This window comes from Lactuca saligna, chromosome 6 (assembly GCF_052625555.1).
Source record: "Lactuca saligna cultivar CGN05327 chromosome 6, ASM5262555v1, whole genome shotgun sequence".
In the NCBI taxonomy this organism is placed as follows: Eukaryota; Viridiplantae; Streptophyta; class Magnoliopsida; order Asterales; family Asteraceae; genus Lactuca; species Lactuca saligna.
Genome location: NC_136422.1, coordinates 33,112,798 through 33,184,886, shown reverse-complemented (window position 1 = coordinate 33,184,886; position 72,089 = coordinate 33,112,798). Strand labels below are relative to the sequence as shown.

Sequence of the window (72,089 nt, the reverse complement as noted above, 5' to 3'; positions counted from 1 at the left end):
AGCCATATATTGAACGAAAAACTCTAAGAGCCAGAGCAAAGCCAAAAAAAAAAAAAAAAAATCAAAATGTTTAAAAGGTGTTGTATCTGACAAACCTAATTACTAGAACATCTAAAAAATTTATTATAAAACCACAAAAAAAATAAAAATAAAATAAACAATAAAAAATAAAAAAAAAATCAGCTATATCTACTTTCGTGATTTTCTTAACCCCGAATACTTGATCGTTTCTGAAATGCCAAAGGAACCAAAATGTAGTACAACTACAACATCAATGACATTTTTTTTTTCCTTAGAAAAGGAGTGTCGTCAATCTAATCGAACAAAGCCCTAGCCAAATCAATATTATTATGGTTTATTTATTTTTTCCTTTTTGAGATTTGGTTGGTTATTGATTTAAATCTTTCACGAATTTTTAATTTGTTTTCTCGCCAAAAATAATGTTATTTTTACATCAAACAATTTAACAAAATTATTTTTTCAAAGATTCTTCTAGATATATATATATATATATATATATATATATATATATATATATATATATATATATATATATATATATATATATATATGGATAAAGTGAATATACCTAACAACCTTATATAAGCTTAGGTACCTAACCACATTATACTACATTGTTTTGCATTATATTTCCATTGCAATTGTGTAAGGTTCTTAAACTTCAACCCTTAACTTGATTTACTTCCAAGATTTTCAGACATTCACTATTATATTCCTCCTACACCATTTGATTTGTAACAGTAGTATATGAAGCCCACCAGGGGGTCTCTAATAGAAAGACGTCATTTGAAGGAAGATAACGGTGAAAGTCCAAAGATTTTGGAAGCAGTCAAGTTATGAGGTTGAATTTTAAGAACTTTGGGTGATTACAATGCAAATATGATACAAAATTACGTAGTATGATGTGGTTAGGTACCTAAGTTTATATAAGGTTGTTAGGTATATTCACTTTTCCCATATATATATATATATATATATATATATATATATATATATATATATATATATATATATATAGTGAAAAGTGAATATACCCTTAAGGTATATAAGCTTAGGTATCCAAATTCATCATACTACGTCGTTTTGTATCATATATATACATTGTAATAGTTTAATATTCTTATAATTCAACTTCTAACATGATTTACTTCCAAGATTTTTATAAATTTCACATTTATCTTCCTTTTACATAAATTTCATTTTCAACTATAATATATATAACCTAGTAGGTGTTTGGCAAAAAGATGTGATGTAACAGAAAGATAATAGTGAAATTTTGAAAATTTTAAAAATAAATCAAGTTAGAGATTGAAGTTTAGGAAAAATATAATAAATATATCAAACAAAACGACGTATTATGGTGGGTTTGGGTACCTAAGCTTATAAACCCTTAAGGGTATATTCACTTTTCCCATATATATATATATATATATATATATATATATATATATATATATATATATATATATATATATATATATATATATACCTATGAAAAATTGATAATGTTAATCATATAGGTTTCAAAAAAAGGAAGATAAACCTATAAAAGAATGACCATGCGAATCATGTGGATTTTAATAAAGCTCAGTGTTTTAAAAACCGTTTCGAACCGGCCTGTTGAACCGGTCGAACTGGGAATCGGAGGTGAGGACGGTTCAATTTGGACCGGTTTTATAACGATTTTCTGACCGGATTGAACTGGACGGTTTTTGTAAAAAACCAGTTCAACCGGCTAAATTGAACTGAAATGGACCGGGTTGAATCGGACATTCTTGGATTTTTGTGTTTGTTTTGGGCTTCTTTGTTTGATTTTGACTTCGGTAATGATTGTTTTTATATGTTGATTCTATTTACGTTTATAATACTAAAAAGTTGATAAGTTTTCTAATCAATGTATGCAAGATAATTAAAAATATATAAAAATATAGAACCGGTTTGACCATCCGGTTGAACCGGTTAAACCGAAAAATATCAGTTAAACTGGTTGAACCTGAAAATATCACTCTACCGATTCAATTAAAAAACCGGTTTTTAAAACATTGATAAAGCTTAAAAATTGCAAACAGGAGTAGGAGGGAAGAAGGAGTAGGAGGGAAGATAAGAACGACAGAGAAAGACAAACCCTAAAAAAACCGGTTTTTAAAACATTTGAGAAAGATCCATGACGTTTTATTTATTTTTTATTTTTTTCATTGAAAATGACGTCCACTTGATATAATATACTATATACATGAAAACTTCAATATTTCATAAATATAGTATCAGGAACTAATAAATGATCAATTTTATATTTGAAAAGGTGATTATGGGGTTACACTTTTACCTTTTAGGTCAGTAAGCCAAAACCTATGGTGCATGAAATCTAACATACAGTTTTTAAATTCAAAAAATCTCACTGTCTATATATTTTTAAAGGTTTTTTTTTTATATAATTTGTGTTTATAAATCAACAGACTAATGGACACCCAAATCCAAACTGCTAGTCTCCACTACATGAACCAAGAGTTTTCCAGGGTTGACCGATTCGATGGTCAGAACTACACCCACTGGGCTGACAAGGTCAACTTCATTCTTCATGTGTTGAAGCTCGCCTATGTTTTGGACCCAAAATTGGCCCCAATTCATGCTGATCCAATTCTCAAGGTGAGAAAACTGTGGATCCAACGATCATATCTGATCTGGAAAAGCAAATGGCTCCGCGTAGAGAGTGTGAGGAATTGTGTGTAGGTCACATTAAGGACTCACTATCTGATCGGCTCCATGATTTTTACACGCCGGTCAAAGATCTGAGAAAGCTATGGAGTGATTTGGAACTCAAGTACAAGGCACACGAGGAAGTTACCAATAAGTACCTAGTGACAAAGTACATGGAGTTTCAAATGGCTGATGACAAACCTATTATGGAGCAAGTGCATGAACTCTATGTCATGGTCAACAAGCTGAACACACTCTCCATCTAGATACAAGAACTCTTTCAGGTTAGTGTGATCATCGCAAAACTGTCACCCTCGTTGAAATACTTCTATAAGAGAATAATGTACAAATATGAGGAGTACTCCTTGGATGATCTAATGAAATACCTTTGCACTGAGGAGGAAACTCGCATCAGGAACAAACGTGGTAAAGTCGGATCGAGTGTGCACCATGTATCAACTGGGGGATCTGGTCATAAGACTAAGTTAGGGGGACAAAATAAAAGGAAATTGGGACCCAAGAAACAAATCTTCAAGAAACCGTCATTAGAATCCTAACTCAAAGCCGAAGTGGGACGGACCTTGCAATGTATGCAGAGATATTGGGCACTAAGCGAGAAAATGCAAAGATCGCAAATCAGGACCGGTTCGCACATGTAGTCGAGCAAGTGACTGATATGGTGGCAAGTATGAACCTTGGAGAGATTTTCATGATTTCTTTGCTTACCCGAGCAATCTGTGCTCGAGGATGGTTCGTAGACACTGGAACCACTATGCATGTTTGTGGGCACCGAGAGAGCTTCCACACTTACCGTCCAATGCCACCAGGAATGGTAGTTATCTGTGGTGATGGTCATAGAGCTGAAGTTCAAGGAAGAGGTGATGTTCTTTTGAAGTTCACACGTGGTGAATGGGTTACCCTGCGAGATGTTATTTGTTCATACTATCTCGAAGGGGTTGGTTTCGACGAATAAGTTTGACAAGGGTGGGTTCAAAATGGTGCATGAGAATGGAAAAATTGTGATCACTAAGGCCAGTCGATATGTTAGGAGGGCGAACAATTGTTCAAGAATGTATTGTTTGTGCCTTAGTGATGAGGGTAGTGTGAGTGGGACAAGTTTTGAGAGTAATGGTGCTACATTGAGGATCATTGAGGAGAGTTAGGGCAAGATGGAGCCCCCGAGGGCTCGAGGTCGCGCTTTCCAGCCCACTGCCGAGGAGGCCAGAGCAGCTCCAGATGTTGTGATTGGTATGTTTTTATCTACTTCTTTGTTGATTATGTTTTATGTTATGCTTATCTATGTGCCTCTATTAGGTACATTCCTAGTGAACTCTTTGTCGGCTCTAGTGTTGTTTGACTCGGGTGCGAGTCGGTACTTTGTATCCCGATCATTCAGTAGGGAGTTTGATATGCCTATTGGGGATTTGGAGTGTCCGTTGCGAGTTTCTATCACTAATGAACACGGGGGTTTCTGCATCATCAGTTTATCCAGGTTGTGTTATGGAGATCTTCGGGGTGCCTTATATGATCGATTTGATCCCTATCCCCATGGGGAATGTTTGTGTGATTGTGGATATTGATTGGTTGATCTGTTTCGATGCTATGATTAATTATGAGGGCCAGCAAGGGGTAGTTCGAACCCCGCCAAGTGGGGGAGAACTGGTTATCTACATAGAGGGTACCAGGATGGGTTCAGGGTTTTGTTCTACATCCAGGGCTCAACATTATATTCAATATGGGTGTGTAGGCTACTTGTCTTATGTGGTGCATACGTGCATTGGGGATCAAACATTAGTTTCGGAGGTCCCGATTTTGAGGGAGTTCGCAGATGTATTTCCAGAGGAGTTATCCGATGTGCCTACCGAGAGGCAGGTCGAGTTCAGGATTGACCTTGTGCTAGGTACGACCGTGATTGCTAAGGTGTCGTACCGCTTGGCACCGCCTGAGATGTAGGGGTTGTCATCTCAGCCGCAGGAGCTGTTATGCAAGCATTTCATCATACTGAGCATTTCTCTCTCTGTGTGTGTGTGAGGGGGCGATTTTTTTCATCAAGAAGAAGGATGGTTCATATCGGATTTTCATTGATTACCGGGAGTTGAACAAGCTGATGGTGAAGAACCGTTATCCCTCCAACGGATTGAAGACCTCTTTGATCGGTTGCAGGGTGCATATTGGTTTTCCAAGATAGATCTAAGGTTTGGGTATCATCAGGTTAGAGTAGGGGAGAAGAAGGTGGAGAAGACCGTGTTCCAGACTCGTTTTGGGCATTACAAGTTCGTGGTGATGCCATTTGTGCTCACCAATGTGCCTGCAATATTCACGGATTTTATGAATCGAGAGTGCAGGTCGACGCTCGATCGTTCTGTTATTGTGTTCATTGATGATATCTTGGTGTATTCCAAGACCAGAGAGCAGCATGAGGAACATCTTCGTGAGATTCTAGGGGTTTTGATGCGAGAACCACTTTATGCTAAGTTCTCAAAGTGCGAGTTTTGGTTACGAGAGGTTCAGTTCCTTGGACACCTTGTTAACCAGGTTTAGATATTGGTCGATCTGGAAAAGATCGAGGCCGTGATGTAGTGGGAGGTTCCGAAATCTCCCTTGAATCTCAGGAGCTTCTTGGTTTTGGTAGGGTACTATCAGGTTTATTCAGGATTTCTCCAAGATTATGACACCCTCACTCGTCTGATGAGGAAGGGGGTAGATTCCCGATGGGGCCCTGAGCGGCAATCGGCATTTGAGACCCTTCGACAGAGATTATGCAAGGCCCCTGTATTCACCCTCCCGGGGGAATTGAGGATTTTATGATGTTCTGTGATGCATACATCATTGGTTTGGGGGCAGTCCTCATGCAGAAAGGATGGGTGATAGCTTATGCTTCTTGGCAGTTGAAGCCATATGAGACGCGATATCCCACTCATGATCTGGAATTGGAGGCAGTGGTTTTTGCCCTCAATATTTGGAGGCACTATCTATATGGGGTTCGCTGTACTATCTACACATATCACTAGAGTTTGAGGCATATTATGGATCAGTCAAACCTAAACATGAGGCAACACATGTGGTTGGACGTGGTCAGGGATTATGACTGGGAGATCCTTTACCATCCGGTAAATCAATTGTTGTAACGGATGCTTTGAGTCGCATGTCGGTCGGGTCTTCAGATAGGGTGGTGTGTATGAGGATATTAGTTGATTCCCTGCTTTTGGGTTTGATCAGGGAGGCTTAGGTCGAGGGAGTTTGGAAGGAGAAGTGGAAGCAGGAGAGGATCAGAGAGGTGAGATTGGCAGGTCCATCATGGATTGTCATGGGCTGTTGACCCAGTGTGGTCATGTTTGGGTTCCGATTTCTAGTGGGATCAGGCAAGTTATATTGGACGAGGCTTATAAATCTCATTTTTCTATCCATCCGGGGGCCACCAAGATGTATCGAGATCTGAGATTGAGCTATCGGTAGCCATTTATGAAGAGGGGATATCATGGTATGTGGAGAGATGCATGACCTGCAGGATGGTCAAGACTGAGCATCAGAGGTCGCATGGCAATCTGCAACATCTGGAGGTTCCCATGTGGAAATAGGAGTAGATTTTGATGGATTTCATCACCAAGTTGCCAAAGATGGAAAAGTGGTTTGATAATATTTAGGTCATCGTGGATCATTTGACCATGAATGCCCACTTTCTAGTGATTCGGTAGAGTTCTTTGACCGAGAAATTAGTCGATGTGTATGTTCACGAGACTGTTGCTCACCATGGGGTTCCGGTCTCCATTGTTTCAGATCGTGATGTTAGGTTCACCTCCCGCTTTTGGAAGAAGTTCCATGAGGAACTGGGCATGAGGTTGCACTTTAGCACTGCTTATCATCCGCAGACAGATGACCAGAGTGAGAAGATGATACAAACCCTTGAGGATATGTTGCGGGCCTATGTTATCGATTTCGGTGGGAGTTGGCACTCCTACCTGTCTCTTGCAGATTTTTCCTATAACAACAGCTATCATTCCAGCATTGGTGCCCTACCTTTCAAGCTCTTGTATAGATGAAGATTTTGTACCCTGGTTTGTTGGGGCGAGGTTGGTCACAGAGTTATAGGGCGTACTGAGGTGGTCCTTCAAACCATAAAGCTTATTCAACAGATCTGGTAGAGACTGCAGATTGGTCAGATTCGGAAGAAGAGTTATGCCGACCGCCGCTGATCCGAGTTGGAGTTTCAGATTGACGATATGGTATTACTGAATGTCTCACCTTGGAAAGGTGTGATACGCATCAGGAAGAGGAGGAAATTGGGTCCCTGGTATATTGGGTCGTTTTGAGTGCACGCCATGGTTGGCAAGGTTGCTTACAGATTGGATCTTCCAAAGGAGCTCAGTTAGATTCACAACACTCTCCATGTTTTGCAGCTGCGAAAGTGCATATTGGATGAGGATACGGTGGTTTCCATGGATGATATTCAGGTTGATGGGCGTCTGAGCTATGTTGAGAGGCTGCTGGCTATCTTGGAAAGGAAGTTTAAGGTTTTGCGTAGCAAGGAAGTGTTCGATTAGGTGTCTAAGCTCATAACTATAATTGGTATGTACTTGACTCGATAGTATCATGGTCCTTTTCGGTTGCCTTCACCATAGCAACTTGCCTGGATGGATTACGGAGAAAGAGGTTAATTATAATAGATAAAATGTAATTGACATATGACGATTGAATAAAGGAGTTTTATTTATGAGTAAAGTTACTATCTTGTGTCAATTGTTTACTATTGTTTCACTTTTGCATGTTTTGACTTCGAGAATAATAGGATTATTCAAATTATCCATAGTCGATCATACTTTGGAAGTAGGATATGAGGGTAGACTGTCATGAATTGGTTTGTAGATTTTCTAAGCGTTTAGACATAGAAAAAGTTTGTTTCAACGTTCATGAGTGCTCTTGAAATATGATTTGAGTTTTGGATTAAACCCACACTCATATGAATGACTTCATGGAATTTATCATAAGTGATTGTGAGACGATAATATCGTATAGTCTTTAAACCGTGATATATGAGTTGTTGTTTATAAGTTGGTTGTGCACTGATAGTGTGTAAACGCATCAGTAACTTGATGTTATAAAACATATTATTGTGTACGATTTAATAAGTAAATAGTACAAACATATAAGTCAAAGTTTATCTGTTCCTTTTATCCTAAGAAGATTAAAAGCGATATTTTGGGCCCCTCGATTATTTTGTGTTGACTTATGTGTTGGGCCCGGTCAGGACTAAATTGATGTGTACATTTAAGTTCTATGCAAACAAATCAGAAATCGGGAAACAAACTGTTGGATAACGAGTATGACTTTATTCCATGTCTTTGTCCACACGATATCTTGTGAACAGAGGACTACATGATCCCTTATCTAAAGGACACGTTATTGACTAGGTCAGAGTTCGACAACGGCTTTTGAGAGCTACGATTGCTAATCGGATTTTGAAGGTGTACTTGCAGTTATAGTTATTAGACTTATCCAAGTGGGAGACTGTTGGATTAGGTGTCCAAGCCGATAACTATAATTGGTATGTACTTGACCCGATAGTAGCATGGTCCTTTTGGGTTGCCTTCACCATATCAACTTAACTGGATGAATTATGGAGAAAGAGGTTAATTATGATTTATTAATATATTATAAGAATAATATATTAATTGAGAAATCATATTATTTAATTAATATTGATCAGAAATTAGTTTGGAATTAATTTGGTGATCAAAAGAGACTGATTAAGTTAAGGGGACTGGTATTGCGATTATCTAATATTTGCAAGATTGGGCTTGTGGATCCCTAAGAAGGGATGGATGAAATCCTATGTGTAGCTCACATGATTTCGTCCATAAGACGCCTTATGGAAGGATCTATTGGATTACTTAAGCCCTAAGAAAAGAGTTAGGGTTTCAGTCAAATACCTAATTACTCAGCTATATAAGGAACCCCTAGGATTCCCAAAATCGGCCACTTGCTTACAAGAGAATACGCTAGACGATTTTGAGCCTCCAACCTCTCTTATATTCTTCCAACTTGCTATTTGGTGTTTGTGACTCACTAGAGGTGCAACATTTGAGGCACTAAGCTCTTGAAGGTCAAGATCTACAAACTACAAGCTAAAAGGTATTCTTCTAACTTTGTTTAAGTTATGATTTTAGAAAATTTTAGGCTAGTTAGGGTTCATGCTTTGGGGAATTCGGTTTGCATGTATAACTTGAGAAAAACATAGATTCGATGCATTAGGTTTGCATGTACACCATAGGAATGTTGTAGTGCTCAAAACCCATCAGGAAGTACCTTTGGTATAGGTACACTGGCGACATCGGAGGGGCTCCAAGTAGACCTGGGATCTGGAGGCTGAGATGCAGGAGCATTATCCTAATTTTTTTAACCACAGTAGACTTCGAGGACGAAGACTAGTTCAAGTGGGGGAGAATTGTAACATCCCGATATCCAGGTACTTCTAAATTCATCCCTATAATTTCATTTCATGTCAATTGGTCAAGTGGTAGCTTTCTTGGGCATAACTGAGGCTTAGACACAGCGTGTTGGAGGCACCAACACGGCGTGTCTGAATATTAAAAGGTGCAAGTTTTATTTTGGCAACATGACGTGTTTCTTCTTGGAGCACGGTGTGTTGACTGATGAAAATGAAACCCTAATATTCTGGATTTTTCTCCCTATTTAAAGGAACGTGGAGGCTAGGTTTTGTTCACCCTCAGCCTCCATCAGCCCCTCGAGTTTTGAAAGAAACCCTAATCATTTTCTCTCCTATTTGTGAAGCTAGTTGGTGTTTTGAAGGAAGAAGGTGATAGAAGGAAGCAAATATCCAACAAGCAGGCCTATTCTTCAGTTTGGCACTCTCCTGGACCTTTGTAAGTGTGCAAGACCCGATTTGTATCATTCAAAGTTGTTAGATTTTGAGTTTTGTCCCTTTTTTCTCCTTGTTCTTGGATGTTGCATTGGATGGATCTAATAAAGTTTGCAACTTTATGAATCTTGAGGTCAAGGTGACCTAGTAGTGGCTTAGATCTGGTCTTTAACCGAGTTTTGATGCCATGGTTAGAGAGTAGGTCATAAATTCCCTTTTTGACCTATTATGTGTTCAAGACATGCACTAGACATGCATGTCTAAAAGGCACCAACCTTTGGGATGGTTTAGGTGTTTGAATCACTTCTTGAAGAGATGGACTTCAGATCTTAAGAATTAAGGGGATATGGTTAAGCCCTTGCATTGGCAAGCTTGTGATTTGGGTTCTTGAACCTTGTGGTAGTCCCAATGGATAAAGTTGGAAAGTTTATCCTTCCTAATCAAATTTTGGGTCTATATCTGAGCTTTGCAACTCTTGGGGATGAAAAGGCAGCTGAATGTATTAAGCTGTTGGGACTCTGGCGAACACGACGTGTTGGCTGAAGTTTTCTTGCCTGTTTGTATGCTCGCGGAATACGGCGTAGTCAAAGGGAGCACGACATGTTGGGTTAATAGGGATGGTTGACCTTGCTCATTGACTTTGACCAAGTTGGACTTTGATGGCATTTTGGGATTTTGATGGAATTAGTCACTTGGTGGATTTATGTATTGTGTTGTGAGCTTAGATTCAGAGTCAGACCTCATCAATTCTATCCAGTTGTGTGGTGTGTTTTCCTTACTTTACTTATGGGTCTAAGGCAACAAGGCCGGCCCACTGGATTGTTCCCCTGGTTTATTGTATGATTGTGTAATATAGTGATTAGTTAGATCTGCATCCTAGTAGATAGGATGATGTTATGCTTAGTGATCTGTAAGATCTGTCTGTTTGTTTACTTGGTGGTTATTGTATGGTTATATGTTATATGTGCACATGTGTGGTCGAAGGCTGAGGCTTCACTGCTTTGTGCGTAAGCCAACAGGCCGGGGCATTCCAACCTGATGGTTGAGGGCCTAGAGTATTACATCCCGAGGATGATGGGACTCATAGTATGTCAACATTCCTGATGGGTTTTAGCCATAAGAACATCCTATGTGCTCATACAAACCCTAATGCTTGGATCTAGGTTTCTCTATTGTACATGCAATTCATCCAAGACTTCAAACCCTAGATCTAGTATATGATAATCAATATAACATATGAATTAGGGCTTAGATCATACCTTGATTGTTATGTAGCAATAACAATCTCAAATCCTTCTTGTATTGACTTTAGAAAGCTTAGAGTCACAAATGTCACTCCTCTAATGGTTCACATACACCAAGAGCAAGAGGATGGAGAAGATAAAAGAACGAGGCACCCAAAAACCGTCCAAAACCCTAAGGAGTTACTTTCCCACGTTTTTGGTGCTCTAGGGATCTTTAAATAGTGAAGCTATTAGGGTTATCAAACAAGGAAATCCTAATTTGGATGCTTAAGCCCTAAGCAACCCATGGACTCCTTCCTTAAAGGCCCTAGGACGATTTCTAATGGGTTTCCCCATAGAATTCATCCACCCCTTTAATATGGAGTCCATTAGCTCAATATTCAACTATCATACAATTGACAGTTCAAGTCCCTTAATTTAATTAATCTCTTTTAGCCACAAACTTAATTCTTATTAATTCTTGACTAATATTAAATAAACAATATGATTTATCCTTTAATATATTATTTTCATAATATATTAATAAATCATATTTAATCCTTTCTCTCCATAATTCATCCTATCAAGTTGCTTTGGGGAAGGCAACCCAAAAGGACCATGCACCATCGGGTCAAGTACATACCAAAATAGTTATGGACTTAGACACTAATCCAACAGTCTCCCACTTGGATAAGTCTAATAACTATTTTGCGTATGACTTCAGATCCTGATATGCAATCGTAGCTTTCTAAAGTCGTTGTCAACTCTGATCTTATCAGATACGTGTGTCCTTCAGATAAGGGATCATATATTCCTCCATTCTAGATATTATCGTATAGACTGAGACATGGATCTAAATCATTCTCTCTATCTATGTGCTGTTTCCTGAATTCAGATTTATGACGACTGACAACAGACTACAATTGAACACATCAATTTAGTCCCGGCTTGGCCAAGCGCTTAGGTGCCATCAGTAAATCATCGAGAGGCCCACATATATCGCTTTTGTCCTACTTTGGATAAAAGGAATGGATAAACTTTGACTCAATGCTCGGTTGCACTCACTCACCAAATCACACACAACAATATGTTTTATAACACCAAGTTACTGGTGCGTTTACATATTATCAATGTGCAACCGACTCGCAACATACAACTCGCATATCTCGGTTTCAAGAATATAAGATGTTATCGTCTCACCAATCACTCGTGATAAAATCCATGAAGTGATCCAAGTGATCGTGGGTTTGATCCAATGCTCAAATCATATTTATAAGCACTCATGAATGTTGCAACAAACATTTGCTTATGTCTAATGCTCTTTAGACAATCCACATACCAATTCACGATAGTCTTCATTCATACCTACTTCCAACATATGAACGACTGTGACCCGTTCAAATAATTTGACTATTGTTAACCAATTAAATTATTCAGGAAGTCAAAACATGCAAGGTGAGACAAAAGAATAATACTAATCCCATATGGCCTCAAACCTTTGAGTATAAATAAAACACATTTTATTTATCACCATATCGATTACTCAATATTCGTCATTTCGGGTAATCAACTTCTTACTTGAACTATAACTATAGTTGTCCCATGCTCTTAGCATGCACACAATGTTTACCTATGGTCCTTACTTTGTGAAATAGATCAAATGAACACATTTCCAATCATACTCATTTCACAACTCCCAATCCTTATCACAAGTGTAAGAATATCAAATTCTTGCCACTTATAGAATATGCTAGATTCTAACATTTTATACAATGATCCTTTTGTAATGTCATTACACTAAGGTCACAATGACTATTGCCAACGAATTACAAATCTCTCTATCGGAAATTGTTATAAGACAATTCCATAGATGTGATGTCTCTCACTCAAAGTACATTCCTTTGAACATCCTTTTGCATAAAGTTTCTAATCTAGACATAGATTCTCAATATCTAACTCCCAATATGGAAACCTTTCCATACTTACCATACCACAACTCATTCTTAATAGAATCTTATCTATTCATAATAATGTTGATATGCTCCATCCAATATCATACTTCCAACTACTTACAAGCGACCAATCCTCAGTGAACTTTAGATCGTCCTTTGATAGTTGTTTAATTATCTTAGTCAAAACCGATTCTTGTCCTTTTCCCTCTTAATGCGCTAGACATTTGAAAAAATTTAGAATGGTCAAATATTATAGCATTTGCAATCGATCCTATACCTGAAGCGTATGGGACATGATGCATAATGTCTTACATGAAGATTTAATACTTTATCAATCTTCTGCCATAATATTTTATGTGCTACGTTCTCATAATTCGAACTATGAAGAGGAATGTCGTAATCATAATCGAAATTTAAGAACACACTATGTATCTTTGACCAAAAAATATTAACATTCCACAACCTAAGCCTTTATATTTGAAATGAAGCATAATATTCTCTCCCTTAATTATAGAAAAACAACTTTACATCCTTACTACTTTGCAAAGTATGACTCTTGTTTTCTATGATTAATACTGCTAACTTGCAATACTTGACTTAATAATCATACCAGCACAACTTTTATGCTCCCACTATCATGATGATTATTATCAAATAAGCACAACACTTATGCTTCCACTAGCATTGACATGTATTTAGAAAACAGCTTAACTTACAAAAAAAAACAATACCTATTGAATTTCTTAAGTTCGTATTTCTAATACTTAATGCTTTGATAATCTTTTATCAAAGCTTCTTAATCTTATACACCTTTGTCTAAGATAGCTCATATGTGTGTCTAAACAATTCAGACTAATTGCCAAATTTCACAATTCGGATCATGGAAAGGGATACCGTAACCATAATCAAATTTGAGAATACAATTTTACAATCGTTATCTTCTTAAAATCTCTCTTAGTGAAATCATTTTCTCACAATCATTTTCATGAAGGAGAAAATCTTATGACACTTAGATTTCAATGGTGTATGTGTTCTTATCCATGCGAATTGTCAAAACCAAAGTTTGCGACAAATCCAAACTCTTATGGACGTAACTTTTTTAATCTTGATCTCTTGCCTTATGGTAACACGGCTGCCCACCATGTCTTCCAAGTAGTTAAGCAGCTCACCATTTCTTATCAATTTACTTTTCATTGATCAAGGTGCTTGCCTTTTATACGTTCAAATGAGAACTCATAGAACTTACATGCATAACTAACTCAATTGGAATGGAACAGAAACAAGATAGTGTCAACACGATAGGTTATGAACCTCAAGTCGTGTGCTAGTGATGATTGATAAGGTTTATTCTTGATTAGTTCTTCAAACTTTTCAAGATCATTAAGACTCCCACTGACTCCTTGACATATAAGATTCTTTTTTCAATGAACATTTCTTGACAAACGAATATTCAAGAGTTAGTGTAGCTTTTATCAAGACAAAACATTTCACAAAATTGGTTCTAGTTGGTTTTTGTCTTATCCAAGACATCACAACTTTCCACATTTGATGAATGTTATCAACCTTCCTAATACTTGTCACTCAATATCACAATCTTAACTCTAAGACTTGTTTTGGAACTAAGTATGATTGGCTTCTTGATTCAACCATTTCATCAATTCTTGATTCCTCTTTTCAGACATACAATTGCACTAAGACTCATTAAGAGGATCAATTGAGATATGGTTCTTAATGATTAAGACCTATCATAATAAAAGGTACTCTTCCTCCTTCTTAGAATAGAGAAACTTTTATCTTTCTGCCTACTTGATTCTTCTTATTCGTTCTGCTATTGATTTAAACTTTTTCAATCAACTAAGAATTACACTTAATCTCATAAGTGTAATCATATTTACTTAACCTTAGTAAATCATGATGAATATCTTTTTTACTCTTGCGGTGGACTTGATCAACACATAACCTTGTGTACTCGATCTCCTAGTCCTTCACTTAACACTTTGTCAACGAATTAATCTAGTTTTCCCAAATGTAAAAGTTTATTCGTTCATCATACAATACTTGTTGCATAATTCCAAATCTCTATCCAATTGAAACTTGGGCGATGAGAAACTTTCCCTATTTGGTAAATTCTCAACATTTCCATAAACAACATAATTAAGAATCACATCCATTTGTTGTAGAAATATGCAAACACCAATTTTTTTCATAACGATTTCATTGCAAGGAAATAAATAAATAAATGAGTCAAACTAAAATCTATTCTATTCATAAAAGAAGTGGAAATCATTTGTCCTTACAATGCAAAATCAACTGAAAAACTATGTAATAAATTTTCCTAACAACTCTATCGAAGCTCAAAATCTAATCTTCGAATCCATGTCTTTGTGATTAGATTCATCTTGCTCTTTCATCAAGCTTCCTCTCTTTTCATTTGATCCTGCAAAACATTCAAATGCAATCTCATCACATTATGTATTAAGAATCAACAAATAGGAACTTAATCGAGTTAGATAGTGGATTTTACCTGAAGTACAATCATACTCTTTGCCTCTCCCATTTTCTAGACTCTTCAGGCTCTTAGGGTAGACTTGTATCCAACGCCCCTTCTCTTGGCAGCAAACGCAAGTCGGTTCTCCTAGAACGTCCTCGGAAGCATGGTTGGTTGACTTTCCCAACAAATATGCTCCATTGCTTTGCCAAATCATTTCTGATTCAGCAGCAATGAGCATGTAAGTTAGGTCAATGAGGTTTTCATCATGATCCATCATATAATACTTTCTTTTGAACTCATTATATGATTCGGGAAGTGACTGCAGAACCCAGTTCACAGCTAACTTATCCGGGAATTACACACCCAACTTTTTCAACCTATCAATGTGTGATTTCATTCCTAGAATGTGGGCACACACGGGTTTACCATCTTCATGTTTTATTTCCAATAGGGCTTTAGTGACATTGAACCTTTCAATTCTTCGATCTTGTGGGTTAGGGAGAACAACGGGAGGAGGAGGAGGAAGTGAAGCATGATTTCTTGTTCCTCGATCGAATCGTGGAATATCATCTTCATGTGGCATGCTTGTTCCACGGGATTTGGGAAGACCACAGTTGTTGAACGTTGACATCTACAAAACGGGAGAAAACATAAATTCAAGTTAGTTGATAGATTGAGTCCTTAATAAATCACCCAAATGAGATAATAAGGCTAGGACCCAACACAATACGCTACAACCTAGAAAAGGGATGCCGTAATCTAGTTGCAGAATATTTGAAGGTAAGTGAATGACGATTCACTAATTTCCACCATGAAAAACGAAAAAGAAATTTAAGTTTTAAATCTATGAAAACTCCAAGATCCTTTGAGATTCATTGAACTTTTTCAATGGCATGTTTAAATCTCGATATGCCCCTCTAGTTTTGTGACTGGGATGCCGAGGATCACAAAGCGGGTGTGAATAACCATGGAAATCTACATGGTGCCCTCGCATGTTACAGTCACCTATTCGATGTGCCGGTAAACCACACACGCTCCACCGAACTATGACAAATATTGAGTCACCCTTTGCTACCTTTTCTTAGAACCATTTAGTGTGCCGGTAAACCACACACGCTTCACTAACGTCTTCGCAAGGGCACAAAGTGTAATTTCATGGAATTGCATCAATTCACTTTTGCCTAAAGTAACTAAGATTGGGAATTTGTAAAAACATTTAGTTACTTTTGTACTTCATTATACTTATAATGGAAGGTTTTTATCCTATCCTACCCGTTCGGCTAACGACCCTCCACTAGTCAAGAGCGCGGTGGGTAAGAGTGGATACCCATTCAATCGCCATTTTATAGACAATTTCCGTAAACACCCCTTATAGACCAGCTTCGTGAATGAGGCCTACTAACGGTAAGACTGACTTTTACTAATACATATATATATATATATATATATATATATATATATATATATATATATATATAATGTTAGACTTTTAATGTTATATAAAGTATAGGGTGTATTTTACACTTTTAAAATACTAGGTGGTCAAATTTAACAATTATACTTTTAATTCAATTAAATTGTAAACCAAAACTTTATGGATTTATTAAACCTCTTTTAATTATATACCTTAATTAATTAATAAACAATAAGGGTGTGATTTGAACTTTTCAAAACAATACTAGGGTTTTAGAATTTAACATTTCTAAATTAAACTTTTAATCAACTTTTAAATTCCAAAACTTAAGGGCAAGTTTTGAAACATTTCAAAACATTAGGGTTTAGAATTTAAATATTTCAAAATCAAACTTTTTTAATCAAAATTTAAATTCCAAAACTTAAGGGCAAGTTTTGAAACCTTTTCAAAACATTAGGGTTTCAACTATTTAAATTTCAAAACAAAACTTTTGAGTTCAAATTTAAACTATAAAACCTAAAGGGGAAAAATTGAAACTTTTAATAACACAAGGATCAAATAACAAATAATATAAATTAAACAATTAATTTCATCATTATCTATATTTGACCTAATTTCAATTTCTTGCAAAATAAGTTACCCAAATAATCAAACTTTATCATATAAGGAAGTTATTATCTAATCAATTGGTAATTATCTTTTGTTTAATCAAGGATATACTCATAAATATGTATAAAATCGGATTTTAATGATCTAAAGTAGATAAGGCAAGTATCTATGAGTAAAACAGCAAGAAATCCCGAAATCCCCTCTTTCTGACGCTTGAACTCGCCGAGTACCCCTATGAACTCGCCGAGTTGGAGCCTACTCGCCGAGTCCACAATGGGACTCGCCGAGTTCATCAGGCAGGTTGGCTAAAAATCAATTTTGCAACTTGAAAAAACATACAAGGCATCAATACAATAGAAACCAATCAAGGCTCTAATACCACTAATGGGTTTTAGCCGTAAGAACATCCTATGTGCTCATACAAACCCTAATGCTTGGATCTATGTTTCTCTATTGTACATGCAATTCATCCAAGACTTCAAACCCTAGTTCTAGTATATGATAATCAATATAACATATGAATTAGGGTTTAGATCATACCTTGATTGTTGTATTGACTTTAGAAAGCTTAGAGTCACAAATGTCACTCCTCTAATGCTTCACAAACACCAAGAGAAGAGAGGATGAAGAAGAGAAGAGAAGGAGGCACCCAAAAACCATCCAAAACCCTAAGGAGTTACTTTCCCATGTTTTTGGTGCTCTAGGGATCTTTAAATAGTGAAGCTATTAGGGTTATCAAACAAGGAAACCCTAATTTGGATGCTTAAGCCCTAAGCAACCCATGAACTCCTTCCTTAAAGGCCCTAGGACGATTTCTAATGGGTTTCCCCATAGAATTCGTCCACCCTTTAATATGGAGTCCATTAGCTCAATATTCAACTATCATACAATTGACAGTTCAAGTCCCTTAAGTTTAATTAATCTCTTTTAGCCACAAACTTAATTCTTATTAATTCTTAACTAATATTAATTAAACAATATGATTTATCCTTTAATATATTATTTTCATAATATATTAATAAATCATATTTAATCCTTTCTCTCCATAATTCATCCTATCAAGTTGCTTTGGTGAAGGCAACCCAAAAGGACCATGCACCATCGGGTCAAGTACATACCAAAATAGTTATGGACTTAGACACTAATCCAACAATTCCAACCCGAGGGTTGAGGGCCTGGGGTATTCCAATGTGATGGTTGATTTGACCCATAAAATGTTGGCATTCTAACCCGATGGTTGAAGGGCCTGGGGTATTCGAACCTGATGGTTGATTGGACCCATAGTATGTTGTTATTGTATATGTTTTATTTCTTGTGTGTTGGTGATTTGGGGGAAACTCACTAAGTTTTGGGTTTATAGTTTTGGGTTATGTTTCAGGTATCTCAGATGATCGCAGGAAGGCGAAGGCGTGACTCCTCGTGTTTTGCTCTATGATTTTGGGAAAACTCTTATACAAAACATGTTTTGAAAACTATTTTGTAAACAATGATGATTTATGGGTTGTATCAAAAATTTTAATTTTTTCATGAATTTTATGGATGTTACATCCGCCCCTTGGCCAAAACATAAAGTTGGTCCTCCCCTTAGCCTTTAGAATAAGGTTGGTATGCCCCTTATATCTTAGCCTTCAACACACAATTAGACCATCCTCAACCCTCAAACATAATATGTCGACAAATAAACAATCTAACAACAATAGAAAAATGACTAATCTAGTTTACTTGCCTAACAACATAATATAAAATATATACATCCTAACATACATAGGATACATACTATACTATATAATATAATGAGAAAACTCACATCAATCAAACATTGATTAACACAGCTACAATCCGAATTCTACAAGAAACTGTCCCACAAACCACATAACATCAAATTGAGGCCTATACTCAGCCTGCAACTCAAAATCCAACAATTTTGACCAAAATTCAACCTTGGTCAAAAGTCAACGGTCAATGGTTGCTCCAAGACCAAAGAACATTCGCGTCGTGACCATTAAACTACAATATAGTCATGATTGCCTCAAGCTTACGCTGCGAGCCACAAACCCCGTCGCGCCTTGAATCCAACTTAACAACCTTCCTTTAAGGGACTTAATCCCTTAAGTCAAAAACATCAAAACTTCATATCTGATTCTCACAAAGGTCTTAATAGATAAAGTTTCCAACTTTATCCATAAGCTAGGCTAAATCACTCAATAATTGAAACCCTAAGTCCAAAACTGTCTAAACCACACTTATCTTCATGCATGGAGCAAAGAGGGATCATGCATGAACTTTTTATTTCATCATGTGATCAGACCTAGAACCAAACATGAATCAAAAGCTCAAGAGTTCTCCAAACTCTATAGAACAAACCACAAGGGGACCAAAAACCAAACAACTCATAGATCTATGGAAGAAAAGAGATAAACTTTGGATCTTTAAACTTACAAAAGTCCAGTAGGAGAATAAAAAAGTGATTAGTTCAAGTGTTAAGTTCTAATGACCAATCTTTCTTATTTCCTTTGCTCAAGAACACAAAATTACACCAAAAGTGGATTTAGGGGAGAATATGAGCTCCAACCACCTCAAGGGAGGTTAGGGTTCCATTAAGGGCGTTCTTGGGGAGGTGGAGACTAAAAATGATGATACCTTCGACTTAATGCTCTTAAATATCAGTATATTTTCCACATGTCATATTTAGGATTAGCGTTTAGAGGTTTCTCAATTCCCATGATAAATCTAAGCTTATTCATTGCAGAAAAAAAATGATGGCAACAAATTTCTTCCAGGCGCCAAATCTATTTCCATCAAAAAGGGTAGAAACCAAAAGCAAACCCGGATGATCTGAAGAGTGTAAATATAGTGGATCTGAAGGATCGATAGATTTTAAAGAATCAAATTTTTCCGACATCTCTCAAGAAAAGACAAAGAAGGGAAAAAGAACCGAAAAAATATGATCAAAAGATGAACAATAAGAGGTTTATCCCAAAAATTAAGGAAATATTGAGTCAATATTACTCCGATACCATGAAGATGTCATACATTCATGATTGAAGAATAAACAAGAAGAAGACAGGTAGATAAAATCTTTCTTTTATTGATGACAAAAAAAGGATAGAAGATGCATAAGTAATTATGCTAACAAAAAAAGGATAAGGGTATAATAGGGATATCTCTATACTAATAAAAGAGTAGTTCTTTTGTCATATGTCATCATATTATACCTTTTAATTGCCACTTGTTAATATATTAGTTCTTCATTTTAAATTTTTTAGATCTACTTATTAATGTGATGCTATTTGTTAATGTATTTATTCTCTATTTTAAAATTTAAATTTTATATTAATGTTTTTAATAATTCACAAATAAAAAATATCTAATATATATTAAAAATTAATTTTACATATTTATTTAAATTAACGATTATAATTTCGTATAACTAAAAAAATATCTTTTAAATTAATAATTTATTTAAAATAATTGATTAATAATTTTGAATTTTTACTATAAAAGTTTAATTAATTTTATAACCGTGGTTTCCACGAGTTATAAACTAGTGATAATAATATAAAACAATAATAATTACATAATTCTTGCAGATGATTAAGGAAATGTTGATAACGAGACTCATTTTAAAATGATACAGGAAGTGATACAAGCAAGAAACACATTGCAAGGACGCTGATAAAATCTATGAAACATATGAAAATATTTGATTATGAATGACATGGCAATATTTAGTTTGTTTGAATATTGGTTATATTTTCTTTACTTTGAGTAACAGATATGGTTGCTAAACAATAGTTATGGTTTTAAGGTTTAAATGATCGGTAAATATTTCGTAGAACATAATAGTTATAGTTAGAAAATAGTTATGCTTTGAAAAATCAAAAATATGATGCTTTTTGATCAATTAGTAGTGATCTGAATTGTTTATCAAATATAATGGAAATGTCATGCTTCCAACTCCGGAACCCTCACATGTAATATCGATTCTGTCTCAGTTGTGCTCTCCGCTTTCGTCTGAACTTTTTCGAAATACCGGTGTTATAATGTTTTCAATGGCAAGATTAAAATTTGTTACATGTTAGGTAGTGATGTATGAGGTGAATCTGTTGGCATTTGTTTGGATGAAAAATACACATAAAAATGATCTTTTGCTTAGCTGGTCTGAATGGTATAATAGCCCTTTACAGGAACGTTTTAGGTTGATATAATTCTAGCTATGGATAGCTTCTTTTCAATAAATTTTTTGTTGTTCAAAAAATAATGGAAATATCATGCTATTATTATAATGTTTATTTCGTGGTAATAATGAAACTGAAAATTCATATATACTTTGAAGAATAATATTGTAAATAGAATAATAGTATATAATACTCCTTGATTACTTCAACATCACAAATATCAAACTTTGTAATATATAAATATACATTAAGTGACATTTATTGTATAATGTACTCACACATACATTAAACTTTGTAAGAGACCCTAAAATCCTAACATTTATCAAGTTACGACACATGCAAGTCATTTTATGCATATGGCAACCCGTTGATTGGATTGACAAATAATGATAATACATGGGTTCTCATCATGTCCGGGTAAGCATGTTTGTTTACATCATACGCAAAGTGGCCCATTCTAGCAAGGTTTGTTACACACTCAATGAACTCTTGTGGAAATGAAGAACCAATTGTTTGGCGTTCTTTATTCAACTTCTTCCATGTCTCTAAGATTAATAGTCGTATATGTTCTCTTGCTTCCACTTCTGTGGCACCACTCTCTTGCATATAGCACTGGATAGATTTTGGAACATCGCCTGTTTCCAGCTCTTCCTAAATAATATAAGTATACATGTGTGCATGCTCATTAATTATCTTTTCCGAAACGTATGCATATAAAATAATTTGTTGTTATGTTATTATACATATTTTATGATGAAGTGCACGTGTAATGATAAATATATTGCTATATATTACAATATTACCGATGATGTGGCCAAGTCATTAGTGAGTCGCACGATAACTGATGCATGGCGAATTATATTTTCAGCTCTTCCTATTTCTTGCAACTCCTCATGGGTAACTCTAGTTAATGTTAACAAATAGGCATGCATGACGACTACACCCGCTCCAATTGATACATATGCATTGTTAAGGAACTCGTTCAATGTTGGTATATATCCATTATTGTACCATTTTGCTTCTACTAGGTAAGAGTTGCATAAATCCTGCCACTGCAATATATCAAAATCAAAGTTAAATACATTTCAACCAATAAAAAATATATAAGATTGATTCCATATTACAACTAAAATGAAACGATGATATCATCTGAGATAAGTAAAATGGAAAATTACCGTCTTTTTAAGGTAGGGAAGTACAAAGAACCCATGATTTGTCAGTGTGCTATATGATATCTCATTGATCGAGTTGTACAATGCGAGGAAGCATATTCTCATATAATCAGGAAGTTCCTCGATCACGTTAACATCCCACCTATTCAACAGTTTTTTTATTTCTCAATCGCGAATTTGAAAACAAGATAATTCTAAGAGCTACAACCACTACAAAAATCAGCACAAACCTATTCACAATGTCCGTGAATTGTTCAAGTTCAGCTAAAGTACCATACACATCATAGACATCATCAATTGTAGTTATCATGGCAAAAACCTTTGTGAGAGTTCCCCTTCCTTGAAAGTGAGGCATGCAATTTTGACCGATGCTCCACATAAAGCTCTCCACCAAATGATCACGAGCAAAGCCGAACTTCTCCCAGCATGTGTCTTTCCACCACCTATATATATGCATTTGCAAAATGTCTACTCAATAAAATCGTTTATTTGAATAAATAAATAGATATAATCATTAACTTATGTATGATAGTATTTATTTTAATACTATGGAAGCTCGTGTGGACAAACTTTAACCAATAATTAAGCATTTATGTCTCTCATGTATCTATTTGTTTGAGACTTCTTTTGTCATATAGTAATTACAAGGAAAAAAGATGCATATACCTTGATGCTTTTTTCAAATCTTGTTGGTGTATTGCTTGTACCATGTTGAAGTCCAAATTGGCAAGCTCAAGCAACTTGGAATTCATACCACTTCTTCTCTCATAAGCTTCAATAAACCACTTAGCCTCCACCCGTGGGACTCTCCAATGAAGTGGAAAAGCCAATGCATGACTTATTAACGACGACATATTTTGATCATCACATATATTATTGTACTCCAAAATGTCATTCAGATGTGTTCTTGTGAAATCTCTAGCTTCATCCAGTATACTTTCATCCTCTACTGAGTGATAGGAAGCCTCATATAAGTTTAGCATACCATCGATATCTTCATATAAATCCCCTTTAAAATTTCCAGTATCATCCTTAAGATCCTCAAATATTTCTACTCAATATAGAAAAGTTAAAGTAATTCAGATTTCACAGTTGTGAGTCAAACCAAAGAGCAAGAATGCAAGATAATGTAAGAACATCCTTAATTTACTACATACCTTGAGGGATATGATATCCATGCTGTCGTAAGAGTCTAAAACCAAGGGATTTCAGATTTAAATCCATTTTCGACCATTTGTCATGACTTTTGAAGTAATTTAAGTATATCTTCTCCAAGACATCTCTTATTTCATTCACAAAATGATATGATATGCCAAGTCTCTGCAAATCATCAACTAAACTGAGTACACTAGATGTATTCTCCTCTTTTTCATACTCGTTTCGTATCATTGTCCTTACTGCTTCTTTTAATGATTGAAATTTTTCCATATACTTCTCTCCCTGCAAAAACCAATAAGCAAGCCTATTGATTGGCTCAAAGAGAGATCGAAAAAAGCTACGCTAGGCATATTAATGACAAGGAAATTGCTAAAATATCAACACACGTACTCTGTATTTGCTATCGAGCGATTGAACATACTCATAGGACCATGACGAAGGCTGATAATTTGCTGATCTTCTGATAGTGGTTGGTATCGTAATAACATCGGTAAGTGTGGGTTGTGTTAGAGTTAATCGCTTCTCAAATGCAACATTAATACTTCTTTTACCGGAAGAGCTACTACAATGAATGAATATTGCATGAAAACTTGTCCACGTGGAAGACATTACTGCAACATATGGAATAAAAATATAATCATTAATTATCTTGGTGAAGGTTTTAAAATGAAAAAATTGTAAGAATGTTCTTTGTTAAAATTACGTGGTTTAGATGTTTTACCGTGAAAAAATGGTTTTAAAATGTTAACTTTAACAGTTTTTTGTTAATTTTTTTATAATAGAATTTTATTTTTATGGATGGAGGAGCTTGCCAGGATGGCTTGGTAAGCAAGCAAGCAGTTATGTAGGCGCCAACTCTCCCAGTTCTTGCAATCAAATTACAGACAAATCTTTTCTTTTTAATTTTATTCAGTTATTATATAATAATTCTTTTAATTAATTTGTATTAAATTACCTTTTTATTTTGTATTATTATATACCAATAAATATTAATATACAATATGTATATATTAATAAATATAATTTTCTTGGATCATTAATTACATTTAGCTAATTATTTTTTAATTTCTTTTTTAATAGATTATTTCTTTCTTATTGTATTATTATATATTAAAAAAATATTATTTTAAATATATAATATTTATATATTAAAAAACATTAATGTATTGAATTATTAATTTCTTTTAATTTTTTTATTAGATTAATTCTTTTTTATTGTATTATAATTTACTAATAATTATTACATTTAATATATAAAATAAATATAATTTTATTGGATACTATTTTTTAATTATGTTTAATTATTTTCTTTATTATTTAAAATTAGAAATCCCAAAAACAATCTCACTCACCCTACATTTCATATATATATATATATATATATATATATATATATATATATATATATATATATATATATATATATATATATATATATACTAGCAGCGTACCCGCGCAAAGCGGCGGGGTGTGTAAATTCTTTCGGTGATATGTTTCCTCTACAAAAATGTTATGTTACAAAAGAAAGTACATGTCGAAAACAAAATAATCAAACTATGGTGTTATTTGGGAGATGAAGTCATTTTTTGTTCCTAGACGGTGGGCTTTATAGCAGATGAGGGAACAAAGAGGTATATGCGATTGGAGGGATATTTGAATCAACATGCTAAATTTAAGGATATCTAAAAGGGTTCAAAATTTGAATGAATCCAGGATTTGAGGGAACAATATCAAATTGCTGAGAAATATAAGGAGATTTGATGATAAATATTTGAATTCAAAATGTGGTTAAGATTTAATATTATTTTATTAATGTTTACTTGTACTATCAGCTTCATTATTTGGACGTCTTAAAAAAATATTATTATTATAATCAATCTATTTTTAGAAATAATTAGATTTCTTTTATAAGATAGTAAATATATATATATATATATATATATATATATATATATATATATATATAAGGAAGATAACATATTTTTTTAACAACGCCAACACCACCACCATCATCGAGTCTGGTAGTGGTGGGATGAGTGGGTTTTTTTTTTAAATAAATTAGGATGATGGTGGTGTAGTCTAAAAAACTCCAAACAATATGGTGAGGGTCGTGTGATGAGTAACTTTGGAGTATGTGTGATGGGGAGATATATGATGTTGAAATAAAATGTTCTAAATAACGTAAGGTGTGAGTTGGCGGTACTATCAAGCCGTAAGCTTTTTCAAATCGTGGCAAGCCACGTCATTTGTAAAGCACGATTTAGGGCGACAATTTTGTATTTAATTAATAATTTTATATATTTTTCTACCATTATTTATTTTTATATGCATATATAACTTAAGGCGAAATTTTGTTAAAGTTTGGTGATAAGCACAAGCCTTGAAGACATGACGACTTTTTAGAACCTTCCAAAAAAATCAGACTAGTACGACATATTGCAAATGGTCTTAGAGATTGGGTATTATGATAGAAGGCCCTTGACTATTGTACTGTTTAATTTATATGATTTTATAACAAAGACAATGTAATATTAAATAAAAGAAGTTTATTGATGTCAAACCCAACTTTCGACTTCAAACTGACAACCCCTTTTTGTTTGGCACACAACCAAAACAAATATTTATACACCATACCCTTCAGTCAAAAAGGAGACAAAAGATAAGTGGATGGTTATCAAGAAAAAACTAAGAGGGGTATTTGATGTCACTGTCGTTGAAATAAAAGCATATGAAATCTTTTAGGTTGAAGAATGGTTTGAGTCATCCCTTATTGTAACTCGTGCGGAACGACTATGCATAACCTCAACTACAAATACGTATGAACAAATATCTATTGATGAGAATGAGGGATCTGGGGAGGAAGACGAAGAAGATGAAGATTTTGAAGACAAGGATGATGAAATTGAGTTGTTTTATTTAGACTATTAATTTGTTTTAGTGATTTTTTAATTTCATTTTTATTAGATTAGTTCTTTTTTTTATAACACCGCCACCATCCTAATTGATTTTTAAAAATCTCACACATTGCACCACTGTCGAACCAGGTGATGGTGATGGTGCTGTCTAAAGTATGTTATCTTTCAAATAATTAAAATATATTCGGAGATGTGGGGTGGTTGTGATTTTTTTGGTTTTTTATTAAAAATAATAAAGAAAACAATTAAAAAATAGTAATCCAATAAAAAATATCTATTAATATATAAATATTATATATTAAAAACAAAACTTATTAGTAAATTATAATTCAAAAGCAAACTAGAGGCAAATGCTAGTAATTGATATTATTCTCATATATGTATATTTTATAATTTGGTTCAAAATAATTACAAATTTGTATATCAATTTGTTGTATGATTTTTTATTTGACATTTAATGTATTATTATTTTAAACATGTACATGCAAGAAAATAACTATATAGTTGTATTCTGCGCGATGTGTGGATATTCGCCTTATATATATATATATATATATATATATATATATATATATATATATATATATATATATATATATATATATATATATATATATATATATATATATAGAGAGAGAGAGAGAGAGAGAGTGTGTGTGTGTGTGTGTGTGTGCAAGCAAGAAGCTTGAAATTTATTATAATAAATTTTTTAAAGCAAAAAGTTATCATCTATTTAAATTTGATACCAAATAACTTATACTCAATCGGTATTATGTAACATTCAAGTTTGGTAAGTTTCCCTTTATGCCCCTAATGCAAATTTTCTTTCAAATTGTTCCCTTAGTTAGTACGCAGGGCGTACTCATTGAGTACGCTTAGCATACTAGCCACAGATCCTGTCACGAGATTGAACCACGCACCTGGGCATACGTGGAGTATGCAAGGCGTGCGTGACTCTGAGAAAAACCCTTGTTTTTAGGGTTTACACCCTATTGAAGGACCTTAAGTCCCCCAAGCCATTTACCTCTTCGGCCTCCATTGCCCTTGTTGTGCTAATCTCGAGCCCTAATCCCGTTGAGTGTATTTGTGAGCTTCCTTGAGAGTTTTTGGTGTTCTTTAGAGTCTTTGGAGAAGAAGGAAGCTTGGAAAGAAGCAAAGATGATGGGAAGAGATTGTAGATCCAGAAGTTTGGCACCATTTCTGACCCACTGAAGCTATAAAGCTTAAAACCTTGACCCTTGCATGCTTACATCTAGGTTTAAGGTAGAAAAATGGTGTATTTTGGTCCCATAGTTTGGATTCTTGGAGTTGAGTAACTTCAGACCATATAGTTGTCCTTTTCAGCTCTTGGAAGTGTTTTGAGTCATAAAAATCGGATCTTGATGGTTAAGCCTCAACCATGCAAGAGTTAGGAACCGTAAAAGTGTGCTTATGGAATTAATTCATATTTTGAGCCCTATCCTTGCATGCAAAAGCATAAAATTTGCAACTTTATGGCTTAGGACATTTTTAGGGTCCCAGATCTAAGTTTTAAATGATAGGTGTTAATGGATTAAGACCTGGAAGTGATCCTGGGTCGGCAGACCAGTACACCATGCGTACTCCAGTGTACGTTGTGCGTACTGGGTATACAAGCCAAGTATGTCGGGTATACAAGCCAAGTATGTCGCGTGTATACAGTTAGTGGGCCAAGATGGATTTTGTGCTTCTTTGGTGTTAGGCTTTGGACTTGAGTGAGTTGGGCCTCGGGCCCAATGGAGTATAGCAAGTCATGTTTAGGGCGAAGGCCATGTTTTGGGTTTTTGGGCCATATTGGGCCTTAGAGGCTCTATAGTGGACTTGGATGCCTTTTTGGGGTTTTTTGGATTTAGGCCCTAGAGAGAAGGAGGCCCAAAAGGCAAAGGTAAAGGTTCCTTTGTTTTTCCTTAAGTCAAGGATTAGGGTTTTGGACCTTCGGGTTAGAATGTGACCTAATTTTTAATTAGGGTTTTATGTTTGTGCAATAGGGAGAGGAGTTCATGAGTCATCACCCGAGTATAATTTGAGACCCAAAGTCTGAGGTGAGTCTTCCTTCGTAGTAACCGTGGGTCGAAGGCACCAAGGATGACCTACTAGTTTATATTATAGCGTGATGATTGTCTTTGTGATAATTATCAGTTATGTATGTATTTGCTTGATGACTATATGATTCTGTTATGATATTATATGGTAGCAGTAGGGGCTGAAATAAACTAGGTATCTGGTTGAAATAGACCGAAGGGGATTGCAAGCACCAATATATGCTTGATAGTATTCGGTTGAGATAGACCGAATGGGTAGGCAAGCACCCAAATATGCTTGATAGTATCCGATTGAAATGGACTGAATGGGTAGGTTGGCACACCCATATGCTTGGTAGTATGTTTGTTTAGTATGTTGTATTTTTAGGGGAACTCATTAAGCTTTGTGCTTATAGTTTTCAGTTTCTATTTTAGGTACTTCTAGTTCGAAGGGGAAGGGCCCGACCTAATCGTACCGCATCATTCTATGTTTTTCCTCACTTAGTAATTTTGGGATTTGTACTATGATAACATGTTACAATATGACTCTTTTGAATATTTTGGTGTTAGTTTCTTATGAATTGAATGAATATAAATACAATTTTTTATCTGTATTTTTTGGGATGTTACAAGACTGTATTAAAGCCTTAGTTTGAGGGATTCAAGCATAGTCTCAAGTGTGCCTGGACTCTAATTGAGGGTTTGGTAGGTTTGTCACAAAAAGAAACATTTAAATCAAAGGATTTTAATAAAAGACAAGGAGTGTAATGCGTGCAATAGGCCGATCTCAAGTAAGTTGTAACACCTAGAATCAGAAAGACCAAAAAAGGAAAGGAAAACCCTAAGTCAAAGGGGGGTCAACTCGTCAAGTCTAGGGAAGGACTCGACGAGTCGGAGCGGGTTCCGTGTCGCAGAGTAAGTGACCGACTCGGCGAGTCGGGGATTGGACTCGACGAGTCAGGTCTGGGTTGGGAAACCCTAATTCCGAAACTTGGTATATGATTTAAGCATCATATTCTCTCCTCTAGGGTTTCATTTACAGCCTCTCTAGTCAAGAACCTAAAACCCTAGCCACCAAACTTCATTCTTGAGCTTTTGGTGAAGATTAAGATCCTTTGGAGTGCATTTTGAAGGATTGGAAGAAAGGGGCAAGGAAGGAAGTGGAGATCCAGCCTCCACGTCGATTTGGCAACTATTAAAAGGTAACACATCTGAACCTTGAGCCTTCATTTGATAGATCCCCTTTCTTGCTTATCTTTTTGCCACATTTGGACCATTTCCAAGGTTAATCCGAGTGTTAAGCCTTTATGGAGGGATTAGACAACAGATCTGGACACTCTTGAGCTTTAGAAGCTTAGAGTTGTTGGCTTTATCCAGCTAACATCCTATTTCATGACCTAGACCTTCATTCTAGCTTGGATTAAGAGTTTTAGCTTCATAGCACCATGCATGCACGTAAAGTTAGCAACTTTACGTGCAATGCTAGCATTAGGAGTCCAGATCTATGAGTTGCAGGTGTTGGAATGGATTGTAATCGACAAAATAGAGATGTCACAAAGCGGACTCGGCGAGTCAGGTCACAAACCCAAACTCTTCTGGTTATGAGTCGCATCAGTGAGTTGAGTGGTGTAAGGCTCAGCCCGTCTAGGTCCGTAATGGACATGAAAAGTTGTTCATACAACTCGGTGAGTCGGTTGAAGATGGTCCTGAGTGTTTAGTTGAAGGAGAACCCATCGAGTTCTTGCTAGACTCGACGAGTGGAGTCAGGGTTGTTTTGGGGATTTGAGGAATATGGACTTGACGAGTTGGTAGAACAACTCGATGAGTCGGGTCAACTGGAAGGTTGACTTTGACCAGGACTTTGACCTTGAGAAGGACTTTGAACAAAGTTGACTTAGTTTGACTTCTGGAGGACAGTTTAGGCTAAGTGTTATTTTGGTATTGGTAGCTCAGTGAGCTAGAGGAGCAGCAGTTCGGGGAATTATTGGATAGCAATCAGGAGGGCATCAACGGTGCAAGGTGAGTTTCCTTTTGTGTGAATGGGTCTACGGCCACAATGCCGGCCCATGTAGTTGTGAGTAGGAAGACCCAGGGGTTAGCCCTAGGTGCTGTATGCTGGTATGATATTTCGGACCAAGGTTCGATGTCGGGCGGGTGCCCAAGGAATGGTTTGCATGATAGATTATACTTGTTGTCTGTGTGATACTTATATGTGCCTGGTAGGGAGGTGAGTGTGGGCGAGGTCTCGTATCTCACCATTAGTAGATTATGGATGGGGTTTTGTATCTTAGTAGTAACAGAGCAGGGGCGAGGCCCGAGTTAGGGAAGGAGTGAGTGTGGGCGGGGGCCCGTATCTCACTATCAGTAGGAGTGTGGACGAGGTTCCATGACTCACCAGTAGCAGGACAGGGGCGGGGGCCAAGGTAGGCGAGGCCTTAGAACAGGGATACAGTAGTGTACGTTAGCTTATGTGATGTGTTAAGGTTATATGTTAGTATATGTTTAGTGGGCGGGGCCCAGAGAATGGCGAGGCCTAAGGGAACATATATGTATACCGAGCGAGGCTCGATGCCAGGCAGGCCCTAGTGCCGGGCGGGGCTCGATGTTGGGGTATTCCCGATGCAGCAGGGCAAGGTCCAGTAAGTGGTTATGTGTATGGAATGTGGTAGGTTGGGGAACTCACTAAGCTTCGTGCTTACGGTTTCCATTTTTGGTTTCAGGTACTTCTGGTAGCAGAGGGAAGAGCTCGGGGTGATCGCATGGCACACACCAATGTTTAGTCAGCCTGGGATGTTTTACTCTGATAAATAAAAATGTTTTGAAAAGATACTCGGATTTAATATAATGATCTTTGTATGACTTAAGATTATGTTTGGTTTTATGGTTTGAAAATGATTTTTTTTTTTTTGTCATGATTTTTCGACGTTACATAAGTTTTCCAAGAATACCCATACGAGTTATATGTTTTATGCTATGATATGAGAATTGCATGCTAGATTTGGGGCAAAGGATATTCTCAAGATTTCATGATAGAACTCTAGGAGAGATGCCTTTATATGCCTATCTGTATGAGCTTTTAGATTTGCATACTAGTATAAGATCATTTACTTGTTAGGATAACCTGTATAGGGTATGTTTGAGTTGAATTGTGTGATGCTCTAATGTTGCATGCTTTATACTTTAGGAGGTTCTATTGGTACTAACTAACTAGTGGATGAATATGTTGGTTTATATATTGTTGCGATTGGATAATTTTAGACATATAGGTTTAACTTTATGGCGCAACTCTTGTTTGAGTCCAACCGTTGTAGGGTGGGACATGTCATTCGAAGAATTATCTAGTACTAGTAGTATGTAATGGTGTTCATGTAGTAGTTAAGTAGTACCTGTAGAAGTTCCTTCTGCAGCTGAAGTAGAAAGGGGTGAGGAAGGGAGTCTTAGGGAGTCCCTATGAGATGTTTGGTGCGTAGGATGCCTTATAGTTTGAGAGTGTATTAGTTGGGAAGAGTGACTTGTAGGAGTCGAGGTAGTCCTTGAGGAGGGTATAAATCAGTGTGGAAGGTAGTATTAGGCTCGTACTACTGCAAGCACAAGATTTATACCCGATGCCAGGAAGACCATAATGAATCTGGGGAACGTAAGAGTGTGGACCTTCTCGTGTGTATGCTAATTGTTTATGTGGGTAGGTTTCAATGTGGTGATGACACGTCATAGAGCAGGAGATTCAGGATCTGGATCTGGCTCGGGCACGGGCTCCGAACCAATTAATGAGGGTTTACGATATTTCATTGCATTTGAGATTACGAGAGGCATCCTTGATGAGACCCCTATGATGTTCGGCTCGATCAAGGAAGGTATCATGGAGTTGATGGAGGATCGTCTTCGGATCTTCAGGGCTGCTTTGGCCGCTAGCCAGTCAGGGGTCGCGCACTCTCCTTCAAGGATTTTCGGGGATGTGGGGCACCAGATTTCTTTCAGGTGAAGGACCCAATCACAACCATGCATTGGATAGCCGACATTTAGTGTGCTCATATGATGAGCTTCTGCCCCGAGGGGCCGAAGGTCAGGTTCGCTGCAGGATGTTTGAGGCAGAGGCGAGGCTACACTGAAAAAAAAAAAAAAAAAAGGTGTCCATGGACACCGCTTGATTCTTAATTTTTTATAGAGATTATATCAAATTATTCTTTTGACATCCTTGTAGTTTTTAAATGGACACATATTGTATTTTTGGAATAAATCAATTCTGTAAACAATTATAACTTATGACATGTTATAAGAAAGTATAAGATGTAAAGTAAGAAAAAAGATAAAGGACCCAAGAAAATAACAAAACAAAATCTCTCATAATTATTAGATACTCATATTGTTCGGAATAACCAAACTAACACCAATCTTAACAAATTAGAAGAAAGTTTAGCATGGAGAGAGAGAGGAGTTTTAAGAAATTAGTTGCCCTCTTAACCCTTGATTTGGAGTTCACATCGTGTGGTTTTTGGGCTCATCTTCCCTCTTCATAGTCATTTGACTTTCTCCGCCGCTTGGGAGCGATTACTTCTCCGATGCTCCTCAATTTTCCGGTTGTTGGTTCTTGAAAAGTACCCAAAACCCAAAGGTTTGAAGATTTCCCTTTCTAAGAATTTGAATTCTTAGAAGATTTCACCTATTCCCTATGTCTATTAATTGTTATCTTTTTCTAGAAAAAGCTTATGTAATTTCTTATAAATTTAGTTTATTGTTCATACTCGATGACAATTAATTAGTTATCCCATTTTACAAATTAGAAAGAATAGGTTCGATATAATATTTTTTTAACTGTTGAACGGTTCAATATGATATTAATTCATTAGTTTTCTGAATTATTTGCATAACTATTTATTGATTAAGTATATATATGTAACTTTTATTTGTAAGTGTTGTTTATTTTTTAATTTTGTTTAGTTATGTCTAATAATGATTATGACACATATGTAATAGGTGTTTGAAATAACTTTTCAAATTAACTTGTTAGAACTTTTCAAAAAGTTAATAAATTAAAAAAAATGTTTGGGATGTTTGGTGTTTTTCAAACAACTTTTATAAAACTCTAGTTTGTTGATGGGTTTTAGCTTTTAAGCTTTTGCTACCATTTTTTACTTCTAAAAACCAAGTCAAATAATTTTTAAAACCAACTTATTGATATTTTAGTTTTTCCTACCACAAAAACTAACTTAAATACTTATTAAAAACTTTTTTTCTTCAAAAAATCATAAGACAATAACATTTTTACCACAAACACTTTTGATATTAAAAAATACTCTCAAACACACCCATAGTAGTATTTTTAAAATTACGCTTTAATTTTTTGTCTTAATTTTATAAGTATATACTTGTTTTATATGTCATATAGAGCCGATAACCAAACATTTTAGTTTATTTAACTTTGTCATTGTAGTTATAGTAGACTCATGTGAGTTTTAATTTTGGATTCGCCACCGATGATAATTCCATGTAAAAAATAATTAATTAATTAATTAAATCGGAATTTTCTTTCCGATGTACATATATGTTTTTCTGTATGTACACATGAATCATTGTTTACCAGAAATATCCATATATCACATTGCAAACGTTATGCATTCATACACCTAAGGCATTCAACAATGTTTTTTGGCAAAAAAAAAAAAAAAAAAAAAAAATCATAAAAGAGGTTGGAAAAAGTTTTTGGGTTTTAAGGAATTTTCTAAAATGACTGTAGATATCCTAAGATTTCCCCATAATTATGCAGAAATGACAGAATAAATTGTTTTTTTTTTCAAGAAAAAAGAAAGAAGAAAAAAAGAAAAAACATATTGGATTCTATGTGTTTCATAAATATCGAAATATAGAATATAGAAGAAAAGGGATTACCTCAATTGTAGAATTGGTTGTGTTTTCCCTCGGATAACCTCCGCTTTCTGTAAAACAAACGTGTCTACACACAAATGAGTTTGAGAAAATGAAATGTGAAGTAGCTGCAGGATATGTTTTTCTCAATAACTTTTTAAGAAATTAAATTTTTTTGAAAAACCAATTGGGAATTTTGGTTTTCCAAAACCTGAAACTCTTTCTCTATATTAAATTGCATATGTGTATGCGTATATATATATCCAATGGTGGACTAGGTAGGAGTAGGACTTGTGGTCATTACTTGCCCACACCATTTAGTTGGATAGTTGTCGATTTATTTCACAAAAATCAGACACATGGGTAGATGTGACCTTTCACTGGGCCTCGTACTAATAAATTGGAACCTAGCCAAAATAGAATGGATATGGTCATCAAATTTTCGTGTAAATCGTGGAACATACACGGAATTATCACTGGGAAGCCATCGATCACTGTTTGAATTATTTCTATAGATTGTGGATCCCTTGTTATGTCATTGTTTTATTAACAATAACGGAAAATTATATAATAGCCATATAAACTCTTTGGTTATCTTTTAAAACAGCAAAATAGTTTGTTATTGATTATGTGTTTCTTCCGATTGATTTTTTATAGGAAAATTTATAGATGTTTGTGATTGCTATTACTTATTACAAGAGCAGATAAGGGAGTTGTTACATATCTATTTTATGTTTTACTTTTTATACGTCTCTTTATAGTTTACAACCCTTTGTGTAACATTGTATCCATATCTTCATAGCAATATACGCCAACCCTAATTATGGTTTCCACAATATTCAACATTGTATTAACTATCAAGCCATGTGAGCGCCCACCATAGTCTTGTCCACCTACATTCTCTTTTTTCCCGGTGAACCCCTATGTTGCTCGCTTCTTCCATGTGCCGACGTCCTCAATCCAACTGTCGTCGTTTCGTTCTTCACTGCTACTGTCAGCCACTATTGCTTTTTCTCATCGGCCATTGATGCTAGGTGCTCTGCCTACTATTGCTTCTGTCGTAAAAAACCTCATCAAGCCCACCTACCATATCCAAAAGATTAGGTTACATGTACAATCCTATCTCTCTACTTGTGATTAGTGTTTTGTTAATTATTTTTTGCTTTTATTTTATTTATTTCTCGATTTTCTCCGGCCTCATGTCAACATCAACCTCCGCTAGTGTCATCACAGCACCCACCGCTAGCTAACGTGTTTTTGCACTTACCGGTGACTATTCATAATTTAGCTTTAAACTTTGTATTGGTGGCTCTAAATATAAGCTATGACGTCGTATATTTCTAGACATGTGCAAGAGAGCAAGGATGTCAAAGTCCATGGTCATATCACTAGAAAATCCAAATCTCAAAGTGATGATGATGAGGAGGATTGGGAGGCTATTGATTCCTAGATAAAATCTTGGTTTTATTCTACTTGTGATTCTACTCTTCTGTAGATAATTTCTAATGAAAATTGTAACTCCAAAAATCTTTAGGATAAGATCGATGAATTCTTCCTCAACAACAAAATGTCTTGAAAGCTCCAACTTCAAAAGCAATTCCAACACCAAGAAAGCACCCTCCTCTATTACATAATTATGTCACTCCTTGAAGAATTTAACCGAGGCCCTAGCAGAATGTGACTCAAAAATTGATGAAGTTAAACTTGTTATGCAGATAATTAAGCAGTTAACACCATCCTATCATAGCATAGTTGATTTGATCACCAACACAAAACCTTTCCCGTTGTTCCTTGAAGCAAAGAACATGCTCCTCTTACACGAGTCCCGTAAAGAATCGATCGATCCCACTGGTTTAGGCTACAATTACGTCCTCCGCTACCGGGTCTATTTCACCTCCGAGTCTATTTCAACTCTTGTCGGCCCAAGGCCGTACTGGGTCTATTTCACCCCCAAGTCTATTTCAACTCATATATCAGCATAGATCATTGTACCGGGTCTATTTCACCCCACATAAAACAGCCACACACGCATATAACACATACAACAGTCACAAAGACTACAAGCACATACCAAGTCACAAAGACTACAAGCACATAACATATCCTAGTGTCCTACAGTATAGTGAGCAAACTCACCTCAGTCAGCTGTCAGTCAAACAAATGATCGGACTGTTGATCCGGAAAATCCCCACGCCAATCAATCAAATAAAACCCTAATTAATAATCGGGCCATAAACCATAACTGGGAATCTAATTCATTTGTCCAACACCCAGGGTAAAAGACCATTTTACCATTTCCTCGCTTGGCCCAATAACCGAGGCCTAACCTAATGGCACCAAAAGCCTAATATGGCCTAAATTCCTAAATGATACCGAAATCCCATTATAGGCCTAAATCCAAGAAGGCCCAAAGCCTAAAAATGACCCAAGGTTAGAAAGACTAGTGGCCTGACAAGGCCCAAAAACCTAATAGTCCAAATATGGCCTAAATCTCAAATGTCAACAAAAGTTAACTATTGAGTACACCCAGCGTACTCAGACTTATGCCCAGTGTACGCCTCCTTTGGCTAGTACGCGCTGACTACGAGCTTGGTACGCCCAACATACTCCACAACATGCCCAACTCGCCATTAAGTGCTTAATATGCTAAGCCACTAAGTCCACTTCTCAAATCTAGCCCTAAATGATGTCTTAACATGTAATGTTGGCAACTTTACTCCTTTGCATGTCTTAATGGGACGCAGTACTTGATTCTGACCAATAAGACCCAAAATAAGAACCATAACTCATGCATGGTCAAATATAACGCATCAAGATTACATTTTTATGCACAAGGAACTTCAAAAATGCTAAGATCTATCATCCCTAGCTTCTGGAGTAGCTCATACTCTCAATTATGACTTAAGAGACCATAAAATGCACAGATACAATCCCTAAAATAGATCTATCAAATGAATCATCAAGTTAAGAGCTTTATGCCTCCAAAAGCTTTCCGAGTTGGTGATGATTCTGGATCCACAAGCTCCAACCACATCAATGAAACTTCCAAGAGCTCTTCTTCCTTCAAAATCACCAAAAATACTTTCAAAGTTCAAATCTAAGCTCAAAACAAACAAATGGAAATTATAGTTTTGCTCTTAGGGTTTTGGAAGGTCGACGCTGGTCATAAGAAGCTCCAAGAGCAACTTATGGTGTTTAAATAGGGAACAAACCCTAAAAATTAGGGTTTGCCCTAGGTAACGTACACCATGCATACTCCACGTACATCCAACATACATGGGTTGCCTCCGCGACCATGTTTTGACCTAGTACCCTCAACGTACTCCCAGCGTACTCCCAACGTGCTCGGCCAGGGACCAAAACGCAGAGATTTTTAAGTTAAGGGAAAGAAGGGAAAATACCTATAATGAAATTGTTACAATTCTCCCCTACTTGAATCAGACTTCCTCATCGAGGTCCTTTGTTGCGAACAACTCTAAATAATGCTCCCGCATCTCGAACTCGGGCTCCGACATCCATTCTGAACCCTTGCGGTGCTGCCATTGCACCTTTACCATATCCACCGACTTGTTCCAGAGAGCCTTCTTCTTTCTGTCAAGGATGGCAATTGGTCTCTCAATATAACTCAGGATATCGTCCACCTGAATATCCTCCAATGGAACCACCACGGAATCATCAACCAAACATTTCTGTAGCTGAGACACGTGAAAGTGCTATGGACCTGGCTAAGCTCCTCGTGTAGATCCAAACGATAAGCAACCCTGCCCACCTGGGCTAAAAACCTAAAAGGACAAATATACCTGAGGTCCAACTCGCCCCTCTTCCTGAATCAGATAACATCTTTCCAAGGTGACACCTTCAGAAGAACCATGTCCCCAACTTGGAACTCTAGATCTGATCGGCGCTTGTCGGCATATCTCTTCTGCCGAATCTGTGTTGTCTGAAGTCTACCCCGAACCTGTTGAATCAACTCAGTAGTCTTGTGTACCACCTCAATACTCCCTAATTCTTGCTGACTGAGCTCACCTTAATATATCGGGGTCCTACACTTCCTCCCATAGAGCATCTCAAAAGGAGGTCGATCAATGTTGGCCTAATAACTTTTGTTATACGAAAACTCCACCAAAGGGAGATACATATCCTAACTCCTACCAAAATCTAATACACATTCCTGAAGCATATTCTCCAAGGTCTGGATAGTCTGCTCACTCTGTTCATCAGTCTGCGGGTGGCAACCCATGCTGAAATGTAGATGAGTACCCAACTTCTCGTGAAACCTCTTCCAACATCTGGAAGTGAACCGGAAGTCCCTGTGAAACCACTGAAACTGGCACGCCATGTCGTGCCATAACCTCCCTGATGTAAATATCAACCAACCTCTCTGCAGAGATAATGTCCTGAATTGGAATGAAATGTGCGTCAATCGATCCACAAATGACCCATATCAAATCCATTTTGCACGCTGTCTGTGACAACTTTGTGATGAAATCCATAGTAGTCTCTTCTTATTTCCATATAGGAATGTCTAACAGCTACCCATTTTCATGAGGTCGCTGATGCTTGACCTTGACTTTCCTACATGTCAAGCACCTCTCCACATACTAGGCTACATATCGCTTCATGCATGGACACCAATAGTTGAGTTAGAGATCCTTATACATCTTTTTTGCTCTGGGATGAATAAAGAACCTAGACTTGTGCACCTCCTACATCAAAACCTGGTACGCAACACCCAAATACAGAACCCATACCCTCCAATGAAGGGTCAATAACCCCCAGCTATCATAATTGAAAGAAGCCACCTAACCCACTATGTTCTCACTCTTTCGATGCTCTTCCTTCATAGCCTCAACCTGAGCCTCTAGAATCTGCTCTAAAAGTGGAGTAATCACCTTCATCCTCAAACACATATCCCTGATCGGAGCTGCGACCACCTTACGGCTGAGAGCATCGGCCACCACGTTGTCTTTCCCTGGGTGATAAAGGATCTGAAAATCATAATCCTTCACCACATCCAACCATCTACACTGCCTCATGCTCAGATTCGGCTGATCCATCAAATACCTCAAGCTCTTATGATCCATGTAGATAGTGTTAGATTTTTTACGCATCAAATAAACTCTAAACTTGGTATCGTAAGAATCGAAACTACGATATACTTAAGTGTACATGCACCCTATATATCTATGGTTTCATGCTAAATAATGTTGGATTATGTGTCTAAGCCCATAACTATAATTGGTATGTACTTGACCCGAGAGTAGCATGGTCTATTTCGAGTTGCATATCACCAGGACAATTTGATATGATGGATATTTGAGAAAGAGGTTACTTGTGATTTATTAATATATTAAAAGTATAATATATTAATATGAAATCATATGATTTAATTAGTATTGATCAACAACTAATTTGGAATTAATTTAGTGATCAAAAGAGACTAATTAAATTAATGGGGACTGATTATGTAAATCAATAATATATATGGTTGGGCTATTGATCCATGATGGGATAAGTTTATGTAAGAATCCATGAAGAGTTAGCCCACATGAATTATGGATCATAACTCAAGTGTATGGTTAGGGTTCACCCATGACCCTTGGATTCCTACACCATATATATATATATATATATATATATATATATATATATATATATATATATATATATATATATATATATCACCCTATAGCGTAGAATCGATGACACTAGTGTTCTTGGAGTTCACATAACCGATTTTAGTGTGCCTAACCTCTCTCTTAAGTCTTCCTTTGTTCATGGTGTGTTGTGAACCGTTTGAGGTATCACACTTGAATTGCTAAGTTCTTAAAGGCCAAATACAACAAGTTATACAAGCTACATAAAGAGGTAACCTCCTAACTAGTATTTTATGATTCATATGTCAATTGTATGCTAGTTGTAGGCTTCATGCTTTGGAAAATTTTGTTGCATGTATAACTATAGAAACCTTAGATCCAAAGCATTTAGGGTTGTATGTGCACCATAGGAATGCTCTAGTACATAAAACTCATCAATTGTATCAGAGCCTAGGGTAATTTTATGTTATATTAATGCATGGTTATTGTGTTCAAAGCTAAAAAATTGCATTTCTAGACTCTGACTGATGAACTCGCTGAGTCCAATGATCTGACTCGACGAGTTCACTCATAGACTAGAAACTCGAAGAGTCCAGTTCATGAACTCGACGTGTTGGACCCCAGATTGCAGGTTTTATGTGTTTTTTTGGCCAGAATTGGATTAGGATCATCACCACAAACTGTTTTGTATCATGAAATTTACTTTTCTTGATATGGTGATGATAATACTCATCCAATTAAATGATAATTGTCAAAAAATTTAGTTTATATGATAAGCTAATTTTCTTTTAAGTTGTTGATATGAATTATCTTGCCTTATGAGTTAGAATAGATCAATGATAAATTATTTGATTCTTTCTTTTATTAAAATTGATCAAAATGGTTTTTAATGAGCTCCATAACTTGTCCTCAAGTTATGGAACATGAAAGGTCTTTTCATAAAAACAACATTAACTAATAAGTTATAGAAACCAAGAGTTTTGAAAAGTTTCAAAACTTGCCCTAAAGTTTTGGAATTTATAAAGTCTCACTTATGAAACATTTAATTCCAAACCCTAGAATTTTAAAAGTTTAAATTTCAACCCTTATACTATTATAATATTAAAAGTTAATACTTATATATATATATATATATATATATATATATATATATATATATATGTATATGTATAAGACAAGTCAGTCTTACCGTTAGTAGGCCTCATTCACGAAGCTGATCTATAAGGGGTATAAGGTTACTGCCTATAAATGGTGGTTTAATGGGTGTCCACTCTCACCCACCGCTTCCTTGACTAGTGGAGGGTCGTTAGCCGAACAGGTAGGATAGGACATTAATTCTCATTAAAATTATAATGATAATTATAAAAGTAACTAAACTTTTTATAAAATTCTCAATCTTAGTTACTTTAGGAAAATGTGAAAATGATGTTATCCATGAAATTGCACTTTGCACCTTGCCAAGTCGTTACTGGAGCGTGTGTGGTTAACCGGCACACTAACTTGGACTAGTAAGGGTGGCAAAGGGTAGCTTGATGTTTGTCATAGATCAATGGCGTGTGTGTGGTTAAATGGCACATTGATTAGCTGATAAATGACATCGAGAGTACTAGGAACATTTGCATGGTTATTCACACCTTGTTAGGAACATTTGCATGGTTATTCACACCTTGTCAATGAATCTCAAAAGATTTAGGAATTTAAAACCTAATGTTCATTTTTGTTTTTCATGGTGGAAATTGTTAAATCGTCATTTACCTACCTTCAAATAATTTGCAATTGGATTATGGCATCCCTCTTCCGAATTGTAAATTATTGTGTTGGGTCCTAGACTTAATATTTCATTTTGGGTGTTATATTAAGGACTTAAATCAACTAAAATTGAATTTCTCCCTTGTAGATGCCTAGTTCTGACAATTATAGTCTTCCCGAATCTTTTTGGAAAAAGCTTTCTTCATGAAGATGATATGTAACATCGTGAAAATTTACAATAAATTTAAACTTTTCAAAATCAACCCATATTCATTAAATCATTACAAAAGTTTTTCATTCCATTTGTTATCAGAGTATCCCAGAACATCAACATAACACTTGAGGAGCGGTACGATCACGCCTTTGCCTTGCCACGATCTCATGAATTACCTGAAACTGTAAGCTCGAAAGCTTAGTGAGTTACCCCCAAAATACCACGTGCAACACATACGCCTTTCCAGGCCATAACTCCATGGGATCTTCCGATCCGAATGTCTCAGGGGACTTCCGTCCCAAACCTGGTAGACCTTCCGGTCCTACCCATAATAACCTTCCGGTCCATACTCTATTGACCTTCCGGTCCATGCTCCCTTTTTCTTCCCGTCCATAACATACAGCTCGTACATAACATATACAGATCACATATCATAAAACAACATATATCGCATACTCTTCATAGCACATAAGACCTTCCGGTCACACATATATCTCATACTCATATCGCATCCCTACTCATACAAATCACATAACATCTATCAACTTAGCTAATACTTCTCATGGTACATAAGACCTTCTAGTCACACATATAACTCATACTCATATTGCATCCTTACTCATACGGATCACATATCATATACTGACCTATTCATAGCACATAAGACCTTCCGGTCACACGTATATTTCATACTCATATCATAACATAACTCCGCAATAAAGTAACAACCAACTATCCGACTTTCCATCCGGTAACGAGCCAACCTTGGTGCTTTAGACCCTATCGATATAGTGAGGATAACTCACCTGAAATTGCCGACTGGATAACTAGATCACGCTACTCCGTCCACTGCTACAAACTCCACCACTGCACACTACCAAACAACCAATTCCAATAAACACCAATTTACCAAAATACCATTGGAAGACAAACTGGTCAATCCTTGGTTAAAGTCAAAGTCCTCAGTCAAAGTCAACCTTCCTGGTTGACCCTACTCGCCGCGTCACCCCGCTGACTCGTCGAGTCCCTATGCTCGGAAAACTTCCATAATACGACTCAACTCGCCGAGTCGCCCCAAGACTCGTCGAGTCCAACAACTCTGAGGCCCTTCATGTAAAACTCATCGAGTCATCCTTTGACTCACCAATTTACGACTCAACTAGAACAGGTTAGGACTCCTCGACCAGACTCGCCGAGTCCAAGGCTATCTTCAACAAACTCGCCGAGTTGTTCTTCCAACTCATCGAGTTCCTGCTTATATTCCTACAACTCGTCGAGTACACCCATGTGACTCGCCGAGTTATTACGCGACTCATGACTGATCTCTAGCCCGACTCGCTGAGTCATCTCCCAGACTCGCCGAGTCCATACGTAATATCTTTATTCGGACAATCACAGGCCATTCCATTGCTTCCAAAACATAGAACGGGACTCCTAGGGCCGGATTCACACGTAAAGTCTCCAACTTTACGTGCATGCAAGGCTCAGTAAGCTCTAATCAAGCTAAAATTGAGGTTTAAGGCAAGGACACTCTCAATCACGCCCCAAAGCCATCACTATCCGAACACATGGCTCTAAACCAACCTAGATCTGAAGTTGCAACCTCAGATCTAGTCTCTACACCTGAAATAGGACCCAACCATGCTAAAGAACCCCAAATCACACTTTAGCCATAAGAACATCCTATGTGCTCATGCAAACCCTAATGCTTGGATCTAGGTTTCTCTATTGTACATGTAATTCATCCAAGACTTTAAACCCTAGTTCTAGCATACAATTAATCATATTAACATAAGAATGGGGTTTAGATCTTACCCTGATTGTTATGTAGCAATAACAATCTCAAATCCTCCTTGTAATGACTTTAGAAAGCTTAGAGTCACAATTGTCACTCCTCTAATGGCTCACAAACACCAAGAGCAAGAGGATGAAGAATAAGGAGAGAGGAGGCTGCCCAAAACGTGTGGTAACCCTAAGGAAAACCTTCACCACGTTTTTAGGCCTTAAAGGTACTATATATACATGTAGGATATTAGGGTTTTCAACTAGGAAACCTTAAACTGACTGCTTAAGCCCTAAGCAACCCATGGACCCTTTTTAGAGTATCCCTTGGATGATTTCTAATGGGTTTCCGCATAGAATTCGTCCAACCTATTATTCCAAGGTGATCCATATGCCAAATGCAATTATCTTATAATTACAGTTCCAGTCCCTTAAGTTTAATTAATCTCTTTTAGCCACAAAATTAATTATCAATTAATTCTTGACTAATATTAATTAAACAATATGATTTTTCCTTTAATATATTATTCTCATAATATATTAATAAATCATAATTAATACTCTCTCTCTCTCCATAATTCATCCTATCAAGTTGCTTTGGTTAAGGCAACCCAAAAGGACCATGCACCATCGGGTCAAGTACATACCAAAATAGTTATGGACTTAGACACTAATCCAATAGTCTCCCACTTGGATAAGTCTAATAACTATTCTGTGTATGACTTCAGATCCTGATCTGCAATCGTACCTTTCAAAAGCCGTTGTCAACTCTGATCTTATCAAATACGTGTGTCCTTTAGATAAGGGATCATATATTCCTCCATTCTATACATCGTATAGACGTGAGACATGAATTTTAATCATTCTCTCTATACTGTTTCCCGACTTCCGATTTATGACGACTGATAATAGACTACAATTGAACATATCAATTTAGTCCCGACTTGGCCAAGCGCTTAGGTGCCATCACTAAATCATTGAGGGGACCAAAGATATCGCTTTTATCCTACTTTGGATAAAATGAACGGATAAACTTTGATTCAATGCTTGCTTGCACTCCATCATTGAATCACACACAACAATATGTTTTATAACACCAAGTTACTAGTGCGTTCATATATTATCAATGTGTAACCGACTCGCAAGATACAACTCACACATCTCGGTTTTAAGAATATACAATATTATCGACTCACCAATCACTCGTGATCAAATCCATGTAGTGATTCTTGTGAGCGTAGGATTAATCCAATGCTCAAATCATATTCATAAGCACTCATGAACGTTGTAGCAAACATTTGCTTATGTCTAATACACTTTAGACAATCCACACACCAATTCACGACAGTCTTCGTTCATACCTACTTCCAACATATGAACGACTGTGGTCCGTTCGAATAATTTGATTGTTATGAACCAATTAAATTATTCAGGAAGTCAAAACATGCAAAGTGAAACACAAGAATAATAATAATCCCATATGGCCCCAAACTTTGGGTATAAATAAAACATTTTATTTAATCACCATATTGATTACTCATTATTTGTTGTTTTGGGTAATCAACTTATTACTTGAATTATTACTACACTTGTCCTATGCTATCAACATGTACTACAATGTTTACCTACGGTCCTTACTTTGTGAAATAGATCAAATGAACACATTTCCAATCATACTCATTTCACAACTCCCAATCCTTATCACAAATGTAAGAATATCAAATTCTTGCCACTTATAGAATATGCTAGATTCTAACATTTTATGCAATGATCCTTTCGTAAAGTCACAGCTCAAAATCATCAAGACTTGGCCAATCTCTATCAGAAATAATTCTATAGATATGATGTCTCTCACTCAAAGTAAATTCCCTTGAAAATCCTTCTTGCATAAAAGTTTCTAATCTAGACATGGATTCTCAATATCCAACTCTCAATATGGAAACATTTCCATATTTTCCATATGACAACTCATTCTTAATAGAATCTTATCTATTCATAATAATGTCGATATGATCCATCCAATACCATACTTTCAACTACTCACAAGAAACCAATTCTTAGCGAGTTATGGATCGTCCTTTGATAGTTGTTTAATTATCTTAGTTAAAAACCGATTATTGTCCTTTTTCTCTCTTAATGCGCAGACATTTGGAAAAATTTAGAATGGTCAAATATTACAGCATCTACAATCGATCCTTTACCCGAAGCTTATGGGACACAATGCATAATGTTTACATAAAGACCTGATACTTTATCAATCTTCTACCATAATATTTTATGTGTTACGTTCTTACAATTCGAACTATGAAGAGGAATGTCGTAATCATAATCGAATTTTAAGAACACACTATGTATCCTTTGACTAAATTTATTAACATTTATCAATCTAAGCTTTAGATATTGAAATGAATTACAATATTCTCTCCCTTAATTATAGCAAAACAGCTACTCAACCCTTACAACTTTGCAAAGTATGACGCTTGTTTTCTATAATTAATATTGCTAACTTGCAATACTTGCCTTAATAATCATACAAGCACAACATTTATGATCCCAATATCATGATGATTATTATCATATAAGCATAACACTTATGCTCCCACTAGCTTTGACATGTATTCAGAAAACAACTTAACTTCCAGAAAATAATACCTATTGAATTTCTTAAGTTCATATTTCTAATACCTATTTCTTTGATAATCCTTTATCAAAGCTTCTTAAACTTATACACTTTTTCCTTAGATAGCTCATATGTGTGTCTAAACAATTCATACTAATTGCCAATCTCACAATTCGAATCATGGAAAAGGATACCGTAACCATAATCGAATTCGAGAATACAATTTCACTATCATTATCTTCTTAAAATCTCTCTTACTGAAAGCATTTCCTCACAGTCATGTTCATGAAGGAGGTAATCTTATGACACTTAGATTTTAATGGTGTATGTGTTCCTATCCATGTGAATTTGTAAAAACCAAAGTTTGCGACAAATCCAAACTCATATGGACCGAACTTTCTCAATCTTGATTTCTTGCCTTATGGTAATGCGAGTGCCCACCATGTCTTCCAAGTAGTTAAGCATCTCACCCCTTCCTATCAATTTACTTTTCATTGATCAAGGTGCTTGCCTTTTATGCATTCAAATGAGAACTCATAGAACTCACACGCATAATTAACTCAATTGGAATGGTACAGAAACAAGATAGTGTCAACACGATAGGTTGTGAACCTCAAGTCGTGTGCTAGTGATGATCGATAAGGTTTATTCTTGATTAGTTCTTCAACTTTTCAAGACCATTAAGACTCCCACTGACTCCTTGACATATAAGATTCTCTTGTCAATGAACATTTCTCGACAAACAAATATTCAAGAGTTAGTGTAGATTTTATCAAGATAAAACACTTCACAAAATTGGTCCTAGTTGGTCTTTGTCTTATCCAAGACATCACAACTTACCAATTCCAAATGTGCAAGAATAAGAAAAACTTTTTCTAAATTCTACATTTGATGAATGTTATAAACCTTCTTAAGACTTGTCACTCAATGTCACAATCTTAGCTCTAAGACTTGTTTTGGAACGAAGTATGATTGACTTCTTGATTTAACCATTTCTTCAATTCTTGATTCCTCTTCTCAGACATACAATTGTACTAAGATTCACTTAGAGGATCAACTGAGATATGGTTCTTAATCATTAAGACCTATCATAAAACATAATAAAGGTACTCTCCCTTCTTCTTAGAATAGAGAAACGTTTATCTTTTTGCCTGCTTGACTCTTCTTATCTGTTCTGCTATTGATTTAAAACTCTTTTAATCAACTCAGAATTACACTTAATCTTATAAGTATAATCATATTTACTAAACCTTTAGTAAATCATGATGAATATATTTGTCACTCTTGTGGTGGACTTGATCAACACACAACTTTGTGTACTCGATCTCCTAGTCCTTCACTTGACATTTTGTCAACGAATGAGTCTAATTTCCAAATATGAAATTTCTCATTCATCATTCAACCAAGTTGCATGATTCCTAGTTTATATCCACTTGAAACTTGGGCGATGAGAAACTCTCCCTATTTGGTAAATTCTCGACATTTCCACAATTAACATAATTAAGAATCAAATCCATTATTGCTAATAATAGAAACATTCAAACATCAATTTTTCATACATGCCATTGCAAGGATAAATAAATAATATAAAATCAAAATTTATTTTATTGCGGAAAAATTTGTCCTTACAATGCAATTCAATTGAAAACTATGTTAATACATATTTCTTAGCAATCTATTAACTCCAAGTAGTAGCTCAAAATTCTAATCTTCAAGCAATGCGATCGAAATCCATTTCTTCACGATTAGATTTAGCTCAGTTCTTCCCTTAAGCTTCCTTTCTATTCTTCGATCCAACAAAACATCAATTGTAATCTTATCACATCATGTATTAATAATATAGAATAGGAACTTAAAAGAGTTAGTTAATGGATTTTACCTAAAGTAGAGCCATACATTTTGACTCTCCCATCTCTTAGATCTCTTAGATAAATAGGGCAGCTTAGTCTCCAATGCCCCTTCTCTTGGCAATAAAAGCAAATTGACTCTTTTGGAATAGCACATGGAACTACTTCAGACTTTGCCTTTCTCTTATGATCAAACTTTTTGATCATGGCATGCCTTTCGTTGCCATTGCCTATATCCATGGAGGTCTGGAAGGCAGATTCACCAATCAACTTTGCTTTTTCAGTGCGCGAAACCATTGCTGATTCAGCAGCAATAAGCATGTAAGTGAGATCTATAAGGGTTACGTCATGGTTCATCATATAGTACTCTCTTATGAACTCACTATACGAGTTAGGAAGCGACTGAAGAACCCAGTCAACAGCCAGCTCCTCACAGACAATGGGTCCCAACATTCTTAACCTATCAATGTGTAACTTCATCTCTAGGACATGTGCCCACACTGACTTTCCTTCTTCATGTTTACATGCCAAAAGGGCTTGAGTGAGCTTGAACTTTTTAAGCCTTCGAACTTGTGGGTTAGGGAGAATAATTGGAGGAGGTGGAGGAAGTGAAGCATGATCTCTTGTTCCTCGATCGAATCGTGAAATATCATCTTCATGTGGAAAGCTTGTTCCACGGGATTTGGGAAGACAATAGTTGTCGTACTTTGACATCTACAAAACGGGAGAAAAAATTCAATTTAAGTTGATTAGAATCCTCGATGTGACATCCAAATGAAACATCAAGGCTAGGATCCAACACAATACTTTACAACCTATAAAAGGGATGCCGTAATCTAGTTGCATAATATTTGAAGGTAGGTAAATAACGATTTACCAATTTCCTAGATCCTTTGAGATTCATTGAACTTTTCAATGGCATGTTTAAATCTCGATATGCCCCTCGATTTGTGATTGGGATGCCAAGGATCACAAAACAGGGTGTGAATAACCATGCAAACTTACATGGTGCCCGCACATGTTACAGTCACCTATTCGATGTGCCGGTTAACCACTCACACTCCACCGAACTATGACAAACATTGAGTCACCCTTTGCTACCTTTGCTTAGAACCATTTAGTGTGCCGGTTAACCACACACGCTCCACTAACATCTTCGTAAGGGCATACAGTGTAATTTCATGGAATTGCATCAATTCACTTTTGCCTAAAATAACTAAGATTGGGAAATTTGTAAAAGCAGTTAGTTGCTTTTGTAATTCATTATACTTATAATGGAAGGTTTCTGTCCTATCCTACCGTTCGGCTAATGACCAGCCACTAGTCAAGAGTGTGGTGGGTAAGATTGGATACCCATTCAATCGCCATTTTATTGGCAATTTCCTTAAACACCCCTTATAGACCAGCTTCGTGAATGAGGCCTACTAACGGTAAGACTGACTTTTACTCATATATATAATATTAGACTTTTAATGTTATATATAGTATAGAGTGTATTTTACACTTTTAAAATACTAGGTGGTCAAATTTAATAATTATACTTTTAATTTAATTAAATTGTAAACCAAAACTTTATGGATTTATTAGATCTCTTTAAATTATACACTTCAATTAATTAATAAAACCATAAGGGTGTGATTTGAACTTTTCAAAACAATACTAGGGTTTTAGAATTTAACATTTCTAAATTAAACTTTTAATCAACTTTTAAATTCCAAAACTTGAGGGAAAGTTTTGAAACATTTCAAAACATTAGGGTTTGACTTATTTAAATTTCAAAAAACAAAACTTTTAAGTTCAAATTTAAACTATAAAACCTAAAGGGATTAATTTGAAACTTTTCCAAACTTTGTCAAGAATATTCTAGATCACATAATTCAAATAAGGCAATTAACAATTAATTGGTGGTTATCTAATTAGACCTAGTTCAAATTCTTGCAAGATAATGATCAAATAATTCAAATAATTTAACATTTATCAAATAAGGTAACAATTATCTAATTTGATGACCAAAATCTTTTATTTTGACAAAGATAATCATAAGGAATCAATAAAATTCGTATTTTATTAATTTTAAACAATTATGGCAATTATCCTAAGTCAAAATAGGTAAAAATCCTGAAAATCCGCCTGTCTGATAGCTAAACTGGTCGAGTCCCCTTATGGACTCGCCGAGTTCACCCTACTCGACGGGTTGGTCAGGTAGATGGCCAAAAACTCGATTTTACAACAACAATAGATGTACTATGCATCAATACAATATAAACCAATGAAGGCTCTGATACCACTGATGGGTTTTAGCCATAAGAACATCCTATGTGCTCATGCAAACCCTAATGCTTGGATATAGGTTTCTCTATTGTTCATGCAATTCATCCAAGACTTTAAACCCTAGTTCTAGCATACAATTAATCATATTAACGTAAGAATGGAGTTTAGATCTTACCTTGATTGTTATGTAGCAATAACAATCTCAAATCCTCCTTGTAATGACTTTAGAAAGCTTAGAGTCACAATTGTCACTCCTCTAATGGCTCAAACATCAAGAGCAAGAGGATGAAGAATAAGGAGAGAGGAGGCTGCCCAAAACGTGTGGAAACCCTAAGGAAAACCTTCACCACGTTTTTGGGACTTAAGGGTACTATATATACATGTAGACTATTAGGGTTTTCAACTAGGAAACCCTAAACTGACTGCTTAAGCCCTAAGCATCCCATGGACCCTTTTTAGAGTATCCGTTGTACGATTTCTAATGGGTTTCCCCATAGAATTCGTCCAACCTATTATTCCAAAGTGATCCATAGGCCAAATGCAATTATCTTATAATTACATTTTCAGTCCCTTAAGTTCAATTAATCTCTTTTAGCCACAAAATTAATTATCAATTAATTCTTTACTAATATTTATTAAATAATATGATTTTTCCTTTAATATATTATTCTCATAATATATTAATAAATCATAATTAATCCTCTCTCTCCATAATTCATTCTATCAAGTTGCTTTGGTGAAGGCAACCCAAAAGGACCATGCACCATCGGGTCAAGTACATACCAAAATAGTTATGGACTTAGACACTAATCTAGCATAAATAACAAGGAAATAACTTAAGGTAAGGTCCTCTTACCTTAGAGATGAGTCTAAGCTGATGTAGACTTCAGATCCACAAGCTCTCTTGATGCTATCCTCAAGTTCCTCCAACTTCCCTTCACCAATTTCTTCTTCCAAGCTTCAATCCTCTCAACAATGGAGTCTCTCACGATTTTAGGATTTCTGGACCTTGAATGTGGCTAAAGGGGCTGATGGGAGGACACTAGGTCCTTTAAATAGGGCGCAACCCTGAAGATTAGGGTTTTTCTCTCTTCAGCACCAACTCGCCGAGTACAACCGCCGACTCGCCGAGTTGGCCACTTAACATGCGACCAGAATCGTGACTCAACTCGCCGAGTCTATCCATGGACTCCCCGAGTTGACCGTCCTTATATACACTTTGAACCCTGAACTTGTACTCCTGAACTTGGGATGTTACATGATGTTCCCCGAAATCATACTTCACTTCCTCCACCTCCTCCAATTATTCTCGCTGACTCACATGTTCTTTGACTTGAAAGGCTCAAGGTCACTCAAGCCCTATTGGCAAGTAAGCATGAAGATGGAAGGTCTGTGTGTGCACATGTCTTGGAGATGAAGTCAACATTGACAGGCTGGGAATGTTAGGAGTTTTTGTGTCAAGGAAGTTGGCTATTGACATGGTTCTTCAATCACTTCCTAAGTCATATAGTGAGTTCATTAAAGATTACTATATGACAGACCACGACATGTCTCTTATTGATCTTACATATTTGCTAATTGATGCTGAATTAGAAATGATTTGGCGCAGTGGTAAATAAAATTTGATCAAAATATCCACTTCCCAAACTTCCATGGACATTAACAATGGAAACATTAGAAGTCCAGAAAAGTCTTCTCTTCCTAATGGAAAGGGATCAACCATGGTCAAATTGTTAGATCAAATGGTAAAGAGAAAGGCTGAGTCTAAGATTATCCTGTGTGCCATTCTGAAAGAGTCCGTTTGCTTCTACTGCCAAGAGAGGGGGCATTGGTTGCGAAGCTACCATATCTACCTAAAGAATCATAAGGATTGTAAAGTCAGAGTCTATGATTCTGCTTCAGGTAAGTCCACCATCTAACTCTATTAAGTTCCTATTTGGAGATTATTAATACATGATGTAATGTAATTACATTTTCATGTTTGTAGGATCGAAGAAAAGAAAGCAAGCTTAAAGGAAGAGTAAGTTGAATTTGATCGCGAAGAGATGGATTTCGATCGCATGGTTCGTTAATCAGATTTTTGAGCTGCTACTTAGGAGTTCTAATAGATTGCTTAGGAATATGCAGTAACATAGTTTTCATTTGTAATTGCATTGTAAGGACAAGTTTTTCAGCATTTTTTTTATAAATAAAGAAATGTTTGACTTTATCTTATTATTCTTTGCAATGGCATTTGTGAAAATTGATGTTTGTATGTTTCTACTTTTAGCAAATGGATTTGATTATTTCATTTGTGGTAGTGTCTAAATTTACCAAATAAGGAAAGATTCTCATCACCAAGTTTCAATTGGACAGAAACTTGGAATCATGGAACTTGTATTGTATGATGAATGAGAACTTTCATCTTTGGGAAATTAAGACTAATTCCTTGTTCACATGTATATGTGAGTCAAGTGAAGGACTAGGGGATCTAGTACACATTGTTGTGGACTGGTCGGGTCCACCACAAAGAACGATAAGACTATTCGTCATGATTTACTAAAATTTAGTAAATATGGTTATGCTTACACGATTATGCATAATTCTGAATCATTGAAAAAGTTTCAGTGTATAGCAGAATGGAGAGTACTTTACTATCGTGTTTTATGATCATCTTAATGATTATGAAAGCCATATCACAATTGATCTTCTAAGGACACCTTAGTGCATTTGCATGACTAAGAAGAGGAATCAACAATTGTTGAAATGGTTAAATAAATTAAGGTGAGTAATACTTTGTTCCAAAATTGAGTCTTAGATTTATTCTCCAAGATTATGACTTGAGTGACATATCTTAAGTAGGTTTATAAAACATTCAAATTCGTAGTTGTGATGTTATGGATAAAACAAAGATCAACTAAGACCAATTCATTGAAGTGTTATTCTTGATAAGAATCCAAACTAACTCTTGAATATTTGTTTGTCAAGGAATGTTATTGATAAGAGAATCTTATATATCAAAAGGACAGTAGGAGTCTTAAAGATATTGAAAAGGTTCAAGAACTAATCAAGAATAAACCTATCATTTATCACTAGCACACGACTTGAGGTTTGTAACCTATCGTGTTGACATATTCTTGTTTCTATGCCTATTCTAGTTAAAGTTAACTATGCAAGTGAGTTCTATGTGTTCTCAATTGTTTGCATAAACTGAAGCACCTTGATCAGTGAAAGTTTATTGATCAGTAAGGGTGGTCTGCTCAACAACTTGGAAGACATGGTAGGCCCTTGTGCTACCAAATGGCAAGAAATTAAGAATTGAACAAGTTCAGTCCATATGAGTTGGAATTTGTCATATACCTTATCCTATGATAATGGTTAGAAATAACAAATTCACATGGATAGGAACACATACACCATAAAATCTAAGTGCCATAAGGTTTCTCTCCAATTCACAAAAATAATTCTGAGGAAACGCTTTCACTAAGTAGATTTTAAGGAGATAGCAGTTATGTTAATTGCGTTCTCAAATTCGATTATGACTACGACATCCCTCTTCATAATTCGAATTATGAGAAATGGAAAATAGTTTGAACATTCGGGACTTACTACTGTAAGTTCTAAAATAGTTTAGACACATATGAGCTTTCTAATAAAAGGTGTATGAGCTTAGATAAAGACTTATCGAAACATCTCGTATCAGAAATCTAAACTTTGGAAAGAAATTCAATAAGTATTGATTTCTAGAATTCCAACTGATTTCTGGGTACATGTCAAAGCTAGTGGGAGCATAAGTGTTATGCTGGTAAAAACATAATCATTATGTTAAGTGTTGCAGGTTAGCAATACTAGTTATATGAAACAAAGGTTACAAATTTGCAAAGTTGCAAAATCTAAAAGGTTGTTTCACTATAGTAAGGGAGAGGATACTTATACTTTATTTCAAATCTAAAAGCTTAGATTGAAATATTAATCAAACTTAGTCATGGATTTATTTGAATACCATGTTGAAATGCTTCAACATTGGAAATTCTATATATGGAAATCTTATAGCAAAAGACTGTTCAAGCATCATGTCTTTATGTAAGACATCATGAATCGTATCCTATATTCTTCAGGTATAGGATCAATTGCATGATCTATAATATTCATGTGTTCTAATTTTCCAAATGCCTAGGGCATTAAGAGGGAAAAGGATTAGAACCAGATATGACTAAAGTTATTAAACAACAATCAAGGACAATCTAAGGTTTGCTACGGATTGATCGCTTGTAGTTGGAAGTATAGTAATGCATGGACTATATTGACATTATTATGAATAGACAGGATTCTATTAATAATAAGTTGTCATATGGAAAATATGGAAATGTTTCCATAATGAGATTTGGATATTAAGAATCTATGTGTTAATTAGAAACTTGTATGCAAGAAGGATGTTCAAAGGAATGTACTTTGAATTTGAGACTTCACTTCCATGGAATTGCTCTTGTGACAATATCCAAAGGAATACTTAGTAATATCGTTGGCAAAGTCTCTATAACTTTGGTACCTCGACATTACAAAAGGAAACATTGTATGACAGTTTAAAATCTAACACGTTATAATAGTGGGAAGAATTTGAAATTCTTACACTTGTGATAAAGATTTGAAGTTGTGAAATGAGTTTCATTGAAGATATATTCATTTGATCTATTTCACAAAGTAAGGACCATAGATAAAATAGTTTGCATGCTTGGAGCATGGGATAACTATTGTTTTAATTCAAGTATTAAGTTGATTAACTGAAACACTATACAATGAATAATGTGTAATCAATATGGTGACTATATAAAAGGTGTTTTATTTATATTCAAAAGTTTTGAGACCATATTGGATTCAATTATTCTTGTGTTTCACTTTTCATGTTTTGACTTCCCGAACAATAAGATTATTCAAACTATCCACAGTCGATCATACTTTGGAAGTAGGTATTGAGGCAAGACTGTCATGAATCTGACAGTAGATTGTCTAGGTGTTTTAGACACAACACAAGTTTGTTGCAGTGTTCATGAGTACTCGTGTAATAAGATTTGAGTATTGGATTAAAACCACGCTCATCTGAATCACTTCATGGATTTAATTACGAGTGATTAGTGAGATGATAATATCTTATATTCTTGAAACAGAGACATATAGTTGCAGTTTACAAGTCGGTTGCACATTTATAATATATCAACGCACTAGTAACTTGGTGTTATAAAACATATTATTGTGTGTGATTTGATCAATAAATAGAGAAAGCATATGAGTTGAATTTTATCCATTCCTTTTACCCTTAGAGGGATAAAAGCGATATTTATGGTCCCCTCAATGATTTAGTGATAACAACCCTAAGCAATTGGCCAATCGTGGACTGATTTGATTTGTTCAATTAGTCGGTCGTCATAAATTAGAAATCGGGAAACAACATATGGACAAAGAGAATGATTTCAATCCATGTCTCGGTCCATACGATATCTAGAATGGAGGAATATATGATCCTTATCTAATGGACGTGTCATAGTTCAACAGTGGCTTTTAAGAGCTATGATTGCTAGTATGGATTTTGGACTCGTACTTGCAATAATAGTTATTAGACTTATCTAAGTGGGACACTGTTGGATTAGGTGTCTAAGCCCATAACTACAATTCGTATGTACTTGACCCGAAAGTAGCATGGTCCATTTTGGGTTGCATATTACCAGGACAATTTGATATGATGGATATTTGAGAAAGAGGTTACTTGTGATTTATTAATATATTATAAGTATAATATATTAATATCAAATCATATGATTTAATTAGTATTGATCAATAATTACTTTGGAATTGATTTAGTGATCAAAAGAGACTAATTAAATTAACGGGGATTGATTATGTAAATTAGTAATATATATGGTTGGGCTATTGATCCATGTGGGCTAAGTTTATGTAAGAATCCATAAAGAGTTAGCCCACATGAGTTATGGATCATAACCCAAGTGTATGGATTAGGGTTTACCCATGACCCTTGGATTCCTACACCATATATATATATATATATATATATATATATATATATATATATATATATATATCACCCTATAGCCTAAAATCGGTGACACTAGTGTTCTTGGAGTTCACATAACTGATTTTGGTGTGCTTAACCTCTCTCTCAAGTCTTCCTTTGTTCATGGTGTGTTGTGAACCGTTTAAGGCATCACACTTGAGGTTCTAAGTTCTTAAAGGCCAAATACAACAAGTTCTACAAGCTACATAAAGAGGTAATCTCCTAATTAGTATTTTATGATTCATATGTCGATTGTATGCTAGTTGTAGGATTCATGATTTGGAAATTTTCTTGCATGTATAACTAAGGAAAACTTAGATCCAAAGCATTCAGGGTTGTATGTGCACCATAAGAATGTTCTAGTACATAAAACCCATCAGATACATCTACCCTGGAAAACAAAAATACAAAGAAGAAAAACATACCTGTTATGTAGCCCTTAATCTTCATGCTTGATATCTTGATCCTCCATGAAGTTGCCTGGATGACAGGACCCAAACCAGAATCCTTCTAATGGTATCACACCCAATGACACCAAAGAGTGGAATAAAAATAACTAGGAGAAGGTTCAATTTCACAAACCCAAAGAGGTATAGATAAATTCCCTAATAGGGGGAAGAAGAAGGGTTGGCGAAACTTCAAGCCAAGGTGCAAGGAAGAATGAAATCCATAAGGCCCTATTAATAGCCTTGGATCCCTTCCTAGGTTTTATACTCCTTCCCATGTTGGATGGAATACCTAGAACGAACTTCACTCTTTTTCCCATGTGGGATGGAGTGATTTTCATCTAACCCTAATTCCATAAGGGTTTTAGAACATTCCTGATTAAACAACTATCGATTAATGAATATTCAACCATTTGATTAATTAAACTCTTAATTAATTTCCAAAATATATTTCCAGTTAGTTTCTAATTGATTATTAACCACAATAATTAATAAACTAATTTCTCCTTTATTTATTCTACTCAACTTGGATGTTGAGGGAAACCCAAAAGGACCCTGTTATTATTTGAAATATTATCAATAGTTAATGACCTTGGACACTCTTTCCAATAGTCTCCCACTTGGAAAAGTCATCAATTATATGAGGACCAATACTTCTCCAATAATTAACAGATAGTCAACCATCTAATGCAACTATCAAACTCTTGATCTAACCAAGATTCATCCCTTAGATAAGTGATCAACTATCCCATCATTCTATGATATATGTATGAACTCGAAACATGGATAATGGTCAAACTCATAATTCAAGATTATGTTTTCTGATATAGATTAGTGACGACTACATCTAACTACTAAATTGAACACATCAATTCCAGTTAGGGCTTGGCCAAGCACTTTAGATGTCAACACCAAATCATCGAGGGGCCCACAGATATTGCTTCTCTTGTTAAGGAAAAATAAACGAATAAACTTCAATTGTATATTTTTTTCTCTACTTCATCATGTCATACATGGACATACCCTTATAACAACCAATTACAAATAGCGTTGGAGTAGACCAGTGCATAATAGAATCATAGAGCAAAACCCCACATGTATCTAGGTTTGAAGAATAGAAGATATTATCGTCTTATAATTACTTGTGACTAGATCCATGAAGTAATCTCTAAGCGTGGGTTGGTCCAATACATAAATCTCTATGAAGTACTCATGAATGTTAGCACAATCTCTAGCTATGTCCAATCACTATAATGCTCCCACTAGCATTGATATATATATATATATATATATATATATATATATATATATATATATATATATATATATATATATATATATATATATATATATGGTCTATCTATGTTTCTTGAAATTCAAACTCCTTGAACTTTCTCATTGAAATAAGGATTCTAATTACTCTCACTAGCTTTGACATATATATGGCTCATCATTATTTCTAGAAATTCAAACTCCTTGAACTTTTCTCATTGAAGCAAAGATTCCAATTATGAGATGCTTGTTTCATTCATAAATGAACTTCTCAAGCTTATACATCCTTCACAACCTATCTTTGTTTGATTATGTGTATGTTCCTATCCATGCTTGTCTCTTCTTGAAGATCCACTTATACCTAAAGGTTAAGGGCAAGTGCTTGATCTACTAAGTTTTCAAATACGTTGACTGAATCTCGCTTTCCATATCTTCCATTTTGTAGCCTTTTAGGCCTACCATAGCTTCCGATAGTCGGTATCTCTGATTGCTATCTACCAGTGACTCATATACCTCAATATTATAAACTCTTATATAACTAGGTGTAGGACATCCTCTATCAAATATTTAAGGAAAAGGTGGAACTTTGTTAGTTTCCTCAATAGCTCTTTCAATCTCGAATTGAATGTTATGTCCAACTTTAGGTTATTTGTTGGTTAACTCTTCAATCTTATCAAGATCAGTATAGGTCCCACTGGCCCTTTTGAAAATTAGCTCCCTATCTTGGAAGACTGCCCTTCGAGCAACATACACTTTGTTCTCAAATCGATTGTTGAATATTTATCTAAAATGATTGATGGGTTCTCCAATGAGATAACACATCTCTATTTTAAGTTCTAGATTGTCGTGCGCTTCACGACAAGCGTAACTTCCATAATCGTAAACGTCCATATGTGCTAGTAAGTAATGAATCCAACTTCACATATCATAGAGTGTTTTCATGAACCTTCTCAATTGGTACAAGACCAAACGACTTCTTGTAACATTATTCATGGTACAATCAATGAATTGTTACTAAAAATAGTGTGGCTCATCTAGTACAAAATCAATCGATATTTGTTTCTCTATCCAACTAACACTCCTTGTGGAAGTGTTATAGGTGAAGATAGCTCGTGAAACTCTTTAACAATTACTTAGATGATCGATAAGGTTTTGGATTGAGATGCTCACTATGAGTGTCTCATCCTATTGCCCAATTGATTCTTAACTTCGCTTTATAAGAGCTCTAAACACCTGAAAGGTTCCAGACTGATGTTTATACGAAGTTGGTCTTACCATGTATCATGGTTAATCTGAATGGTCCATTAGTGCAAACTAATTCCAACAAACATTCTCATCACCCAGTGATGTGTTCATCATATATCTTGATAAACAAGATTTGAATTTATCCAAAGACTTTCAGTCAATGATGTCCAAAATTTGATCCAACTGCATACTTGGTAATGTGTTTCTCATTTATGTATGCAAGACTATGATTCCATAAATACATTTCATTCAAACCTTTTGGATGTATTTGAATCAGTATGTATTGTGGTAAATCTAAACGATCCATTAGGTAAGCCAATTTCAACATATATTTTCACCACAATAACGCACCTTATTCAAATATTTGATTCAACTTTGAACTATGCTCCACATTTAAATAAGTCATAACTATCTCATGAATCATAGTATAAACAGTTTCGATTATAATACCATAGATGAAACATTTGAGAGAGTTGTCTTTTGATCCCATAAATACTAGTAAGGGCTCGGTATTCACGATAAAACTATCTTCTCCATGTTTCAGTCTTCTTACTTCATTTTCGTCACTGCACATTCTTGAAAATGTCAATACCTAATCCTTAGTAAAATACTCAAGACTTAGAAGTAATGTTCTAATGGCATTATGAATCCATATATTTGATTGAACACCAAAAATGTGAGAACTAGTTATTTTTTGATCCTTTGGAAAGTAGCAAGGGCTCCTGATCAATGATCAAGTTTAACTTTGTAGCACCTGGTTCCTGATATGTATTTTATTCTAGTATCTTGCATTTTGGACTTGGACTCGGCGAGTTGGGGTCCAACTCGTCGAGTCGGAGCGTGTTGGACACCGAAGTTTAATGACCTACTCGACGAGTCCGCGTCCGGACTCGACGAGTAGGCGTTGTCTACATAAAATCCTAAATGAGGGTTTGCACCCTATTTAAACCACTTGTTCAGCCTCCCTTTCGTCCCCAATGCTTCCAGAGCTCCCCTTAAGCAAACCCTAATCGTTTTTGAGAAGAATTAAGGCATTTTTGGTGGATCTTGCTAGTTGTGACCATAAGGAGGAAGGGAAAGGCTCGAGGAAACAAGTGAAGACCAAGGTGATAGAACAAAAGTTCTTTAAGGATCGTTAGATTCTATGCAAGCAAACAATTATGAAAGAAAATAAGAACACGAGAATGGATTTAAATGTGTCGTATGATTAATACTTCAACACCTCAGAAGAGCTCGACTAAGAATTTCGACTGTAGAGGTGTTTAGGGTTACAAAATAAAGATCGTAATAATCAACAACGTATTACGCATATATGCATGCATATTTATACTATAACCCTACTAGATAATCATGGATGGACAGGCCCAATCCGGATACAAAACACAAGGCCCAAGACGCAACACAAACGGACTCAACAATCTCCCCCTTTGCGTCTTTGGAGCCGAAACTTCAGTTCTATTGAGGAACAGAAGGCTTCTTCACTGTCTTGAACACCCTCGGTATGATAGCCAAACGATGATAGCGAAACATAATGTACCACCGAAGCATGTTCGTAAAATTCTTCTTATCAGCGTCAGAATTCTGCTTGTACTGATGTATTATGTTGATAATGTGCTTTAAGCAGTCAGTAGAAAATAAGTGTTTATCCACAAGGGCGAACAAAAATCTGTGAGCTTCGCCTTTGGTAAACATCACAGTCAAATATGTTGAATCTATCTGGCCCATCTTCATCTTGTTCACATCTCCCGGTTTCGGTGTAGACTTCACTGTTGGCTTCTTGTTCATTATCTTCACAATCTGCTGATCCATAGTAGCAACTTCTGGATGTAGGAGGCCAACATTCTCTTCAAGTTCTCTAGAATGAGCTCATATTCCTTCGGATTAGAGAGCAGAATGTTGTACAGCAAAATTCAGTCATGTGGATTTAGATTTGGAAGATCTACCAGAGAGATAGTTGATACCGAGCCTGCAGAACCTCGAGCGATTTTAAAATGGACATTAATTAATCTTCCAACAGTTGAAGGTTTGAGCACCTTAATAGTCACGATCTTCTGTGCACTCTAGGATAAGTACTGAGGTTGCACATACTTCAGATAGAAGTCAATCAACTCTCAGTCAACCTTTAGATGAGGAAAAGGAACCTCAACAGTCGAATCAAAACAATGAAACGTAAACGTTTTTCTTGTTATCGACATATCGAACTGCGATTCCTTTGAATTATCACAGTCAAACGAAGAAACATGTTCTAACCAATAAACACTTGGAAACTCTATCGCTTGATTGATAAGTGTCTCTCTTGTCCACATGGGAAACAAGGCCTTCTTGCAGTTTAAGGCTTCTTCACTTTCCTTGTTCCTCCTCTCAGTTTCCTCAGCCTCCTTTGCTATTTTGAGATTCTCACCCAACTCTCTATCTCTCTTCTTTCTCTGGAGAGCCTCAACAATAGTTTCTTCAACCTCACTGTCACTGTCATTGAGGATCTCTTTTGACTTAGCTTGAGGACCAGAACCTGAAGCTACATTACCCTTCAGTTCGGTTATGACATGGACTTTTGGTTGAGTGGTTTCTGTTTTCACAATCACCTTTTGTTGACCTTCTCCCCCTTGTTTTGGAGTGATGAAAGGCTTCGAAACACCCTTCATTTCGTGTAACATGGCAAGGGCAGGAAGAAGTTTTGTGGTGAGATGATTTCTGATTATCAAGGTAAGAATAGGATCATGAGCACCAAGAAGATTGGTCAACATGTCCTTGACATCACCTGCACAGCTACGTAAAAAAGCCCATTCAGACTTCAATAAAGCAATTTCTTTTTCGGCTTGGGCTAGCTGCACTTTCTGTACTTCAATGGTGGATGATTTTCGTGCAAGTTCTTCCTTCAGAGCACTTTCGGCTGCAAGATAATCGTGAAGAGATTTAAAATGAGAATTCATTGAACTGATAAGTGAAGAATTCTCAGCTTAAATAGAAGAACGCACAGCCTCAAACTTTGATTGCTCTTCTTGAAGAGACTTGGAGAAAGAATCCACAGAGGCTTATACTTTGGCTGCATTTTTGTCAGCATGCCCTTTCAATGACTCAAGAAAAATCTGAGTAGTATGAACAATCTTAGAAACATCATTTGTGGCCTTTTTGCAAAAAGAGGTAAATGCATTAACAACTTTTGTGGATCTGTCAATAGCATCGGCGTATTGTTCTAGAGCAGTATCCATAAATGCTTTGATCACAACACCACTATAGGGCTTGTTATCATTAAGCAATTTATCCAACTTCTCATGAATGCACTGCAGATATTGGCGTGTAATAGGAGCATCATCCTCCTCATCAGTAGGAAGTCTGTATGGACTGAAATAGATGGAGTCATACTCATCATTATCTCCACCGAAAGTGGCAGTAGAACCTGTTGAGTTTATGGTGAAAGAGGTTTAGTTATGACTGGTGGTTTAGTTTCAGTAGTTGCCCCCGTATCAGATACGTTGACTCTTAGTATCTCTTTAGGAATAGAAGTGGTGGTGGTTTGGGTAATCACAGGAGATGATAGTCGAATGTAGAAACATGAGTAGAAGAAACGAGTGGTGGTGGTGGTGACAAAGTTGTGGGTTGGGTTGTGGTTGGGTTGTGGTAAGTAGAGAAACAGGAGGAACTAAAACTGGAACTGTCTGTTTCAGTGATGGAGGTGGGGTTGGAATCTTATCATGAATGGGTTCGGTTGGAGTTGGAGATCTGGGAGGAGTATTACCTCTTGATGATTCATGATGACCTTCCTCTTCTTCATCCTCTTTACCATTTTTTGAGCTGGGAGGAGTAGGACTTTAGGACCTCCTTGCCATCTTTTTAACCTTCTTGGGTTTAGAAGACTCTTCTTTATCAGACTTCCGCTTCCTTGACTTAGAGGCTTTAGACTTATCCTCCTCTGTTGACTCTTTCTTTGTAACACGTTTCCCTCTGTTGCTAGGTTTGTCGATAGATTCTAAAGCGGCCTATTGTTCTGGAGTAAGGACTATCGGATCCATAGGAGTGAGTTTCCTGTAATCTGCCATAACGTGACTTTTGGCTATGACACAACGATACATAGACTCCGGAATAGTGCCATAGTGATGGAACTTGATTGGATTAGATATGATGATCTTCTTCGTGTGAAACGAAGCAATTGATGAAACTAGGGCACCCTTCATAACAGGAATGTCCAAAGTTGTAATTGCCCTCCTTGTAATAAGATTCCATACACGTCCGCATGAAATTTCTGAATGCCTTGTAGAAGTACTAAGGCTCTGCATCACCTGAGACCAGATAATTGTCCCATAATCAAGATTGATGTCGTTGTAAAGATCGTAGAGAAGGGTTAGAAAACCCTTGCTGGTGCCATCAGAGCCACCACTTCGTTCTGCTAAACCCTTGATGAGAAGAGTGAGCAACCTATTCCATTGAGAAGGCAAACAAGACTTCTTAACCTTTGTAACAATTGTCAGCACATCTGTATACCCCATCTCGTAAAGCATCGAAAACAGCTGGGTAGTCGTGAGAAAGTCCGGTGAGATGACAGAGGAATCAACAACAAGATGCAAGAATGTACAAAATCTCCCCTTTGAAATAGAAGCCTTTTTATCATGTATTTGAAAGTAAATGCGATCTTTGTTCTTGTCATATGAAGTTGTAGAGTAGACTTGCGATAAGAGTGACATCGGAACAACTTCAACTTGTGTTAGGGAAACAACCAGCGGTGAAACTTCAAACATTCAACGACTTGAAGCATATATGAATCATACAAAAATGGGTTAAGTTTGATGATCATATTTTGATTTGGCTTAATCAAAAGCAATGTGGACGAAGCAGTCTGATCGTGAACTGAAGAAGAAGTCGCCATTGTTGAACGAAGAAGGAAGATGAACAGTTGAAACTTGCCTTGGAATTTTGAGAGAATTTGTTGTTGGTAAAAGACAAAGAAAAGTAGAACCCCTTTATATACCATTGCCAAGAGAGAGAAAAATCATGATGACATTATCACTAAAACGTCGCCTGAAAAAGCGCGATGTGACAGGTTGGATACTCCGAGGTAAGCCTCAGCACACGTGCGTATAGAGACCATTCAAATTAACGCCCCCTAATTCTTATCGTCAATCGTCGTTTGAAATTCCGTGATACTCCAAGATATAGGATTGCCCCTGTTTGGATATAAGATAAACAAAACTTGAACCAACAGTAACTAGAATTGTGAAAAAATAAAATTTCCATGCAATAGAGTGACAACAGATAAAGAAATAAAGCAAATGTGTATGGGATGTGAGTGATGTCTCATCTTAAGACATAAAGCAGGTGATTCCGGGCAAGAATCGCTTCCTTCAAAGTCAAAATAGACTTGAAGTGCTTGTGTGGTTTCCCTAATAATACGATCAAGTGTTTGTTGAGAAAAAATGAAAGGCTTCTTTTAATTGTTAGGCTTAGGGTAGCATATCTTCAACCGAACTTTGGGCCTCAACATAAGACCGAACGTAAGGTGAAGTACTTGTGAAATCGATGTGATCTGTTAAACAAGTAGGTAGGGTATATTATATAATGACTAAAGAAGTTATAGAAATCTTAAAAAAATAAACTGGATCTTTATGGGAAGAAAAGCCTTGGTGTTAGACAAATTCATAAAATATCACGCAAAAATAAAAATAAGATTTCAATAGGTAACCAGTAAGAGCTTGAATGCAATGATTCACCATCGATTCCTTATAGGTGTTGGATTTTGGGTTTCACTCAGCACGTGGTATACGTATCTAAGATCATAATCATAGATTTTGTGCAACAATAAACCTCAGTGGTAAGGACCGAGAGTCTCAAGGGTTACAGTGGTGAACCGAAAATTGATGGAGAATGTAAGGAGGTTAGCTAAAGACCCGAAAGTACCTTCTGCTCGAAAGATATGACTAAGCAGAAAAACTCTTGACTCATGTGAGAAGAGTAAGGTAGCTCTAGACTAAGTTGATTTCAACAGCCTGATTGGGAAGATACGATAGGTATAGATCGAATCATTAAGGCCTTTCTTGAAGTCATAGAGGCATTGGTCAACATACAGCAGCATGCTTCTAGGGACCCTTAACTAGTTCTTATGGAAAATATTGTACATGCCTTAGCTCAAAACTCTGTTGTACTGGTACTCTTGTGACCTAATTAGAAGAAAGAGCAAACAAACACACCACACAAACAAACAAAACAAAAAAAAATATTTTTGGATTTTTGAAGTTTTCTGGAGAAAAAAACAGAAAGAGAAAATATTTTTGGAATTTTTATGTTTTCTGAAAAAGAATAAAAACAGAAAGAGAAAATATTTTTGGAATTTTTAAGTTTTTTGAAAAAGAATAAAAACAGAAAGAGAAAATATTTTTGGAATTTTTAAGTTTTCTGAAAAAGAATAAAAACAGAAAGAGAAAATAATAGAGATTAAAGAAAATACAAAATGTACAACCGAAACCTTATCTTAATTGAGTGAAGCGAAGTAGACCGAGCAATCGGTTCATTTCGGTTCCAGAAAAATCCAGAGCCGAAATAGACCGAGCGTTCGGTTCATTTCGGTTCCATAAAATTTCAGAGCCGAAATAGACCAAGCGGTCGGTTCATTTTGGTTCCAAAAAATTATAGAGCCGAAATAGACCGAGCGGTCGCTCCATTTCGCCTATCTAATTTTAGTGTAATATTTGAGGATTCAGTACCGACTCTGCTTCCATCATTCCTAGGCCTTGTAAAATTCTATTGAAATTTGCTTTAGGTAAGGCCTTAGTGAATATGTCAGCCAGTTGATCAGAGGATCAAACAAAATGTACTTCTACGTTCCCATCTTCAACATGATCCTTGATGAAACGATATCTACGTGCAATGTGCTTAGTTTTTGAGTGTTGCACTGGATTGTGACAAATCCTTATTGCACTTTCTGAGTCACAATAGAGAGGAATCTTCTACATGCTTAGTCCGTAATCTCTCAGTTGACTTTGAATCCATATTACTTGAGAAGTGCAAGATGTTGTAGCTATATACTCAGCTTCAGCTGTTGAAAGTAACACACAGGTTTGCTTTTTGGACTGCCAGCTGACAAGTTTTCCATCAAGAAATTGGCATCCTCCTGTAGTGGTCTTTCTGTCTAGACCACAACCTCCAAGATCAGCATCAGAAAAGCTTGAATGAAGAATCCAGATCTTGCTGGATACCAGAAACTGAGAGATCAGGTTCACTTCAAGTAACAGAATATATTTGTCACAACCACCATGTGAGGTTCTCTTGAATTAGCTTGAAATCTAGCACAATAACAAACAGAAAACATAATTTCCGGTCTACTAGTTGTTTGATACATAAGGGACCCTATCATTTGACGATATAGTGTTATGTCAACAGCAGGTTTTTCCAGAGATGGTGTTAACTTAGTGCCAAATGCTATAGGAACCTTCACTTTTGAGTCACCCGTCATACCGAATTTCGTCAGTAAGTTCTTTGTATAGGCCTCCTGGTTGATAAATATACCTTCTGGTCCTTGTCTAATAATCAAACCAAGGAAAAAATTAATTGGACCCATTGCGCTCATTTCAAATTTAGTCTCCATTAACTTCCTAAATTCAGTTGTTAAGCTAAGATTCGTAGAGCCGAAGATGATATCATCAACATAAATCTGAACTATCATAAGATGTTCGCCTTCTTTCTTTCGGAAGATGGTTGGGTCAACCGAACCTTGTTTAAATTTTGACATTTTCAAAAAGCGAGTTAAAGTTTCATACCAGGCCCACAGTGCTTGCTTTAATCCATAGACTACTTTATCTAGCACATAGCAATGATCAGGGAATTTCTCATTTACAAACCCCGGTCCATTTTACTAACGAAGGATAGTTTGGATCATATGTCGGATCTAATTCAACGTTCACTTTAAACTTTGATTGATCATCTTCACTTTCGTCAGTTGTATTTCCATTCTTCCCCTCGACTGGCGAAGTGTAACCTATAGCAGCATCAAAGTTTGCATCCTCTGTGGGAGTGAGATTCTCCCCCTCGATTGGCCTATTATTTGGTGATCTTGGAGTAGAACTTTCCCCTTCTCCTAGACCTTTATGAGCTAGGGATGGAATAGAATTCTCCCCCTCGAAAATACTTCATTTGTGTTTGGTGTAGTTGAACTCTCCCTTAGAACTTTGAGCTGTTATTTGATTCAGTTTATGATTGAGCACCTTTAGCTTTAGGAGGTTCACTTTCCATCTCTTTGGCAGCTTCATCTATAAAATTTTTGAGATTATCAATTTTGTTATCTTCTGCTTTCGCTTCTGATTGTACAACTTTCTCTGGTTCATCAAACAGCCGCATGTATTCTTCAAACAAGTTGGCTATTGGAACCGAGACTTGTCCAGATTCTGGAAAAATTTCTCCTAAGTCACTTTCACTTCTTTGAACTTTCTTCATGTAATTATCATCAAAAGTGACATACTAGGTTTCTTTAATTTGTTTGGAGCATTTATTCAACACTCTATATGCTTTTGATGTTAGTGAATAACCTAGAAAGATTCCCTCATCCGCTTTTACGTTAAACTTATTTCGGTTCTCTTTGGAATTGAAAATAAAGCACCTTGAATCGAAAATGTGGAAAAATTTGACGTTTGGCTTTCGGTTGTTTATGATCTCATATGGAGTAATTGATAATCTCTTGTTGAGCAAGGACCGATTTTGAGTGTAGCATGCGGTTGCAACAGCATCAGCCCAGAAATATAACGGAAGTGAACCGAAACTGAGTAGGGTTCTGGCTGCCTCACACAAAGAACGGTTTTCTCTTTCAACAATTCCATTCTGTTGTGGTGTATACGCGGCCGAAAAATTGTGAGTTATCCCCTTGTCAGCCAGAAAGTTCTCAAAATCACTATTCTTCAATTCGAGACCGTTGTCACTTCTGATATTTCGTACCGTCTTCCTCAGTTGTACTTTCACTTGCTTGATGAACGTCTTTAACTAGGCAGATGCATCTGATTTCTGCTTAAGAAAGAAAACCCAGGTGAAGCATGAAAAGTCATCTACAATTACAAGAATGTACTTACTACCACCGAAGCTTTCTATAGCCAAAGGTCCACATATGTCAATGTGCAAGAGTTCAAGAGCTTCAATAATCTTTGTATTGATTCGTGTAGGGTGGCTCTTTCTGCTTTGTTTGCCCAGCTCACACGCTACACATATATGTTCCTTGTCGAAGTAGAGAAGAGGGAGACCTCAAACATGATCACCAAGCACCAACTTATTAATGTCTTTGAAGTTCAGGTGCGATAACAGTCGATGCCACAACCAACTTTCATCTAAATTTGCCTTTGACAGCAAACATATTTCCGGTTTTCCTCGTACCGGGTTGAGATTCAAAGGGTACATCTCTCTCTTGCGTTTAGATTTCAGCAGAACCTTCTTGGATTGTTTCTTAATTATATCAGAGCCCTCATCATCAAATGTAACCTTCAAACCTGTGCCCACAACTAATTGTGACATGCTAATGAGGTTATGTTGCAATCCTTCCACATATGCCACTTTACACACCCACCATCTTTTAGGGACCGAAACTCCCTCGGTTCTTCCTTCCTTCCTGTCATGTGACGCGAGCAGCCACTATCTATATACCATTCATCATCACACTGCTCATTACTGATTACCTGCAAATTCAAGCAGATTTAGGAACTTAAAGTCGCTTGGGTCCTGGTGAGTCTTTCACAGAAAAAGGAATTGTTGTAGAAATATCAACCAAGTATGTTCTTTTTATTAAAGTGGTTTGATCATTTCTTTTCATTGTATACACTTTGATTTTAGTTTTATCTTGTTTAAATTTTAGTGCATTGGATGGTTTGTTAGATGGTGTTTGATTTTTCTTTTGACTCCTAGGGTTAATTGATGATTGCTTATTATGGGGCTCAGAATCAGATGCTAGATTTCCCCTTCCTTCCTTTGATGTCCTCCACATAATTTGTTATGCGTTGGGTCTTGGAAGGACCGAAACTAGGTTTAGGACCGAAACTGAGTTTAGGACCGAAACTAAACTGGGGACCGAAAGTTGACTTTCGATTCTGAGTGATGTTCGGACCGAAACTAGACTTTCGGTTCTGGGACTTGGAATAGTAGGAATTTGGATTGAAATTTTCCTTTAGTTTTTCCTTTCCTTTGACCTTTGATTCTTTCTTAGGAGGGACATAGTTGGGATTTTGAGATTGCCAGTAACTTTTTCGCTTATTCAGATTCTTTGCATATCTCTGATTTCTTAAGCGTTTCTATTTAGCTAGCTCCTTGTGCGATTTGTGGATATTGAAGCTGGCCTTTGGCTTCTCCTTTTGAGTTTTGGTTGTTTTGGTTGGATCTTTTGGTTCTTTCTTTAAATCTTCAGGGATGTCTTTGGTTCCACTTGTGCTTCGTTTGTCAAAACTCGAGGGTTTGTTTATGGGTTCAGCCACGTATCTTCCTTTAACCCTCCAAAAAGTCTGCTCAGACAAGCCTACAGTTTCGTCTGCGTTGTCAATAGGGGCTGACTAGAAGTAGTTGTCGCACCCTTTAGCATTATCTTTGTTGACCAAGATTCTTAATTCTGTTGTTTGCTTTGGAGTGACCCCTGTAACTGCATAAACCTGATTTGGCACAGTTTGAACATTTTGATAAACCATAGCCTTTTCTTTGAGTTTTTGTGTCTTGTCTTTTGACAGGCGAACGAATTCAACCGAATTTTCTAAAATTAGGGGTTTCTCATTCTCGGTTTCGCTTTTCATAAACTCAGAGCAGTCAACCACATCTTCTACCGAGATATCACTCATCTCGCTTTCATCATCAAATTCAGATGTGTTCTCTAAGTTCAATTTGTTTTCTGAAGTTAATTTGGCATTCGACAAGTCAAACGATTGAATAGTGTCTGACTTAATTTTCAACCTATCATTTTCATCTAAAATATCTTTTAGCATACATTTATGTTCCTTAGAATCAATGAAGGTTTCTATCTTGTCCAGTCCAATTTTGTAAGACATGGATGTCTCTTCTGATGACACTACTGATTCACATTCAGCTATTACTTCATCTTCCTTAAATTCAAGAAAGGGAAAAATCATCTTATGAATTTTCTTTCCTATCTCACAACTTAAATGCAATTGAGCAATATTCGTATATAAACGCTTAGCAATTAAACAAAAAACATTCCTTTGTTTTAAAAACTTTATCTTGTCTCTTTGCAAATAAATGATTTCATCCCTAGCCCTAACAAACTTCTGCTCCTTCAGATCTATCCACATGAGTCTCTCCTTACTCTTCGTTGTCACCTTGCTGATTTGGTCAGTTAGGTTAGAATTTGTTAACCGAGTTTGCATGAGACTTCCGCTTAAATTAGAAAATTTAATTTTTAATTCATTTAATTCTTCTTCATAATCTGTTATTGGTACTTTAAGTTCTTTTATGATGAATTGTACCTTTTTGATCAACCGATCGCAATCGTTGATTTGCTCACTAATAGGCTTTGCTGCGAAACACTTTTTTTTTCAGTCAGGTTCGGTTCCTCACTTTCACTTTCGGTTGAGGAACCAGCTGTGAAAATCAAACACTTTCCATCCCAACCTACTTCCTTTGCCACATAAGCCTTTCCATGAGTGGGCTTTCTCACCTCTTCATCTTCAAAGTCGGTTGACCAAACTTCAACGCCACCGAACTCGTCTTCATTAGCATTCTCCTGCACAATCAAAGCATTCATAGAACTATTAGTCGCCTTCTTTTTCTTGGTCTCTTCCAACTTGTGCATATAGTATACCTCATCATCTTCATCAACTCTTTTCTCAGCCATTTTCCTAAGCATGCAATCTTTGGCAAAGTGGTTCTTTCCATGACAGTAATTGCAGTCGTATCCTGAGTCTCCTGCAAGCTTGCTCTCCTTCTTATCTCCATCCTTTTGAGAGGAGATCTTCATTTCATCCTTCACCTTCTAAGAGCTATAACTTCCCTGCTAGTTTTGGTTCTTGTTGACAGGGAATTTTCTCCTTGCAAACATCTTTGGATTGGTGACCATCATAGCATACTCCTCGCTTGTAAGGTCACACTTAGACATATCATAATCTTCTTCTTCTTCTGCAACGCTTTTTCCTTTTGAGACAAGAGCCGGCGATCCCACACCAGAAACCACTTTCGCTTCTTTGGTCACTACACTTTCATGGGACTTAATTATTCCCATAAGTTTTGCTAGCGAGTAAGACTTAAACTGTTCATGCGCTTTCACAGTAGAGACCACAACCATCCATTCCGGTCTCAGCCCGTTCATGAAAGTCACCTTCTGCTCGATTAACTTTCTTTCTATTCCATGCTTGATCATCTTACTTAGGAGATGATTGAACCGATCGAAATTTTGTATGATTTTCTCCTCTGGTTTATGTTCAAAAGCTCAAAAT

The 72,089-nt window shown here is 36.1% G+C and overlaps 1 protein-coding gene across 4 annotated transcripts; it reads right to left on the bottom strand.

The window, feature by feature from the left end:
* Window positions 1-21,680: 21,680 nt before the first annotated feature.
* LOC145000385 ((-)-beta-pinene synthase, chloroplastic-like) lies at window positions 21,681-34,846 on the bottom strand. Of its 4 annotated transcripts, XM_078959601.1 has the most exons (9): window positions 34,633-34,846; window positions 32,133-32,851; window positions 24,183-24,403; window positions 23,792-24,074; window positions 23,301-23,685; window positions 22,865-23,077; window positions 22,638-22,776; window positions 22,266-22,514; window positions 21,681-22,113 (listed from the first exon to the last, which is right to left on the bottom strand). In XM_078959601.1, exons 3-9 carry the CDS (start codon window positions 24,399-24,401, stop codon window positions 21,811-21,813), a joined length of 1,791 nt encoding a protein of 596 aa, XP_078815727.1. In that variant the 5' UTR covers window positions 24,402-24,403; window positions 32,133-32,851; window positions 34,633-34,846; the 3' UTR covers window positions 21,681-21,810. The 4 variants fall into 4 exon arrangements, with proteins under 4 accessions (XP_078815727.1, XP_078815726.1, XP_078815729.1 ...); XM_078959600.1 differs by lacking the exon at window positions 32,133-32,851; XM_078959603.1 differs by lacking the exons at window positions 32,133-32,851; window positions 34,633-34,846 and adding an exon at window positions 27,732-31,083.
* Between the last annotated feature and the right edge of the window lie 37,243 nt (window positions 34,847-72,089).

Bases quoted from the DNA above. Each gene is read 5' to 3' on its own strand.
- LOC145000385 (XM_078959601.1), bottom strand. From the start codon at position 24,401: ATGTCTTCCACGTGGACAAGTTTTCATGCAATATTCATTCATTGTAGT. The intron at 23,078-23,300 runs GTATATGCATCT...GCATATATATAG, and splicing joins GATTTGAAAAAAGCATCAAG to GTGGTGGAAAGACACATGCT. The intron at 22,777-22,864 runs GTTTGTGCTGAT...ACTGTTGAATAG, and splicing joins TTCACGGACATTGTGAATAG to GTGGGATGTTAACGTGATCG.